We start from the raw sequence: 69,765 nt of genomic DNA on the forward strand, positions 1-69,765 counted from the left end.
TTATCCTGCTGTGAGAGGAACAGGTCGAGCAGGCGCCACAGGTATGGGCTATTACTATAAACACACACACCTGCACTCTCTCATATAGTGTACTGTAGGACACACCTGGTCCTAGCATAGATTAGTATTTCTTATGATGATTGATGGATAGACGATTCCCTTCCTTTTACTTCCCTTAAATGTATTAGTTGTAAGTCGCTTTGGATAAAGGTGTCTGCTAAATGTCAAAAATGTAAATGTAACACACACACACACACACACACTACTGTAGGACACGCACGCACTGACGCACGCGTGCACACACACACACACACACACACACACACACACTCCGACTACTGAAGGACACACACACACAGATACAGATTACTGTAGGACACACACACATGCACGCACGCACACACACACACACACACACACACACACACACACGCAAACACACACACACACACACACACACACACACACACACACACACACACACACACATTTAGACTAACAAACAAAAAAGAAAAGAAAAACAACACTGTCCAACTCCACCAAACCAGGTCAGAAACAAGGCTTCCAGAGTTGTTAAGGCTTTTGATGATTAACAAAATCCATCTAAAAAATAAAAAATAAAAATCATTGAAAAATAAAATTGCTTCTCATATCTTTATCGGGCTACACTACACGCCGGTGTACTTTAGGAGATAAGCTCCAACATGATATATAGATGTGAACTTTTGTAGCATATTTTGATCATCACATGTTAGGAAAATGTAATCAACATCTCTCTGGTATTTACTGTACAGAAGCAAACTATTAAAAGAAGAAATGTTGCTTTGTGATGTCAAAGGCAGCAGCACTAACAATGTACATTAACAATTGTATAAATATCAAATATTCTGATATCAAGTCCAACAAAAACATGTAGACATGAGTGTACTTATATATGCACTTACTCAGACAGAAGGAGGATTACACCGACGCTAATGCTAATGCTAGCTTGCGAACTCGTAGTCAATATTCACACTTTTTAAAAAGCTGGGACCGGCGTGTACATCGTGGACCTCGTGGACCATGCATCTGCTTGGACCCAACCGAATTGTCTTTTTTTTTTTTTATTGTATTATTAGATTTAGATACACAATACTAACACTACATTGAATCAACAAAACAAACCTCCACAATACCCACATACAAGAGACAAACAAACATAAATTACACATTATATATATACCCATACACATACATACATACGCGTACAAATATATACACTATATATGCATATTAATTCACTTACTGTAACGCAAAAGCAAATTCCTATATGTGTATGCATAATGGCAATAAACGTTATCTGAATCTGAATATATACATATATATATACACAAAATTCAAAAAATAAATAAAAAATAAAAATGGGGGTCAATATGCACCTTTCACAAGCTCATCAGTCAGCACAACACACTAATCTATACACAGACTCGCAACGTCACGTGGCAGGTGGTCAAATAAGGGTTTCCATATTCTAATAAAGAGCTGTTCGTTGCCCTTTACTCTAGCACTCAGTCTTTCCATCTGTAAGATTTTGAAGATCTCACGATACCATTGAGTGATTGTTGGGGGCTTTTCCATAATCCAGTTGAATAGAATACATCTCCTAGCCAGAACTAGCAATTTCTGGAGAAGCAGAACATTAGACTGATTCAATGGCATATTTTGTTCAGGGAGACTCAGTAGGAAGAGGCCTGGTTTCATTTCAATGCTGCATTTAAAGATGTTATTCTTTGGCGACCAGTGACCAGAATTTTGAAATGGTAGAACATCGCCAGAAGCAGTGGATATAAGTGCCATTTTTCTCCTTACACTTGGAGCAAAGTGGTGATCTGGACGGGTCAAATGTATTAAGGATATATGGAGTTCTATGTTGTCTATGCAACATTTTGTACTGAGTCTCCTTAAATGTATTACAGCAAAAAGTGCTACTGCAAGAAGTAATACATGTAGTCCAGTCTGCCCCTTCATACTTAGATTCCAAGTCCCTCTCCCAAGTAGCTATTACATGGTCTATATTATGTTTGTTACAAGTGTCTAAAAAGTTATAGAAATAAGAAATAAACCCTCTAGGTTGTGAGAACCGGGTAAGACATTCATCTAAAGAGCTCCTTACTGGCCCCCCTGGAGACAGTTTAATATTGGTATCTATGAAATGGCGTACTTGTAAATAAGCAGATAAATGTTTATTAGGTATAGCAAACTGAGACTGAACCTGGACTGAGACTGAATGTTTATTAGGTAAAGCAAACTGAGACTGAACCTGGGTAAATGACATGAGAACCTCGTCCGTGAATAAATCACCGAATTGTCTTTTAGTTCAGAAGCAATTCTCCCAGTAGCACATGCAGCCGCCTCCATTGTTTCACTTCCAAAGTGAGCCGCCAAAGTCACGTAACAGTAATGAGGTCTACAATTGGCTATGGGGAGTTGCCTCCCCCTCCTCCATCTGGACGATCAATTGGCTATGGCGGAGATCCCTCCCCCTCCATCCGGATATGATGTAATCTAGCATCTATATTTGCACTCCGGGGCGCATTCTTTGCGCCCCGGCCGGGAAATAGGAGACAGCCAATTGGAGCGCTGCTACAGCTCACGTGTAAGTCAAAAGTATTTGGCCTGCCATAGACTTGCATTCGACCGGCGCCCCGACTCCTCCCCTATGCATTTTAACAGTGAATTTTACACACACACAGATAAAATGTTTATTGTATTGGAGGATTTTTAATGAATGCTGATAGGCGCCGACAGAATATTAGCCGCATTTTGTGAATAAACAATGTTTATTTTAAAAAAACTTTTACAAATCGCAACTAGGAAGTGTAGGTGGGGGCGGCGCCCCAGCGCCCTCTATTGGCCAGCCGCCACTGAAACTAAGATACAGTTTTTCTCAATTGCTTTCATTTGTGCACATCATAGTAGCAGTTTCTCATTCCTTCAAACAAATTGCAAATGCTTTTGGACATGCATCAATTGCTGTCATACAATTCTCTGCTGTTTTATAACATTATCATTTGCTTATGTCATGTCAGTCAAAATGAACTATACTTTTGGATGCTTAATAGTCATTCCCTATAAAACCAATAGTCCTCATTTCATTGCTTGAGTCATTACATCCAAAAATGTTGAACAAGTTGTCAAAATCTGTCAAGCAAATTCTATACATTTCTTATTTATTTATTTTTTCCTGAAAAAACTATTTCTCTCAGCTTTCACTGATGAGGAGGAGTGTGTGAAGCATTGATTGTAACCAATGATAAGCCACTTCTCCACAGTCACTCAGAGCTGAGTCCCATGAACCCTCAATTGGCAAGCATATATGAACCGAGCAGGACATAGTGTGTACCATTTTGACAATACTGTGACACAGAAATAGAAGGTCAGCATCGTGGAAGAGGGGCGAGGATGCGGGAAGGAAGGGTAAGGGGACAAAACAGGGGAAGAGGAAGAAGAGGCCAAGTACATAGGCAGATTCTTGATGAAATTAGGGCAATTGTGGACCATGTTGTCAATCACGGCCTCACAATGGCTGAGGCTGGCCGAAGGGTGCAGCCAAATGTTGGGAGAACCACTGTAAATTCAATTATTCAAGCATTTTGTCAGGAGAACAGGTGTGTATATTGGACAGTAATTCAGCACTAAATCTGCACTGCACTACTGTCATTGTGTCATACATGAAGCTTACAGTGGGACAAGAACTTGTCACATTTTACATTTTACATTTAGACTTACAGCTTTACTGCAGCACAGATTTACTGTACTGTAGTGTAAAGTAGTGTTACAGTAAAGATTTGCCATATTTACAGTATGATACTGTACTGCAGCATTTTACAAGTGGGAAGCACTGTTATTGTACACTACAGTAATATGGGTTAAAGCAGTATATCTCATGTTAACTGTACATAACTGTCATTTTACTCTGCACCACATAGACAAGACAAGGCAAGACAACCTCGCAGAGGTGGAAAAGGGCCCCTTTTTACTCCACAACAAGAGGAAGCCATTTGTGCAATGGTGATTGCAAACAATGCCATAAGGTTGAGAGAGATACAAAGCGCTGTTATAGAGGATGACAATATCTTTGGGAATATTGAATCTGTTTCAATCGCTACAATTGACAGAGTGCTCAGGAGAAATGAAATGCGCATAAAACAATTGTACAATGTGCCATTTGAACGGAACAGCGACAGAGTGAAGGAGATCCGTCACCAGTATGTACAGGTAAAACATTTATGTGTTCTATGCATACTCTAATGTCCAGTACTGTAAACTGGTTACTTTGTGTAGTGCCATGCAGTACACTTACATTACAATTCATACTGTACAATATGTTGTCCAAAATGCATTATGTTACACAGGAAAAGTTTTACAGTAATAGTTTTTTTCTCTCTCTCTATTCTGGGATAAAGCGTGTACTGGAGCTGGAGACCAGGGAACCGCTGCACACATTCATATACGTTGATGAGGCGGGTTTCAATCTGGCAAAAGGTAGAAGGCGTGGAAGAAATCGCATTGGACAGAGAGCAACCATTGATGTCCCAGGCCAACGAGGAGGGAATATTACAATGTGTGCAGCCATCTCAGAAAACGGCGTCCTCACCCATATACCCTGTCTTGGTCCATACAACACACAACATCTGCTGACTTTTTTAGACACTCTTTACAGGGACATAATCCCTGAGAATGAGAGAGGTCTAAATGGAGACCATCTGAACAAGTATGTTGTTGTATGGGATAATGTGCGTTTTCACCACTCAGATCTGGTCAGACAGTGGTTTGCAGCACATGAAAGGATGCTGGTGGAATATCTCCCTCCCTACTCCCCATTCCTGAATCCAATAGAGGAGTTTTTCTCTGCCTGGAGGTGGAAGGTATATGACCGGCATCCACATACCCAAATGGCCTTGCTAGCGGCCATGGATGCAGCATGTGATGACATCACAGCACAGCCCTGCAGAGGGTGGATTCGCCACTCAAGGAGATACTTTCCCCGCTGCATTGTCAGGGATGATATTCGCTGTGATGTCGATGAAAATATGTGGCCAGACAGACAGGAACGTCTGGATGTCAATGAATGATTTACAGTACTGTGCATGTTGTATGTTCCAATTCAGTTCCAATATGCACCCAAAGGGTGTTTCTTATGTTTGTGGTAAATAAGTTTGTATTTTTCTTTTGCACAATGCTGTGAACAAATTAGAATTGCAAAGAGCATATGCAGTAAAAATGTGAAACATACGTATTCAGTGTCTTGTACTCATTTACCTCACTAAATACAGTAATGTGTAACCCATTTCAAATGGTTGTGCAAATAGTGTATAGTACCGTCTTGAGCATTTTCAGGTAGTGTCACCAAGATCTGACTTTTTTGCATTGGAAAACACTTACAGAGTGAACTGTCATAATGAAAACATGACAAAGCCATTTGACTATCTTGTTCATAAACAATGGTGTCAGGACTTTTCATTTTGATGACACTGACACTTTCATTGACATGAATACTTGCTTTTGAGGAATGAACTATCCATTTCGAGCAAGTGACACGCTTTTGCAGGTTAACACCTAGGTTTTGCAGTTTGTACTAATTGTTCTGAGAAATGCACTAACTGTGGTGCAAATGTTAATAGTGATGTGAGAAATGCACCAAAGCGACTGAGAAAAACTGTAATACGATGGTTCTCATAATTTTTCAAGTCTTTAATTACAAGTAATTCCAGAAAAAGTAAATGACATTTCAGGCTCGCTTCCGTATTACGAGAGCGAAAAGAACATTTCTGTAGATGTTTCGCAATGCATGCCGGAAGGGAGTCTCATGGCTCCGAATCAAACGAGGGTCAAGATTTTCTCCAAACGGAGCCATGGAAAACCCTAACCCTAACCCTAACCCTAAATGAGTAATGAATTGGGACGCCACTACGGCTACACGTAAACGCGCAAAACGGAGCGGAGGGGTGAAAACGGAGCCGGAGTGGTGAATTGGGATTCACCCGTAGTGTAATGGGGGAGTGGTTGTCTTGAGGGTGTGGTTGTCTTGAGGGAGTGATTAGGGTGGAGTTAACCAGCTATTGTTCCCACACATTACCTCTGTGGAAAACGTCTCTGAAGACTGAGGCTGGATATCTCAGTACGGTGGTTCAGGGGGTATCAACATTCAAATATCCATGACTTCTTCAACTTGTTTCAGATTTCAATGTATGACATGTCATTTTAAAGCTTACAATCTACCCTTTCATAATCTGTAAAAAACAGAAAAATGATTTTGCCCTAGTTGCGGACTTTTTAACCATGCCCTGTCACATATCAATTCCAAAAATGTGTCAAGTTTATCAAAATAACCTGTCCGTATATCTGATCTGACGTTTTTACGTCTGTTTGCTAGCTACGTTACCGTAGATACTACTTTGAAAGAAACGTCGGAACTTGTAAAATGTGTGTGTGTGTGTGTGTGTGTAAGACACGAATAAACGTTGATTTTCTGCATCTTCAGGGATTAAAGTTCTCCTTCGCTACGACGGATTTCGAATTTGTCAGATGCTGCTTATTGATCTTATGTTTCCCGAAGTCTTTGATTTCTTCAAATAAAGATTTTCTTACTAAAATATCTGTCTCAGAATTTTAGGATTTTTACTGTTTAGTTGTCTTGGGAACGTAGCTACCAACTAGCTACATGGAAAAATGTGGTTTTATTATATAAGACAATCTGTTATTCATGCTCACAATGAATCTACCAACAATAAGTTAGAAACAAACACTTTAATACAATTAAGAACAGTAAAAGAAAAATACAAAAATATGCAAAGATGATGGAATACCCCCCGAATAACACAAACTGGAACAGAACTGTAAACAACTTGGGGCCTATTCCATCAACGTTGCTAAAGGAAAATCCAGGAAATAAGGACTTTCCTTTAGCATAGTTGATGGAATACCCCCTCTAAACTATTTGTCTGGGATTTCGTCAATTAATAGCTTAAAAGGGGAGAGGAACTCTTTAGTATTTGTGTTATTCGTGGCGTGACGCTGTTGCTCAAGCTCCATGTCCCTTTCTATTATGGACCCAACGTTGGTATTCCTCCTCTTCTTCCTCAGGGTTTGAGGGCTGGCTGGGGCTGGGGCTGAGGCGGAGGGAGAGGCTGGCGCTGGGGCTGAGGCGGAGGGAGAGGCTGGGGCTGGGGCTGGGGCTGAGGGAGAGGCTGGGGCTGGGGCTGAGGTGGAGGGAGAGGCTGGGGCTGGGGCTGAGGCGGAGGGAGAGGCTGGGGCTGGGGCTGAGGCGGAGGGAGAGGCTGGGGCTGGGGCTGAGGCGGAGGGAGAGGCTGGGGCTGGGGCTGAGGCGAGGTTGGGGTTGGGCATTTCCTGAAAGAAAAAACAAAACAAATGAGAAGTAAATACATGCCAGAAATGGATGAATTACTGTTGTATTACTTGGTAAATGTGGTTGTATCTAATCTTCAAACCTTACCTTCGGACCAGTCTCTAAAGAACTGACCACCACAGGCGGGTCAATAGATGGTCTAGCACCCAGCACATCGTGCATGTTGGAGAAGAACTGCCAGTTGGCAGCTGTAACTTCTCCAGCCTCTGCCCCTGTTTTGGGAGTTTTCAACTCCTGCAATAAACACATAAACACACACACACACACACACACACACACACACACACACACACTGTTAATAATGACAAGAATGACAAATAATGCTTTTATGCCTTTCTTACAGTACACCTTCAGTAGTCGTGATGGAAAAAAGGTTAAACAGTACATCTAACCACATTGCTCTCTGGTAACCTTATATATTTTCTTGAGATTTCCCCATTTTTTGGATGCCTGCTGGGGGTTTATTATCTACGGAGCCCCTCTGGGGTCACCTAGGAGAAAAAGAAAAAAAAAGATTAAACTGTGCGCACAGTTTAGTAAACTGTGGCCTCAGATTCATAAACTGTGCGCACAGTTTAGTAAACTGTGGCCTGTAGTGACTACATTATGGGTTCATGTTCTCCTCTTACTGTTGGTTGTGTAGTGGGAGGGAACCAGTTCTGGCACTAGGGGCAGAGGGGAAGATTATTAACGTTGCACCTTCCTGTTTAGAGACAAGAGTTGGTGATCTATTTTCTGGTCCTGTACTGAGAGTACAAGTTGTTATTTTGATTAAACAGTTATCATTACGTTGCCTACGTCTTTCCTTTTTCCTCCGGCACTACACTGGTGACCCCGACGTGGATTTTTGTTAACGTAATTGTGTACAAAAACCAGCGAGCGAACATTACAATCCTGCAAAATGTCCGGGCGAGGAAGACGTTCAAACCAGCGGCAGCCATCACCATCCCCTGTCAGGGTAACGCGTGGTGCGCACACTCCCACTCTCAAGCTACCAGAGTTCTGGGACTCAACGCCTGCTGCATGGTTTGCTATTGTAGAGGCACATTTCAACAAAAGTGACATCGATGACGACGACGACCGGTACAACCATGCTGTGGCAATGTTGGGCAGCTCCACCGCAGCTCGAGTGGTAGGTTTTTTGTCTGCTCCCCCGACGACGAACAAATATGAGCGCCTCAAGGCCCTGCTTCTAGAGACATTTGAACTGTCCACTGCGGAGAGGGTGCGGCGCCTATTTGCCATGTCGGACTTGGGTGACGAGAGGCCTTCTGCGCGCATGGAGAGGATGCTAAACCTGCTCGGTACAGAAGACCCCATGATCCTCTTCACAGAGCTGTTCATGCGCACATTGCCAGCTCAAGTTAGGATGGCGCTGGCCAACACCGCCATCATGGAGCCCCGCGCCCTGGCCAGGGAGGCGGACCGGTTCGTCTTGGCCATGCCTCAACGGTCCCCCGACCTGCTCGCTCCCGCGGCCGCCCCGCCACCCGACCGTCGCAGGAGAGCGAAGGATGACGCCAGACCTTCTGGCCAGCAGGGTAACGCTGCGGGCCATTGTTTCTACCACGCCACTTTTGGCGCCAAGGCCAAACGGTGCCGCTCACCCTGCACCTTCGGACCGACGGGAAACGGCGGGGCCGGCACTCAGTAGTGGCCCTGAGCGCTGGCGTCACCAACAGGCTGCTCTTCATACAAGACACCGCCTCTGGTCGCAGTTTCCTTTGTGACACAGGTGCCCAGTGGAGCATCATTCCGGCAGAGAGATCGGATGTGGCGAAGGAGGAGCGTGGTCCGCAGTTGGCAGGCGCGGACGGCACACCTATCTGCTCTTATGGCACTAGGGCGGTGGACGTGTGCTTCGGAGGGCAATGCTTTTCGTGGGATTTTGTCATAGCGGCTGTCACATTTCCCCTCCTTGGTGCGGATTTTCTGTGCGCCCACAACCTGTTGGTGGACGTGGGGAACAGGCGCCTGGTCAACTCACAGACTTTCGCTTCCTTCGCCTGTACGCAGGGGGAGGCGGTCTACAGCGGGTGGTCCAATACGCTCGCCGAAAGTGACCAGTACCTTCGGCTGCTCGCCGAATTCCCCGACCTTACCAAGCCCACCTTCTCCGCGCCCACGGTGAAACACGGAGTGGAGCACCACATCGAGACCGAGGGGCCTCCCCTCCACGCCAGGGCCAGGCGCCTCAACCCGGAGAAGCTGGCCATCGCCAGGGCGGAGTTTGCGCATATGGAGCAGGTGGGCATCGTTCGGCGCTCGAGCAGCCCCTGGGCGTCTCCCCTGCACATCGTCCCTAAGTCAGACGGCGGGTGGCGCCCATGTGGGGACTACCGCCGCCTCAACGACGCGTCCAAGCCTGACCGCTACCCGGTCCCACATGTCCAGGACTTTTCAGCGAACCTGGCAGGCAAACGCTTCTTCTCCAAAGTGGACCTGGTACGGGGGTACCATCAGGTGCCGGTGCACCCCGAGGACGTCCCTAAGACGGCCGTAATCACGCCATTTGGACTCTTCGAGTTTCTGCGGATGCCGTTCGGCCTGAAGAACGCGGCGCAGACCTTCCAACGCCTCATGCACTCGGTGCTCCGGGACCTACCATTCCTCTTCGTCTACTTGGATGACATCCTCGTCGCAAGCACCACGGAGGAGGAGCACCTGTCCCACCTCCGGGCCCTTTTCACACGGCTCAGCCAACATGGGCTGATTGTCAATCCGGCGAAGTGTGAGTTCGGACGGAACACCATCGACTTTCTCGGGCACCGGGTCTCCGCAGAGGGGGTGACCCCCCTCCCTTCGAAGGTGGAAGCTGTCGCTGCTTTCCCGCGCCCCAGCACAATCAGCGAGCTCAAGGGGTTCATCGGGATGGTAACCTTCTACTATCGCTTCCTCCACCACATCGCTCACATCCTGCGGCCTCTGTACGATGCCCAGAAGGGCAAGACTCTGAAGCAGCCGGTGGACTGGACGGCGGAGCGTGTCAAAGCCTTTCAGGACACCAAGGCGGCCCTGGCCCGCGCTGCCATGTTGGCCCACCCCTCGCCCTCGGCACCCACTGCTCTCACCACGGACGCCTCTGACTTTGCTGTGGGAGCGGTGTACGAACAGTGGGTTGGGGACGCCTGGCAGCCTCTTGCATTCTTCAGCCGCCAGCTGTCTCCCAGAGAGCAAAGGTACAGCACATTCGACAGGGAGCTCCTCGGGCTGTGGCTTGCTGTCAGACACTTCCGTTTTTTACTGGAGGGCCGCGAGTTTACGGCCTACGTGGACCACAAGCCACTCACGCACGCCATGTCCAAGGTGGCGGAGCCGTGGTCCGACCGCCAACAGCGCCAGCTCGCCTACATATCCGAGTTCACCACAGACATCCAGCACGTTGCTGGGAAGTCCAACCAGGTCGCGGATTGTCTCTCCAGGGCGGTGGTTGGTGCGGTCCAACTGGGTTTGGACTACGCGCGCATGGCTGCAGACCAGGCCGCCGACCCCGCCGTCCAGGCTCTCAAGTTGTCGGACACAGGACTGCGCCTAGAAGAGGTGGTTTTCGGTGACGCAGGGGCCACGCTCCTGTGCGACGTCTCCATGGGTCAGCCACGACCGGTGGTCCCCGCCAACTGGAGGCGCCCCGCCTTCGAGGCGATACACGGCTTGTCTCACCCTGGTAGGAAACCGTCCTCACGGCTGGTGTCAGAGAAATTCGTCTGGCATGGGCTCAAGAGGGATGTGAGGGCCTGGGTAGACACGTGCATCGCCTGCCAGCGCGCCAAGGTGCATCGACACGTCAAGGCCCCCCTGGAGCAGTTCTCTGTGCCTGAGCGGAGGTTCGATCATGTAAACGTGGACCTGGTAGGGCCGCTGCCCCCCTCGCACGGATACACCTATCTCTTTACCATGGTGGACAGGACGACTCGCTGGCCGGAGGCAGTTCCGCTCTCCTCAACGACAGCCCCCGACCTGGCCCGGGCGTTCATCGCGGTGTGGGTCTCCCGCTACGGCACCCCTGCTGATCTCTCCTCTGACCGTGGCTCACAGTTTACTTCAGAGCTGTGGGCAGCGGTGGCGGAGAATCTGGGGGTCAAGCTCCACCGCACGACCGCCTATCACCCGCAGGCGAACGGGCTCTGTGAGCGTTTCCATCGATCCATGAAGGCCGCCCTTCGAGCCAGCCTCACGGACAGCGACTGGCTTGACAAGCTGCCGTGGGTCATGCTGGGGCTCAGGACAGCGCCTAAGGAGGACCTCCAGTCGTCGTCCGCTGAGCTGGTGTTTGGACAGCCGCTGCGGGTCCCCGGTGACTTCATTCCCAAGTCAACGGAGCCCTGGTCCGCCGCCGCTCAGCGCGCCTCCCTGCTGGACAGCGCCAGGACCTTCGTCCCGGTCCCGACTACGCAGCATGGTGTCCCTACTTCGAGGGTGCCCCCGGAGCTGCACTCAGCGAGGTTCGTTTTCATTCGTCATGATGGCCACAGGACTCCACTACGTCCTCCTTATGACGGGCCTTTCCGTGTCATCGAGGCCGGAGCCAAGAACTTCATGGTTGACATGGGGGGTAGGCCTGAGTGTGTGTCCGTTGATCGCCTCAAACCGGCCCACTTGGACCTTGAACTGCCCCTGGACTTGGCCCTGCCACCGCGCAGAGGCCGGCCTCCAGTCCTACCTCCCCTGCCGCGCCCTGGACATTCCCCCCTCCGACCCCGACAACCCCCCGCAGCTCGCGAGCCCCCGGTCGTCACTGCCCCCCGTCCTTCCCTGCAGGAGGACGTGGTGGGCGATGTCACACCTCCTCCCGCACCTCCTGACTTTACCTACGATCGTAGGGGCCGGGCCATACGCCCTCCTCGCCGTGAGGATTTCCAATATTGAGGTGAACACTGGGGGGGCTGGTGTAGTGACTACATTATGGGTTCATGTTCTCCTCTTACTGTTGGTTGTGTAGTGGGAGGGAACCAGTTCTGGCACTAGGGGCAGAGGGGAAGATTATTAACGTTGCACCTTCCTGTTTAGAGACAAGAGTTGGTGATCTATTTTCTGGTCCTGTACTGAGAGTACAAGTTGTTATTTTGATTAAACAGTTATCATTACGTTGCCTACGTCTTTCCTTTTTCCTCCGGCACTACAGGCCTCAGATTCATAAACTGTGCGCACAGTTTAGTAAACTGTGGCCTCAGATTCATAAACTGTGCGCACAGTTTAGTAAACTGTGGCCTCAGATTCATAAACTGTGCGCACAGTTTAGTAAACTCACTCCGCAAATCACTCCGCCCGCAAATCACTCCGCACCTGACGTAAACTGAGGGCTCCCTACTCCTGCCCGTCCGCGGCGCATGTTCGGCAGGTTCATACAGTCAGCATCCCACTTTCCCAAAATTCACGTTGTTGTAACTGGTAAGTAGACTAATGTTATAACCTACATAAATTACACGTATTTACATTCATCCAGGATTCTATTACTGTAACCGAATACCGAAATCTGAAGCAAGCCTACACTGACATTTCGGGGACATTTTCCTGTTCCTTTGAAGTCTGTTCAGTGCTGTAAAAATGTATTGACTAATACTAATCAGTCAATTAATTGACTAATGAGTGGCATCCATACCATTTTGTGTTGTCTTTAATAGGTGCAGACCTCCTGGTTGCCAAGGAAATCCACATCCGATTTGTTGAGCCTAAGAGTACCTTTACAAGAAGCCCCCAGTCCCACACATGTGGGTGTGTGTTAGAAGTCCCAAACAAGTTAACTATGGATCATACCTTGAATTGGCAGAAGAGTTCACCAGCGTCCTTGATGCAAACGTGTGGGTGATGGACATTATTTAGTGGTAAGTGTCAGGTGTGTGAGTTCAATGTACATGATTGGGTATGTACATCTACAACTGCATGTAGCTCATGTTATGCTTCTCTATTCTACTGTAGGTAATTCACCATCTCTCTGGAGGTCCCCAGGAAACGGTGTTGTTGTGGCAGAATGGCACCTTCATTCTCTCTCTTTCCGTAATTCTGCTTACCCTGAGTTTCTTTCCTGTTATGCTATTAACAGTATATCAGGGTCCTCAAACAGCATGCACATTCGTCAATTATTCAACAAAAAAGGGGACTTTATTTATTTTTTGTACATTCATTTGATTATTTCCACTGCCAGGGTTCAGTTTACCCTGGGTTAGTTTCATGTTTAACAGCATATCAGGGTTCTGATTAACAGTATATCAGGGTGCTCAAATAACATGCACAAGTCAATTATTCAACAAAAACGTGGCATTAATCTTTGTCATTTATTTGATTATTTCCAGTGCTAAGGTTCAGCTTACCCTGAGTTTCTTTCATGTTATGATATTAACAGTATATCAGAGTTCTCAAATAACATGCACATTAGTCAATTTATTAAACAAAAATGTTTTGACTTTAATTTTGTTTTGCCATTTATTTGATAATTTCCACTGCTAAGGTAAATGCATTATATTCTGTAGTTTTACTCAAGATACTGACATCCCAGGTTTGTCCATCACCCTTTCAAAATAATAAGAGTCTGAGTCTATGAAGAGGCTGCTTGGAGCTGGCCCATGTGAATGTATTCCAGAGCCTGGTGATGGTCCTCATATGAATCTCACTCACTCAACATTTACAAGTGCAGACAATTCTTCCCTCAAGGAAATGTAGAGGTCAATTGCCATGAATGCATCCACAGGAACATGGAGATTGTTTTGTGCCATTATGTGGGTGCACAGGGTGAAAACGTCCTCATCACAAGCTATGTCATGGCGGTGGATACAGTCGCCTTCACAGTTGGTACGATTTTCCTTGACACAGATAATCGCCTGTGCCATACAATTCAGGTATGGTATACATGATATCCGGGCGACCGTGGGGAACAAGCTCATTCCTTGATGGACGAATCAGATGGCTGTTCCAGGTCTCCTTAACTGAATCCAATTCATCCTGCGGACATGATCAGAGTAATACCAAATCAAATTACAAAATTGATTACTGGGAAAAGTTTAGGCCTTTTATTAAAGTATAATCATAGGCCTGTTGGTTAGAGTATTTTAGGCTATACATGTCTACACCATCCATTGTTGATGCCACTTACCTGAATCAAACCAAGGAAGCAGAATAAGATAAGGTTCTTGTCCAAGAAGTCACCATCAAACTGACCTTCATCTTTGAGTCTGTGAAGATGTTGGAGCCATAAAAAAATAAAAAAATAAAAAATAAAAAATAGGTATATAGCCATAAAAATATCTAGCCCAGTCTAAGTAGCCTACATGAAATAAACATCTGTGTAGCCTAATGCAATATATTGGTAAAAATGTCTACAGAATTTCAAAATCTCATCTATAAACGTTGCTGCTTGGGAGCTGGTAGCTAGCCAGACAATTGTCCAGACAAGTATTCAACAACCTAACACTCAATGTTCTAATTGGAACGTTTGAATATCCTGAGTGAATGCAAATAAGCCTGTACTTAGGTATAACCATAGCGGGAGGTGCGTTGGCAGGCTGTCGGCTAACATTATCCTAGGCTAGGCTATCAACACTGCTAAAATGTCAGTGTAGGCTTGCTTCAGATTTCGGTATTCAGTCACAGTAATAGAATCCTGGATGAATGTAAATACGTGTAATTTATGTAGGTTATAACATTAGTCTACTTACCAGTTACAATAACGTGAATTTTGGGAAAGTGGGACGCTGACTGTATGAACCTGCCGAACATGCGCCGCGGACGGGCAGGAGTAGGGAGCCCTCAGTTTACGTCAGGTGCGGAGTGATTTGCGGAGTGATTTGCGGGCGGAGTGATTTGCGGAGTGAGTTTACTAAACTGTGCGCACAGTTTATGAATCTGAGGCCACAGTTTACTAAACTGTGCGCACAGTTTATGAATCTGAGGCCACAGTTTACTAAACTGTGCGCACAGTTTACTCTTTTTTTTTTCTTCTTCTCCTAGGTGACCCCAGAGGGGCTGATGACAGGGAGATGACGTATGACTGATCTGGTGAATCAACCCCTATTTCATTAATTTTCTCTATATAACGACGTCGATCATTGATCGGCAACGACACTATATAATAGTTTGCCTAACTGGCCATCGGATTTGGGCTCCTAATATCTAAAAAGCACTACGGTTTTCTTATTTTATCGGATTAAAGTAGCAAAGACCAGAAATTCCCATTGACCGCCAGTCAAACTTCTCCGCTTCTATCACCCAAAAAGGGGCGTGGACATGACGGGAGGGGAAAGTACCCGGATGCTTTGCTCTGATGAATTGACCGCCAGTCAAACTTCTCCGCTTCTATCACCCAAAAAGGGGCGTGGACATGACGGGAGAGCAAAGTACCCGGATGCGTTGCTCTGATGAATGGGGTGACATTTCTTCAGATTACCTCTACAAATTAACAGCTAGAATGCCAAAGATCTGCAATGCTGTAATTGCTGCAAAGGGAGCATTATTTGACGAAAGCAAAGTTTGAAGGACAAAATAATTATTTCAAATAAAAATCATTATTTCTAACCTTGTCAATGTCTCGACTACCGTATTTTCCGGACTATAAATCGCTCCGGAGTATATAAGTCGCATCAGTCCAAAAATGCGTAATTAAGAGGAAAAAACCATATAAATTGCACTGGACTATAAATCGCATTCATTTATAAATGTATTTCCCAAAATCCAAGACCAAGAACAGACATTTAATCTGGAAAGGCACGTTTATTCAACTACACAATAGCACACAGAACAACAGGCTGAATAGAAGTCTGGTATGTTAACGTAACACATTAACAGTTATTCAGCAAAACTATAGCATAAAGAACATACCTGGGAGGCTGAATAGGCTAAATTAACATAACAAGCCAGCGAGTCCAACAAGCAAGTTACCAGTAAGCAAGTTCACCAAGCTACCGTTTGCTTAGCTTCAACAAGCTAATGTTTCATTTCTTCAGTGGTATAGGAGCAGCATATAGTTGTCACAAGCCCAGAGCGGTCCAGAGCGCCCTCTGTCGGCTGTAGACGGTAATGTTTACTCCTTGGTTCATGTCTATCAGTATGAAATTCTATATATTGATATATAAGTCGTATATCTGACTATAAGTCGCAGGACCAGCCAAACAAGTGTGACTTATAGTTCGGAAAATACGGTATATTTTCTATTCATTTTGCAACTCATTTGATAAATAAAAGTGTGAGTTTTCATGGAAAACACGAAATTGTCTGCGTGACCCCAAACTTTTGAACGGTAGTGTACAGTCACACATTAAAACTAATAAACATTATGCCATCATCCTTTAAAAACGTACACAGACATCGACCTCAACTTCACTCATCATCATATTCTTTAACCTGCCCAGAGAGTCTGAGGTATGGAGGGTGTATCATGTCATATTTAAATGCAATACACACATCGGAATGCAATACTTACATCGGAATGCAATACACGTGTAACACCAAATACAATGCAAAAATACGGCATGTTTGTGCCAAAATAAAATCAATGTGTATTACATTTGAGCGCAGCGTATTCCATTCGGTCATGAGTGTATTCCATTAGAGTGTCGGTGTACTCATTTGCATTGCTTTTCGATATCCCATGTAAATCCGATGTAATTTGCATTGTATTCCATTCCGATGTAGGTATTATGGCACCTACATCGGAATGGAATACAATGCAAATTAGTATCCGGCCATAGGTTCTGCCCTTTCCGGCCATAGGATTCGCGATGCCAACGATGACGACGAAACCCATCTTTAAATACCACATTCGCTCTTGGAAAATGTCACTACAGTTTCTGTAATAGCTTATTAATAAAGATTCTAAAAATTATGCAGACCATCGTATTATCTTAGTTTAATGTCATTTCAATGAATCATTTATTTACAACAAGCATAACGCAAAAATCGCTATTATGCACCGTCTTTATATCAACTCTATCACACCTACAGCAGTCCACGGGCCGCAATTTGAATAGGCCTGATCTAAAGTATAGATAGTCATGTGGAACAAAGGAGCACTTGAAGACAAAGGACTGCAACAGAGAATTATATTTAATTTTTTGTAAAAAAATTGTAAACATACATCATAATAACAATAAATGAATAAGAATAAATACATTTATACATTTTAATAAAAATAAAATAATGAAATACAACAGATCAGCAAACGAGATAAATAATCTACTGTTCATTGAGAGTTAATTGTATCAAGTGCTCTTTTATTGTTTTCTTGAAAGTGCATCTAGAATTAGTTTTACTAACATGCTTGGGTTAATGAATGAATGAATGGTCTTTATTGTCATTGATATAGTACCAAATAACGACATTTGGGAGGGGGGGCTCCCCTGGTGCTAGGAAAGAAAACTAAAAACAAGAAGGGAAAAGAGCTGGTTTACATAAATAAATAAATAAATAAATAATGTATTGTCTGTTATTGTATCAAACTTGTAGCATATATCTGATTCGATCAGTGTTGTATTTGTCTAATTCTAGGTGCCTATAGATGTTGAACCATGTAATGGACCCATGGTGGGCTGTTTATATTGTGGTCAACAATTCCTACACTAAATTATTAATGAGCATGTGGACAGTTGTTTGTAAGTTTGCCATTTTTGTTATTTCATATGCCAGTATTTATGAAACAATAGTATTGGTAATTTCAATGTAGTAACCAAATGTCTAAACATTTCTTCCTTTCTTCCGCAAGGGAAACCCCCATGCCCCCCTCCACCTCAGAGGGAACCTCCATGCGCCCCTCCACCTCAGGGAGAACCCCCATGCCCCCCTCCACCTCAGAGGGAACCCCCATGCCCCCCTCCTCCTCAGGGAGAACCCCCATGCCCCCCTCCTCCTCAGAGGGAACCCCCATGCCCCCCTCCTCCTCAGAGGGAACCCCCATGCCCCCCTCCTCCTCAGGGAGAACCCCCATGCCCCCCTCCTCCTCAGAGGGAACCCCCATGCCCCCCTCCTCCTCAGGGAGAAACCCCATGCCCCCCTCCTCCTCAGAGGGAACCCCCATGCCCCCCTCCTCCTCAGAGGGAACCCCCATGCCCCCCTCCTCCTCAGGGGGAACCCCCATGCCCCCCTCCTCCTCAGAGGGAACCCCCATGCCCCCCTCCTCCTCAGGGAGAACCCCCATGCCCCCTCCTCCTCAGGGAGAACCCCCATGCCCCCCTCCTCCTCAGGGAGAACCGCCATTCCCCCCTCCTCCTCAGAGGGAACCCCCATGCCCCCCTCCTCCTCAGAGGGAACCCCCATGCCCCCCTCCTCAGGGGGAACCTCCATGCGCCCCAACACCTCAGGGGAGGGAGCAATAAGCCACGAGCAACCTGCAATTGGTTTGTGCTATTTTTTTTACTGTTCTGAGTGCAAAAAAAAAAAGCAGCATCCACACACTCAAATCTGTGCAAAAATCATTATTTATTGCGAGCTGTGTGACACAGGCATGGGCGTCAGCAGCTTTTTGAATGTGGGGGGGACACTTATTTTTCGGGGGGTCTGGGGGTCCCCCCCCCGAATTTTTTAAAATAGTAGATTCAATTTCCTGCATTCTGGTGCGTTTTACACCCAAAATAATCTCCCTCTTTCTTTGTTTTTCCTTGGAGCTGGCATGGTCTGCAATTACTGACTACTATTATGTTTTGGTTTAACTCACAGAGGCCTGACACTGACACGTGGCACTTTTTAGGTACTTTATTAAATATGAAGATTCAAAAAGAATCAAAGAGTGAATTAGAAAAGAATGAGGTAACTTTGAGTCAACAAATTGAATAAAAAGTTATGAGGAAACATAAAATATGTACCTAGGCTACTCAGAGCCTATTACAATCAAACTTAGCCCTCTTCAGTGCATTGCAGAACATACAACTATAACAAAAATAAATAATCAAAGAGTGAATTAGAGCTGTCTCCACTGCCCCTGCCTGCTGCCCCTGCCTCTGACTCACTCTCATTCTCAACCACCTATATCAGGAGAAATGGGGATGCATTGAGCACTTGTTCATATTGTTTTTCTCTAATAGAACATTTGACATAGAAATACAATCATCAATACAAAAAATACAATCACAAGCATTTTAGAAATAGAAAAATAAATGGAACAGGTGTTTTCTTCTTATTTTTTAACCCTAGCTCAAGCAATCAGATGCAAAATTGATTCTTTGGGTGGGTGCAATGGCCAAATTAAATTGTGCAAATGCTCAGGGCAATGAACACGGGCAGGAGATGCAATAATGACAGGACAGGTAAGCACTGTGAGGTGTTTGTCGCCATTCTGTGCTTTTGATGACATTTCGCCTGTGTCTGTTCTGCATTTAAACATGTCTAACCGCACTAGTAATGCCTAACAAAACTGCTAGTGCCATATAGCTGATCTAGCTCGTATTTGGTTGCTAGTAGGCTATGCTAATTCTATTGCTAATACAGAGAATGTCTCATAAGGTGCTAACATTCTTATCAGAAAAGCTGGCTGTGTTTGACCTTGGGAGAACGCAATGTTGCTGTTTGGCCACTCACGGGAAAACTTGGATGACTTTGACTTACTTTTCTCTTCTTAGAATTTTTTTTCCTTATATCCATCTTGGTGGATGATCTAAATATCGTCTTGCCTCAGTCTGAATGTTTTGAATCTGCGTGCGTGTCTGATTCTGCTGCTGCCGTGTTAAAAACAGAAGTAAAACGCGGAGTGGACTTCTGGATATGGGCAATCCCCTACTCATAAAGTGGAACGGATTTGATTGTGAAGCAATGAAAATAACGCTGACCAGTCATGCAACATATTTTTGATGGCAAATGTGGGGGGGTCCAAACGACCTTGTTTCAAAGGTGGGGGGGACACGTCCCCCCCCAAATATATGGTGGTGACGCCCATGCTTCCCCATATAAATACATCGGTGCACGATTACAGAGATGTACAATCATGTTTATTTAAAAATAAATTGTGGTGTTTGACAGCGGATGATGGTAGACATATTTAATGTAAAGTTATCTATCTAAAGTTATCTATCCACAGGCTGATATGTGCATGATAGGCGCAAATCTCCCCTCCCCCCCCCCCCCCTTGGTGGTATATGACGCTATATGTATTGCGGCACTTATTATACCAAAACAACTCGCAATCTAATCCGAGCAGTTGTTATTATGTAATATTATCGATGGATGTGCCATTTTTGATGGAGGGCAGTGAGCGGGAGACTCATCAAGGACATGTTAATTAATGCAGTGTTCCTGTCACATCGGATTTCGTAACGCCATAAAAATATATCTGTGCTGTTATATATATATATATATAAATGACATGTTATAAGGTTGATCTGCGCATGATAGTGCTGCATTTTGACATATTTCATGTTTCCGCCCGTTGATGGTATATGACGCTATAGTCAGTCCCAATGGTCCAAAAGTCAAGCGCTTCGTAACACAGACGGGGTGAATTTTATGAATGAAAGTGAAAGTTCTGTCACAAAACGCCGTTACGTATCCTCACACATTTTTAAGTGGGTATATGGAAATCCTTGGCCTTTCCTAGTGGGTATACGGCATAGTCCTGCGTATCACCTAGACTACACCACTGGAGCACAGGTTTCATACAGGTTAGAGCTTATTCTGTCATGGTCTGATAATGAAGCATTGTTCTTTTTTATTTGATGACTTGTTTGATCGATTGATAGCGTTCAAGTTCATTCAAGTTGTGAATGAATCGCAAGCGTCAATGCTTTTCTACGATACTACGTGTAATGTCACTTGGACATAGAATAATAAGACACTTGAGTCTGGGTTCAACAAAGGTATAACCAGTTTACTTCGGTTCTCTCGACACCTGTCAGTCACCTACTGGTATATCACAAACTCTCTCTAAGGCGCATGCGCTGTCCTGACTATGAATTAACCCATTCATTACACTACGGATGACGTCGTGAAGGGTTGTCCCATTTCCCCCGGGGAACCACTATGGCTATGGCTCCAAAACGAGTGACTCCAAAACTAGTGACTCCAAAACTAGTGACTCCAAAACGAGCCGAAGTGGTAAAAAAGAGAATCGGGATTGGGCCTACCTGTTATTATCTACCTGTCATCTGTCAGTGGGGTTGTCAGCTAACCCTCAGGAAACTAAATTGCAGGGCTGACACGTTTAAATAGCTAAACAATAATCATAATAATAATAATAATAATTCAAGATTCATGATTTTTTATTGCAAAAAGTTTATTACATCCCATTACAAGTACAAGAGAGTAAAATTCATGGCAATGGAAAACATTTGGCAAGATACAATTGAGCAATACAATAATAGAATGGTCAAAAATTATAATGTTGTCCATGTGCACATGCATTTATTATTTGGGGGCCCCCGGATGCCCCGTGTGCCTGGTCTGTTCCGCCGCCGGGGCACCTGCTTGGCCGTCCTTGTGCGGGGCCTTTTATGGTCTGTGCTTGCTTGGCTGGGCCGGGCGGGCTGGGTGTGTGTGCTCCCCGGGGGGAGGGGGGGGGAGGGGGGGGGGTCCACCGCTGGGTGCTGGTAGGCAAACTGGTTAGTAGTCGCTCTATGTGTAGAGGGCTGCAAGGGAATTTTCCTGGCTACATAGTGTACAGGTGTTTTACTTTTGCCTGCTTGCGGCTCTGTCAGTATGTGAAGCGCATTGAGTTGCATCAATACAAATAATACGCTATACAAATAAAATGTGATTTGATTTGATTTGATTATAGTCCATAAAGCATCTAGTGGGACTTCGGCGTAGTTCCTTCCCATCCCATCTGGGCATCAAAGCTGTAATAAAAAAAGAAGACAGTACATTTAAAATGATTGCCCACTGTTACCAACACCACTTTTACGAAATAGCCTACTACTATCTTCATAAAATAGAATTGCTTGTACAATGACAATGACAAATACCTGAAGTGCTGGTGACTCTCATCAAGGTGTCATCTGGTGTCATCTGGTGTGGACATTGAAAGAGTTCATGAAATTAAGTTTCTTGGTGTGATAATTGATGATAGAATAAGCTGGTCATCTCATATAAAAAATGTCCGAAATAAACTGTCAAGAAGCATTTCAGTACTGAGTAAGGCAAGACACGTTCTGGACCATAAATCACTCCACACTCTCTACTGCTCACTGCTTTTACCATATTTAAATTATTGTGCGGAGGTTTGGGGCAACACTTATAAATGTAGACTACAATCACTATTAGTATTGCGAAAAAGAGCCATAAGGTTAATTCATAATTCCGGTTATAGAGATCACACTAATTCATTATTCTTAAAATCAAAAACATTAAAATTCACGGATCTGGTCCACCTTCTAACAGCACAAATAATGTATAAAGCAAATAACAACCTACTCCCTAGGAATATTCAAAAATTGTTTTTTGATAGAGATGGGAGTTATAATTTGAGGGGGGAGTTAAATTTAAAACATATTTATGTACGTACAACGCTAAAACGTTTTTGTATTTCTATATGTGGAGTGAAGCTGTGGAACGGATTGAGTGTGGAGCTAAAGCGGTGTCCAAGCATGACCCAGTTCAAAAAGCGGTATAAAAAAATGGTTTTCACCAGGTACGAGGAGGAAGAAGGGCTTTGATAGTTGTTGTTTTCACAGATTATTTGTTTATTTACATGATCTGTTTTCTATTGTTGGTCAATATGTAAATATGTAAATAAATGTGATTTAATTTAAAATATATATATTATATTTATATTGAAGTCAACTACTGTTTATTAATTATTAATCTCTGTTTATTGGAGAAGGGGTAGGATTAAATAAGCTTATGCTTCTTCCTACTCCTTTTCGGACATGTGAAGTAAATAGTGTTTTTTGTTTTGTTTTTTGTTTTGTTTAGTTTTTTTCTTGTTTTTGTTTTGTTTTGTTTTTTTCTTGTTTTTGTTTTGTCTTTTGTTGTTATAACTATTTCTCTCTGCACATGTTCGAAATAAATGCTTTCATTCATTCATTCATTCATCTCTCAGAACCTCTCACCTCCTCATTCTGTAACACAAATTTCAGGTCAGAGGTGTGGACTCTTCTCTAGTGTAGGTTTTCCATAGACTGTATACTTGTACTGAAGTAGGCTAGTGAAATCATTTCAATTCACAGTATTATTCTACAGCAAATCTACATATCTCAGAGGACCTCACCTGGTCAGCCAACACCACAGCGGTGGTAAAGAAGGCCCAGCAGCGACTCCATTTCCTGAGAGTTCTCAAAAGAAACAGGGTGGAGGAGAAGCTGCTGGTAACCTTCTACCACTCCATCATTGAGAGTGTGCTGACATTCTCCATCACAGCATGGTACGCTGGCTGCAAAGTAGTGGACAAAAAGAGACTGCAGAGAGTGGTGAAGTCAGCGGAAAAAATAATCGGCTGTCCCCTGCCCTCCCTGGATGACGTGGCACGCTCTCGGTGCCTCTCCAGAGCAGGAATTATTCTTAAAGACCACCTCCACCCTGGTCACCACCTGTTCAGCCTGATGCGCTCTGGAGTGAGGTACAGGAGTATAAAGGCTAGAACAAACAGGCTGTCCAACAGTTTCTACGCATGGACCATCAGAACACTGAACAATAGACATAAGACATGTTCATAAATGTTTATCTTCAGGGGGAAAAGTGCAATAGAAATGTGCAATAACTCTATTCTAAGTGCCTATTTATACATTTATATATTTTTATAGTATTATAGTATTACATCAGTATCTCTTAGCTTGTTTTATAGCATTTTCGCTTTTTAATTGTCTAGTGTGTAATATCTGTGATATGTTATATGTGTATATGTGAATATGTTTTCTGTTTTTTGCACCTTCAGTAGAACCACTACAATTTCATTGTATAGGCAACTGTACAACGACAATAAAGTCTATTCTATTCTATTCTATATCAATGAATTAATCATTCTTTTTGATTCCACATAACATTACCGTTCTTTACAAAAGCATTTACTTTTTCTATAATCTATTACATCTCTAACAAAGCTAGCTAGCTAGCTAACAAGCTGACACTTGTTTGGCTAGCTAGCTAACAAGCTAACACTTGTTTGGCTAGCTGGTACACACAAACACACTAAAATGGTGCATGAAACATACTGTACAGTATGTTGCATGTTTAGTAGGTCTGCAACAAATGTATTTATTCATTATGTTTTATCTTTGACAACCTATTTCTTCCTCCCACTGTTAGGGATTTGTATTAAAATAACTAGAAGTGATAAATCAAGTACTGTGTGTTCATTTAAATAATATGTGACTGAGGTCAGTTGAGGTCTCACAAAGCCAAATAAAAGAGAGGTTCTGCGTTTGAGCGACATGGGGGGAAGGGGCTCCTGACTGGGAGAAAGTGTTGTGGTTCAAACCGCCTGTAGATTGCTTATTTTTACCTATGTGCTAACAACCATTTTGTACCTGCTGTTATGATATTCTATTTTCCTATACTGATTTTATACTATCATAACTAATGATTAATGATAAGTCTATTCTTCTATACTGTATTTTAACTAGTTAATCGAATCCCAAGTCATGGGACTCTGTGGGCCTGGCAACAGTGATGTTTACACAAGCGATCCTGATAAGGGCCTACTGACCTGGCCAGGAGGGAATGTGTTTGAAGATCAATTAACTGGCCAATTAGTGCTTTATAACGTACGTAGAATACACCCAAAATAACTATCAAAATATCTGTGCATCCTAAAAACATAACTGTGTGCATATGCTTACTGGTTTTTTAAAAAATACAACAGAATGTGTGTGTGTGTGTGTGTGTGTGTGTGTGTGTGTCTAACGTGGCACAAGACTAGGCTGCTCAGGATACCGTTGCCAACAGAGTGTCCGAACACTCTCACCATGACAAACGACCGGGGGGTCAGAAGAAGAAGATAACACACAGCACACTCGCACGGACACCGAAATAAGTCGAAAGCCACATACCGATATAAAACAGACGCTTACCATAAAACCTACCAGAGGGACAGCCCATCCCTAAATGTTAAGGAAAATGTATAAAGACTATGCACCAAGAGGAAACGGGGCTCTTGTCTGGTGAAGCTTCTGCAGTTAACCTATTGACGACAAGCTGATACCTTGCCTGCGGAGGTGAAGCTAGATAAGACCCCTTTCCATGGAATGAAATGCTATTGCTTGCTGATGCTATTGCTTGCTGATGCTATTGTTTGCTGATGTGCTCAAATAAATATTCTCTTAAAGAACAGTTCAGTAGTGGTGCCCAATATATGAGTGGATCATTTTATCTTAGAAGTTATATCAAGGACGTCTCGTTGAGATTAAACGAACTCGCTTGTAAGTAAAGACTCAATTAACTAAATTCTGGAGAAGTTGATCGCCTTACACCACCATCTCATTAGTTTTGGAGAGGGGTGGTATAATTGTGGTGAGCAGTTTCAGTGGTTTGATATGATGCTAACAACGGGGCTATCTACCTTACTCACAAAACAACAAATAACTGTTTGGCTATCCTAAGTAAACAACACAAAATCCTAGTAAACAACACATGTAACTCACTCAAACTTACCCAAGAACACAGCAGAAGGTCTGTCTGTAGACGACTGCTCCGTGAACTGATGTGGAGATCAATGTCTGACATTCCGTTGTCATCTGTTCAGATTCGGAGTTCGGAGTTGCCGTTCGGAGTTCCCATTATGTATAGTCCAATTACTGCAATATGAAGGAGTTCATTAATTGCCCACTGTCGATATTTCTGCCTGCTTATGAAATTCTGTTGATAGCATTAGCACGAGCTTCAGCATCCATTTTGTCAACAAACAACTCCACACACATGGCTCCTTACATACAGCTGGGGTGGGCGTGGCTACACACACTGCCACACTAATACGAATAATACCCCCCACCCGACTTTGCTAACTAAATGTAGGTATTTAGTGAATGTAAAACTGTTGGATATGATATCAAGTGGGTTCTTCATCGCTTCGTTTGTCGTCCTATGCCAAAAACCGGAAGAAAAAAAAATTCACAACAAGACTTGTTTGACTCGATTGCGAGGTTTCACAATTGCCGAGATGGGAACCTTTTAATGAAACCCTGTCACATATGGTTACTTTCTCGGCTGAAAACATATTAAAACTTCATAAAATGACATTAGACATTACACACTTGTAGAGCCAAAATTACATCTTTTATCTGGAGGTTTAAAATGGAGGATTTAAAATCCCCGCTCCACGACCGGCCGGTGCGAAATGCATTCTGGGAGGCAGTATGCATGCTGCAGTGTAAACAGTCGGCTGGTATTGGCATACTTATTATGAATTTACTATGCAGTATGCAGTATATACTCATTGAGTCAGTGTTGCCAACTTGGCGACTTAACTAGTCAAAAGCGCCCAGCGACAAATCTAGCTACTTTTTCTGGTCATTTGGGGAGTATCTAACATATCCCATCACAACAATGATTTTTCACACTAAAAAAATCCCACATATGAATATAGGGGATTTTGGCAAATATTTTTGGGCCGCTACCAGGGCTGGACTGGCCATCTGCCGCGGTAGTTTTTGATTATTTTTTTTAAACTTTTTTTACCAGCCGGCCCGGCCGAAAGCTACCATCGAACGGCCCATAAATCGGAAGCTACCATTGAACGGCCCATAAATCTGGGACAGCGGCCCATTGGTCAATTTTCTATACAGACACTGGGCTGGCCCAATCAACAGAGAGAAGGGGGGGGGGGGTCAGGGGTCACGCACGCACGCAGCACCAGACCTCCGTCTCAGTTTCGCGGTAGTTTTGGGCCGAGCCGGCCAGCAAAATAAATTTAGTTAGCCTGGATAGTTACTAGATAGATACTGAGAGAGATGGAGCGCAAAAGCACACTAAAACGGAAGGGAGGCTGGGAAAAACTTAGGGAGAAAAACAAGAAGAAACTCGAGGCAGATCCTGCCAAATGTGTAAACATTAGGGACATGTTTGCTGCACCCTCAAGTTTACCACAGCAGCAACAGCAACAGGTTGAAGAGGAGGCTAGCAGGGAGGAGCGGGAGCAGGGTACAGATACAGAGGATAGAGAGGATACAGAAGAAGCGGGGCCGAGTCAGCCTGTAACCGTTGACCCGGTAAGGAAAATATAGGTAGCTGTGTAGGGGTGTAACGGATCGCCCCCCACGGTTCGGCACGCATGTGTACCGCGGATCAATTGCAAAATGTAACCAAGTAATAATATGACTTAATATTAGTTAATATCCCTTGTAAATCACAATGTAGAGTTGCCATGAAAAGATAGACGCGACAGTAGCGTGCTTTGTTTTACTCTAAAGCGCAATGATAGGTTGATAATGGAGAAAAAAAATCTAGAACAACAAGGCTGCGTTCGTAAATTCGCTCTGGAATCTGATCACTGAGTACACTGGTCTACTTGCACTGGAACCATTGCTTATTGTATGTAGTCGTCTTTGTAGTGGTTTGGGGGAATACTACAGTTTGTCATATGACTGTACAGCACAGTATATAAGACGAGTATATAAGGCAAGTATTTTTGTGCTGGTGGGTGTGGTCCGACCGATTGGGGTGGGCCTGTCTGGGCCAAAAATGCCAGGGCCTAATTTTTGTCCCAGTCCAGCCCTGGCCGCTACCCACACGTTTAGCTGTGTTGCTCATTCCACGAATGCATGATCCATACAAGTTGTACCTCGTTGTAAAGGTGACTAATCAGGCTTTCCAACGATATAAAATACAATACCAATTGGTATTATTAAAGGGGAGGAATAATCAACAAAAAAGCGTTTCCGAACTTTTTTTGAGGGGTTTAGTTAGCCTATTTTTTATTCATTTAGCCTTTCAGAATTGCATATTATGCAAACTAGTGGATTACGTAATCTAGCTACTTCTAGCTGCTTTTGGGAGAGCCAACAGCTACTTCCATTACAGAGGAGTTGGCAACGCTGCATCTAGTATGCGGTATATTCTCATTGAGTATGCCAGTATGCTAGTATGCCAGTATGCAGTATGCCATTTCGAACACAGCCTCTGAGTTTATTCCGTACCTCATCATATGCGCGTTGCATCTTGTGCACCCCCGCGGAGAGGTCCGGGTGGAGACGAACCTGCTCGTTGTTGTAGGCTAGAGGACCTTTCTTTCTGTATTATCTAAATGCAATTCCCGAAATCTAGGTGTAATTGCAGTATACATACTAGATTGTCCTAAAAAGACACTTAGATTTTGATTTAGTAATGTAAGGCGATCAACTTCTCCAGAATTCAGTTAATTGAGTCGTCACTTACAAGCGAGTTCGTTTAATCTCGAGACGTCCTTGATATAACTTCTTAACCCTTGTGTGGTGTTCACTTTTTGGACCCTTTCGTACTCTTCGGGTCAAGTTGACCCGGGACATCATTGGGGTTTTGAAAGCACTTTTCCTGACACGGTGCTCCTAGTCCCAATGGTGACCCGTACAAGGGAGTATGCTCAGGGTGCAAGATAGCCCCAAAATAGCCCATAATATTAAAGAGCGCCTCCTGTGGGCACAAACAGGTACTGTACCCATTAATGCACAATAGGTACTGTGTTCACATTCAAAAGTGTATATTTTGTTCTGGTGGACCTAGGGGGCTGCCCTTTGGAGGGGCTGGAGCAGAGGGTGCCTAATTATAACCCTCAAAGTGTCAGACCCCTGGGAATAGGTGGGGCCGAACGGCAGCATGATGAGTGGAGGCGTTTTTACGCACATGATGCTCCTAACTTCCACTAAACAAAATCCACTATAATAAAGACTTGGTTGTCATAAATCATACTTATCTAGGAAAAATTTAAATGAAACAATGTTTTTATTGATGTTTATTATTTTGAACTTATATTCTCAATTGATTTTCAAAGCATTATAATCAAAGCTGTAAAAAATACAGGTGATGAACAAGAATAATGCTACAAATGCTGAAACACAAAACATGTGGAAGGTACACTGTTTTAGTCACTGAAATAACACTGGTTACAATTGTGTGTGCATGGGCATGTCTGTCTACACAACACATGAAGTACAGCATTTGACAGTATGTGTACCACAAATGTACTTTTTGCAGTTGCTGCATGTGGTCCCTGTCTTTGTGTCCTTTGAGGGTCCACACACCTCGCAGCGCTTCCTCTTTTTGCCATCGGCTGCAGTCTAGAATAATGAAAAGACTTAGTTCAGGATTTTTTTTTCCACCACGTCTCCTAATACTCTAAATCACTCACACACACACACACACGCACACACGCACACACGCACACACAGACACACACACACACACACACACACACACACACATATTTACATTTACATTGAAAATGTTGGCATTTAGCAGACGCCTTATTTCAAAGCGACTTACATTTACCAAAGCGATCAATACATTTGACTAAGCAAGTGAATCAACACAGACACACACACACACAAACAACCGCAACAGGACACTTACCTCAGGCACTGGAGATTGTGGTTGTGTGGGTTGTGCAGGTGGAGCATCTGTAATCCTCCTCACTATGGCTAGAGAAGTTGGGGTCCTGGGCATATGTTGTCTCCTTTGGATATGCGGTGTCACCAGTGCCATACCTAGCTCCTCAAGGAAAAGACGTCGTCTTTGGAGCTTCCTTTGGTTCCAGTCTGGGTTGACTGCCATCCAGATTGAAAATGCATTGTAGGCTGAAACATCCAGGATGTTGAAGAAGATCACGAGAGGCCACCGTAGAGTTCTTCTTTGGCAGCTGTAGCAGGCCAGCAGCTTGTCCAGGTTGTCTACTCCACCTTTGGTGGCGTTGTAGTCAAGTATGACCTCTGGCTTACGGTCCTCCCGGCCACTGATTCTTCCATCCCTATGTAGAGTGCTCATGAGCATCACATTCTTGCCCTTTTTTGGTATGTAAGACACCAGGGTAGTGTTGGCTGTAAACACAAAGTTGGAGGAATGGACTGGCCTGTTCTTCACATTTAGAAACTGGGGTGGGAGCTCCGTCTTGTTTTTTCGGACTGTTCCAACCATTGTCACCTTTCGTTTGAGAAGTTCCTGTCCCAGGCTGTAGGATGTAAAGAAATTATCACAGGTGATGTTATGGCCACTGAGGCCCTGTGACATATCCAACACCACTCGTGTCCCCTTGTTTCTCTCAGGGGCTCCTCCCTCTGGCTTCCCTGTATAAATTTGCATGTTCCATGCATACGATGAAACGGCATCACAGGCAACCCAGATTTTTATTCCGTACCTTGCTGGTTTGGAGGGCATATACTGCCTGAAGGGGCAACGACCTCTAAACCCCACAAGCCGTTCATCCACAGTTAGATTGGGCCCAGGGTTGTAAAGAAGTGGAAGCCGGTCCACACACTTGTCCCACACCGTGCGGATTGCAGCCAACTTGTCCCTACGCCGTCTAACAGGTCTTGATTCCCGGTCATCAAACTCTTCAGAGACATTGTGGCTCTAAAAATTGCTCTCCCTGTCTCCACATCCCACAGACTTTCAGTCGACTCCCCTCTTGACCTATAGACACCTGCTAGGATGAGGATCCCAAAATAGGCCTGTAAGTGTGTGTTGTCCATTTCTTTCCACTCCTCCCCGAAAACACGTCTCCCCTCAAGGTTGGTCATATCAAGAATTATTTTCTGAATTGAATCAGTAATCAGCAGCTCAAAGGATGACTTGATATCGTCAACGTGAGTCACTGCCAATCGTGTGGGCCCTGGTACCATCCTTATAATGTTAGCAGCTGAGCGGGGGGGCTCTCTCATTGGGGATGAAGACCATTCAATTTGGCCATTCTTGGACAAATATGTGTGGGCTCCTGCAGTGGCTGGCTGTGGGACTCCTGCAGTGGCTGGCTGTGGGGCTCCTGCAGTGGCTGGCTGTGGGGCTCCTGCAGTGGCTGGCTGTGGGGCTCCTGCAGTGGCTGGCTGCGGGGCTCTTCCAGTGGCTGGCTGCGGGGCTCTTCCAGTGGCTGGCTGCGGGGCTCTTCCAGTGGCTGGCTGTGGGGCTCCTGCAGTGGCTGGCTGTGGGGCTCCTGCAGTGGCTGGCTGTGGGGCCCTTCCAGTGGCTGGCTGTGGGGCTCTTCCAGTGGCTGGCTGTGGGGATCCTTCTGCTGCATGCTCAGAGTGAAACTCATCTCCAAATTCACTTTCAGAATCAGAATACTCTGAATTAATTTCTACATTATCCTCATCTGAAACATCCTCCCCCCCTTCAACTTCACTATGTTGCTCACTCTCTTCAAATAGTATCTCCACGGCCCTCTGAACACTGAATCTTTTCTTCATGTTGCTGGTGGAGGATTGTAGTTGAAATGACCTATACACTGGGATGGAGAGCTATTTCTCTCTTTTATCCCTCCCATGATGTGCAGGTGCAGTACAATGTTATTATACATTTTTTTACAACATTGCAATTCAAAGGGTAAAAAGTGCGAGAGCAGACAGCTTCTCGGCGCGGGAAAGCCAGAGCAGACGGCTTCTTGTGCAGGTGTGAGGAGTCCAGTACAATATTATTCTTTATTATTATTATACAATGTTGCATTTCAAAGGGTAAAGAGTGCGAGAGCAGACGGCTTCTCGGCACGGGAAAGACAGAGCAGAGGTGTGTGAGTGAGTGAGTGAGTGTCAGTGTGAGTGTGTGTATGTTTCTGTGTCTCTGTGTATCCGGGTCAAAATGACCCGAACACCTTATGAAGGACATAAATGTGTTGGGGTATTGTAGGATGTGTAAAAAAATAAAATGATTTTTGTTTTTTGTTTTTCATATAAAATGAGCCAAGGCCATGGAGTTTCAGATTGATAAAATGTATTCTTGTACCATTTCTCTTTAAGTAAAAATTGAAAACGGGTCAAGTTGACCCGAACACCACACAAGGGTTAAGATAAAATGATCCAATCAAATATTAGGCACCACTACTGAACTGTTCTTTAAGATAACATTTATTCAAGCACATCAGCAAGCAATAATAGTTCATTTCCATGGAAAAGGGGTCCCATCTAGTTTCACCTCCGCAGGCCAGTATCAGCTAGCTGTCAATAGGTTAACTGCAGAAGCTTCACCAGACAAGAACCCAGTTTCGCCTTGATACATAGTCTTTATAGATTTTGATTTAACATTTGGGGCTGGGCTGTCCCTGCTCCCCCTATCTGGTAGTTTTTTAATTGTCAGCATTAAATCTGTTGCAGCTGTGTGACCATTTGATTAGTAAGCAAGTGTTTTAATTAGTTATGTGGCCTTCAACTCCTTTTGGTGTGTGTGCGAGTGTACTGTGTGTTATCTTCTTCTTCTGGCCCCCGGCCGTTAGTCATGGTGATCCACCTGTGTGAGCAGCCTAGTCTTGCGCAACGTTAGACACACACACATTCTGTTATGTTTTTAAGAAATCAGTAAGCATATGCACACAGTTATATTTTTAGGATGAACAGACATTTTTATACAGTTAATTCTATGTGCGTTCTAAAGCACTAATTGGCCAGTTATTTGATCTTCAAACCCATTCCCTCATGACTAGGTCAGTGTATCCTTTATCAGAATAGCTTGTGAGTCCCATGACTTGGGATTCGATTAACAAGTTAAAATACAGTATAGAAGAATAGACTTATCATTAATCATTAGTTATGAAAGTATAACATCTGTACAGGAAAATAGAATATCATAACAGCAGGTGTAAAATGGTTCTTCTTCGGCGTATGGGTATTTGTTTTCCGAAATCTAGGTGTAATTTCAGTATACAGAGTAGATTGTCCTACAAAGACACTTAGATTTTGATTTAGTAATCAAAAAATCAATAAGACCCCTATACTTTCTTTTGTTTCTTTTTTGTTTCTTTTTATTATTACTACTCTATCTTTTCCGTTTGTAAAGCGTCCTGGAGACGGTTCTCCTCCTCGTAGAGGCGCCCCGCTGTGCAGGAGGGTCTGAGGCGGGGGGTCTGGGCTGAATGACGCTGTCCTGAACAGACGCCCGCATTTCCTCCTCTGAGCCAGTCTGCCTCAGGGCCTTCTTCTCTGAGGTGGTGGAGGATTCTCCATCATAGGAGGACGGACTGCTTGACTGCTCAGTCAGGAAGTAAAGTGGGTTCCTGAAGATGGTGTGGATTCTCACCCTCTTTGGGGCGACCCCGGGGTCGTGTTCCACACAACTGGCTGGTGAGGAGGAAGGTTCTGATGCCTCTCCGTCTGTCGGGGGCACAGGGAGGTCCTGTGAGACCGACGTGCCGGGCTCCTGCAGGGGTACGAGATTGTGGTCCAGTATGTTGTTGAACACCGTCTCCATGAGGCCTGCCACGATGTCGTCCATCTTCTGGGACGGCATCCAGGTCCCTGGATGTCTGTCGTCTCGCTCCTCTGACAGATGGCTGACAGACGGCACTGGAGTTCCCTCTCCAAGTCCGATGTCACCCTGGTTCACATCGTCCTTCACCCTCTCCAGAACACTGGTCACCACATCCAAGGCTGTTTGACTGGCCTTTGAAGAGGCAACGAGGTCCTGGTCCAGTGTGTTGTCGAACACCGTGTCCATGAAGACTGCCACGATGTCGTCCATCTTATGGGACGGCATCCAGGTCCCTGGATGTGCGTCGTCTAGCTCCGGCTGGAGCCTGGCCCCCTCTGATTGGCTGACAGACGGCACTGGAGTCCCCTCTCCAAGTCCGATGTCACCCTGGGTCACATGGTCCTTCACCCCCTCCAGGATACTGGTCACCACGTCCAAGGCTGTTTGACTGGCCTTCGCAGAGGCAACTCTAACAGCTGGAGGGCGGACCTGGTACATCCAGACGGTGACTTGCTCCTTCACCTCCTCCAGAACACTTGTGATGAACGCGATCACAATCCTGTTGAGGTTTCCAGCGTTCAGCTCCTCTGATTGTTTGTCATCTCGACTCCCCCCAAGGAGCCTGACCACCAGCTCCTCGCTGGGTCGGAACGGGTTCACAACCCGAGAAACGCACCTCAACATGTCGGAGGCGATTCTGGCACTGCCAGCCCGCTGTGCCGCTGGTTTCAGCCCTCGCGCTGACGCCTCCGGTTTCAGCTCAGCCTTGACCGCCTTGGCGAGCTGCTTCCTGACACCCGTCGTGCCCAGGTGGTCCAGGACAGAGCACCTGACAACTGCCCTCAGCTGTCTAAGCTTGTTGACGACTCTTGAGTTCCTGATCTTGTCCAATACCGGTCCTCCAGAACTCTGCTCTGTCTCCCTTCCAGTCGACTGTACAGTAAGCAGAAGTAAAATTATTATTTTCTTTAAAAAGAGACTAGAAATTATGCAATCAACGCTATCTGAAAGAACATAATAGCAATTTACACACTTTCAAAAAATATCAACAATCTTATTTCATCTGTACCTGCTCTGTCATGTTGGCCTTCTCTCCCCTCAGCCTGGCGTAGCTAGGCAACGGCGGCAGGCGCTCCAGGGTCCACCTCCTCTCGATCTGCTCGTCCAGAGGTGTCACATGACCTACGAACACAGAACACATCACATGACCTCACAACCTGTTATTATAATGACATCACAACCTGTTATTATACGGTACCTACGACCGAATCACAGCCGTGCTGATATTCAGTATAACACACTCCCTCGTGTGTGATATTGCTTAATTAATGCATTTAAACATTGAGACAAGAAGCTGTCTTCTGTACCCGCTCTCCCAATATCTCAAACTGTGACCCCCCTCCCCAAGAAAAAGTTTCAGGCACAGGATTTTTTCCCACTTTAAGCCCTGTGTGTCTGTGAAATCGACTTACCTGCCGGTGAGGGCCACTTACCTGCCTCTGGCTGAGGAGCTGGAGGAGCGGTCTGATGAACAGGGGCTTCAATTCAAACACAAATCAAAGATTATAGGTCATTGATGTGATTTGGTTTTACATGTTGATTTCACGTTGTATTTTAAACTTTCAAGCCCAAATCCCATGACTTCATGTGAAATTTCAAGTTGTGGCGTTTTACATATTTTGTCCAGGAGCCTGTTCCCACGGCGACAGGCCTCTGTCCTTCTCTTATACTCCTTTATGCTCTTTTGCAACTCCTGCACTTTCCTCTGCTGACAGGGTCCATATTGGTACTGATTCTTTTTCTGTGAGGAGGAACATTATTTGGATATGTCCAAGGTAAAAACAAGGTTATTGATTTGGATTGTCAATTCAATCACCCTTCTTGGGACAGGTACAAAGATGCTAAGGCTTTGTTGTCAATTTCTAGGGTAAAACGTTGACATTTGTACAGCTTCCATGGCTTAAAACAGACGTGTTGGTTACATCATTCCATACATCTCTGAATTATTGAAACTGGACAGTGCTGTTTGTGTTTGGGAGCTTTGTAAAGTATAAAAGTGTAAAACATTTGACCTTGCTATCCCGCTGGTCTCTGGCCTCCTTCTGGTACTTGGCCTTGTTGAACTCCTGCTTTACCTCCTTTTCTATCAGTTGGAGCCGAGTTCGCGCCTTACGTTGCATTGGATCAGAACAGGAGTTTAAATACCACACGAGACCACACGGTCACAAACACATTGCAGAAGAGGAACTGTCATTTTCATGTCCTTATCAACTAATTATTTTTGTCACTGACACTCTAATTAACAACTCTCTGACAGTGTTCATTCTCCTTGACTCCCTACCAGCTGGGTAACGTCCTCTCTCTGTGGGACACCTGATGCAGTCTGCAGGCCATCTCTCTGTCCCTTTCTGTCCCTAGCACTGAATTCAACAAATCATTTACTGAACATTTCGAAATACTTTCTTATGTGGCTAAACAGATTCTATCCATGTTTTCATCATCCAACCCAGCTGGAATGTGACGTCACAGATGTACAATCTGCCCACCTGGAGTCACTGGCTGACTGGAGCTGCTTCAGGCTCTTCTCTCCCTTCTCCAACAGGAAGTCAGTCATGTCGGCCAGAGTGAAGTTCTCAGCAGCCTGGCCTTCCTCTTGCAGCTTCACCAGATCCTTCATGTGTCCCCGCTGGAATATGATAAAGAACACACTACTATACTGCATTTGCATATTTTAAAACGATATGTACGAATATGTTCTAATTACTTCATGTGTGATCTTTAAAAAATGTTTCTTTTAGAACATTACCATCTGTGTTTTGTCCGTTTTAACGGTGTCCAGGTACTCGTTGAAGGTGTTGTACTCCTTCACTGAGCAGACAACCTTGGGAAGAGACTTTGGGAAGAGAGTGTGTGAGAAGTGAATATGGTCTGATTAAAGTGTATCCTGTCACCTCAATCACTTCTGACATCATTAAGTTCAGTTTCACCTCACAACGGTAAGGCGTAATAAACGTCACACTTACATTGTCATCTTGCGTGATGAAGTTCTGCTTCTTCAGCTTGTCATGCCTGTCCTTCTGGTGGTGATACTCTTTGAGGTTTGGGTCATGCAAGCTGTGGTAATCAGACCTCATAATGTGACACTTGGGGTCATTGAGGCTGAAGACAGTTGTTGGCTGAAACAACTGGAGGAATAACATCAATACTTTACTTATACGGCCCTTGGTACTGGGTTAGGGTTAGAAGGTAAGAGTCAGTCCTAGATGGGCCTTGGTACTGGGTTAGGGTTAGAAGGTAAGAGTCAGTCCTAGATGGACCTTGGTACTGGGTTAGGGTTAGTAAGTAAGAGTCAGTCCTAGATGGAGGTTAAGCTGGTAGAACATGATGGTGTTTGGGTATTTGAGTTTTGCTCTGAAGCTAATCTGAATCTGATAAAGCAGGACTGTCATTTCCTTTTTCACAGCTAGTCTAACAAAGAAAATTACATCACTACCAAGTGATCAAACACTACAATGAGTAGTAGAGGGCTAGCATTAGCGTTGGGGTAAGCTATAAAACAAGATGTTGGTTACTAAAACATGCCCTATGACAGAATAGGTGGAATCTCCTAGACACCTTGCTTAGACCTTTATCCAGTCCTTTCAGATCTATACAACTCTGGGGAGTAGGGGCCTATGTTTCTGGACACGGCCTAGCTTATGCCTATCCAGTCCTGTCAGATCTGCTCCTGCCTTGGGAGTTATGGGTAGGTCTGTGCAGGGCCTCCATGTCTACTCTAACAGTCTGAAAGTGTTGTGATGTGAGATGAGGCGTGGTCCCTACCTGTTCACCCAGGCTGCTCCTGGTCAGCGTCAGGCCAACCCCAGGTAACACTGGGAGTTTTGTCCTGGCAGCCAATCGGCTCGGAGCATTCGCCAGAGTCTTCCTCAGGATCTGAGGGAGCTTCCCCATTGGTGGATGAGGATGCGTGGCTGGTGTAGGGGGCTTCCCCATTGGCTTAGAAGCCAAGCAGGCATTCTGAAAAAGAAATAAGCAGCTCAGCTATAGGCATACTGTAAATCAAATCAAACTTTATTTATATAGCGCCTTTCACAAAAAATAAATAAATAAGCAATACAAGGTGCTTGTAACAGTATAATGAAAATACAACAATACAATTAAAATACAGCTATATGTTTCATACAACATAATCTGTGAACGTTGTTTTGGCTCAATAAAAAACATTTGAAACAAAATACAGCTATACAGTTTTTAAAAAACGGGGAAACACTGCATTTAGTGCACATGTGGCCATTTTGGTCAATTAGATTTGAATTAAAAACCATTTTACCACAATTGTCAACAGTCTAATGATTGAATTAAGAGGCAAAATGCAAGTTTGATAGTAAAAGTATTCTACCTGTTTTCCGTTACATGCTTCATCCATACCGAAACATCGTAGAAATGAGCTTCACGTCTGGCGACGCGTTTATATAGCACCTGACCTAAACCATTACTATTATGACATCATCGCAATTGTCATTTTCCTGACGCGCCAGGACACAGCCAACTCAACCAACGGTTGCTAAGTAACAGCCCCTTAGCCCGGCTGCTAACTCAGCAATGCTGACATGATTGACTGTCAACACACCGCTGTGTAGTAAAATGGTCTTACCTCATCATAACCCAAATGTACGGTTGTTTTTACTTTATTGTTTAACAAACAATGTATAGTTTAAAAATATGTTTTATACCTTGAGAGTGGTCGTATTTACTCGGACCCATCCCTCTGCTGCTTAGAAGGTTGCTGCTGTGGAGACCAAGATATCACTTGTTTTTGAGCTGAATAACGGAATACGGGCTGTTTACACATCAACCACTAGGGGGCAATATAACTCCATCTGTTTTGTAAATCCAGCAATTGAGCAACTGTAATAATAATAATAATGTAGTGCCGGAGGAAAAAGGAAAGACGTAGGCAACGTAATGATAACTGTTTAATCAAAACAACAACTTGTACTCTCAGTACAGGACCAGAAAATGGTTACCAAAACTCGTGTATCTAAACAGGAAGGTGCAACGTTAATAATCCTCCCCTCTGCCCCTAGTGCCAGAACTGGTTCCCTCCCACTACACAACCAACAGTAAGAGGAGAACATGAACCCATAATGTAGTCACTACACCAGCCCCCCCAGTGTTCACCTCAATATTGGAAATCCTCACGGCGAGGAGGGCGTATGGCCCGGCCCCTACGATCGTAGGTAAAGTCAGGAGGTGCGGGAGGAGGTGTGACATCGCCCATCACGTCCTCCTGCAGGGAAGGACGGGGGGCAGCGACGACCGGGGGCTCGCGAGCTGCGGGGGGTTGTCGGGGTCGGAGGGGGGAATGGCCAGGGCGCGGCAGGGGAGGTAGGACTGGAGGCCGGCCTCTGCGCGGTGGCAGGGCCAAGTCCAGGGGCAGTTCAAGGTCCAAGTGGGCCGGTTTGAGGCGATCAACGGACACACACTCAGGCCTACCCCCCATGTCAACCATGAAGTTCTTGGCTCCGGCCTCGATGACACGGAAAGGCCCGTCATAAGGAGGACGTAGTGGAGTCCTGTGGCCATCATGACGAATGAAAACGAACCTCGCTGAGTGCAGCTCCGGGGGCACCCTCGAAGTAGGGACACCATGCTGCGTAGTCGGGACCGGGACGAAGGTCCTGGCGCTGTCCAGCAGGGAGGCGCGCTGAGCGGCGGCGGACCAGGGCTCCGTTGACTTGGGAATGAAGTCACCGGGGACCCGCAGCGGCTGTCCAAACACCAGCTCAGCGGACGACGACTGGAGGTCCTCCTTAGGCGCTGTCCTGAGCCCCAGCATGACCCACGGCAGCTTGTCAAGCCAGTCGCTGTCCGTGAGGCTGGCTCGAAGGGCGGCCTTCATGGATCGATGGAAACGCTCACAGAGCCCGTTCGCCTGCGGGTGATAGGCGGTTGTGCGGTGGAGCTTGACCCCCAGATTCTCCGCCACCGCTGCCCACAGCTCTGAAGTAAACTGTGAGCCACGGTCAGAGGAGAGATCAGCAGGGGTGCCGTAGCGGGAGACCCACACCGCGATGAACGCCCGGGCCAGGTCGGGGGCTGTCGTTGAGGAGAGCGGAACTGCCTCCGGCCAGCGAGTCGTCCTGTCCACCATGGTAAAGAGATAGGTGTATCCGTGCGAGGGGGGCAGCGGCCCTACCAGGTCCACGTTTACATGATCGAACCTCCGCTCAGGCACAGAGAACTGCTCCAGGGGGGCCTTGACGTGTCGATGCACCTTGGCGCGCTGGCAGGCGATGCACGTGTCAACCCAGGCCCTCACATCCCTCTTGAGCCCATGCCAGACGAATTTCTCTGACACCAGCCGTGAGGACGGTTTCCTACCAGGGTGAGACAAGCCGTGTATCGCCTCGAAGGCGGGGCGCCTCCAGTTGGCGGGGACCACCGGTCGTGGCTGACCCATGGAGACGTCGCACAGGAGCGTGGCCCCTGCGTCACCGAAAACCACCTCTTCTAGGCGCAGTCCTGTGTCCGACAACTTGAGAGCCTGGACGGCGGGGTCGGCGGCCTGGTCTGCAGCCATGCGCGCGTAGTCCAAACCCAGTTGGACCGCACCAACCACCGCCCTGGAGAGACAATCCGCGACCTGGTTGGACTTCCCAGCAACGTGCTGGATGTCTGTGGTGAACTCGGATATGTAGGCGAGCTGGCGCTGTTGGCGGTCGGACCACGGCTCCGCCACCTTGGACATGGCGTGCGTGAGTGGCTTGTGGTCCACGTAGGCCGTAAACTCGCGGCCCTCCAGTAAAAAACGGAAGTGTCTGACAGCAAGCCACAGCCCGAGGAGCTCCCTGTCGAATGTGCTGTACCTTTGCTCTCTGGGAGACAGCTGGCGGCTGAAGAATGCAAGAGGCTGCCAGGCGTCCCCAACCCACTGTTCGTACACCGCTCCCACAGCAAAGTCAGAGGCGTCCGTGGTGAGAGCAGTGGGTGCCGAGGGCGAGGGGTGGGCCAACATGGCAGCGCGGGCCAGGGCCGCCTTGGTGTCCTGAAAGGCTTTGACACGCTCCGCCGTCCAGTCCACCGGCTGCTTCAGAGTCTTGCCCTTCTGGGCATCGTACAGAGGCCGCAGGATGTGAGCGATGTGGTGGAGGAAGCGATAGTAGAAGGTTACCATCCCGATGAACCCCTTGAGCTCGCTGATTGTGCTGGGGCGCGGGAAAGCAGCGACAGCTTCTACCTTCGAGGGGAGGGGGGTCACCCCCTCTGCGGAGACCCGGTGCCCGAGAAAGTCGATGGCGTTCCGTCCGAACTCACACTTCGCCGGATTGACAATCAGCCCATGTTGGCTGAGCCGTGTGAAAAGGGCCCGGAGGTGGGACAGGTGCTCCTCCTCCGTGGTGCTTGCGACGAGGATGTCATCCAAGTAGACGAAGAGGAATGGTAGGTCCCGGAGCACCGAGTGCATGAGGCGTTGGAAGGTCTGCGCCGCGTTCTTCAGGCCGAACGGCATCCGCAGAAACTCGAAGAGCCCAAATGGCGTGATTACGGCCGTCTTAGGGACGTCCTCGGGGTGCACCGGCACCTGATGGTACCCCCGTACCAGGTCCACTTTGGAGAAGAAGCGTTTGCCTGCCAGGTTCGCTGAAAAGTCCTGGACATGTGGGACCGGGTAGCGGTCAGGCTTGGACGCGTCGTTGAGGCGGCGGTAGTCCCCACATGGGCGCCACCCGCCGTCTGACTTAGGGACGATGTGCAGGGGAGACGCCCAGGGGCTGCTCGAGCGCCGAACGATGCCCACCTGCTCCATATGCGCAAACTCCGCCCTGGCGATGGCCAGCTTCTCCGGGTTGAGGCGCCTGGCCCTGGCGTGGAGGGGAGGCCCCTCGGTCTCGATGTGGTGCTCCACTCCGTGTTTCACCGTGGGCGCGGAGAAGGTGGGCTTGGTAAGGTCGGGGAATTCGGCGAGCAGCCGAAGGTACCGGTCACTTTCGGCGAGCGTATTGGACCACCCGCTGTAGACCGCCTCCCCCTGCGTACAGGCGAATGAAGCGAAAGTCTGTGAGTTGACCAGGCGCCTGTTCCCCACGTCCACCAACAGGTTGTGGGCGCACAGAAAATCCGCACCAAGGAGGGGAAATGTGACAGCCGCTATGACAAAATCCCATGAAAAACATTGCCCTCCGAAGCACACGTCCACCGCCCTAGTGCCGTAAGAGCAGATAGGTGTGCCGTCCGCGCCTGCCAACTGCGGACCACGCTCCTCCTTCGCCATATCCGATCTCTCTGCCGGAATGATGCTCCACTGGGCACCTGTGTCACAAAGGAAACTGCGACCAGAGGCGGTGTCTTGTATGAAGAGCAGCCTGTTGGTGACGCCAGCGCTCAGGGCCACTACTGAGCGCCGGCCCCGCCGTTTCCCGTCGGTCCGAAGGTGCAGGGTGAGCGGCACCGTTTGGCCTTGGCGCCAAAAGTGGCGTGGTAGAAACAATGGCCCGCAGCGTTACCCTGCTGGCCAGAAGGTCTGGCGTCATCCTTCGCTCTCCTGCGACGGTCGGGTGGCGGGGCGGCCGCGGGAGCGAGCAGGTCGGGGGACCGTTGAGGCATGGCCAAGACGAACCGGTCCGCCTCCCTGGCCAGGGCGCGGGGCTCCATGATGGCGGTGTTGGCCAGCGCCATCCTAACTTGAGCTGGCAATGTGCGCATGAACAGCTCTGTGAAGAGGATCATGGGGTCTTCTGTACCGAGCAGGTTTAGCATCCTCTCCATGCTCGCAGAAGGCCTCTCGTCACCCAAGTCCGACATGGCAAATAGGCGACGCACCCTCTCCGCAGTGGACAGTTCAAATGTCTCTAGAAGCAGGGCCTTGAGGCGCTCATATTTGTTCGTCGTCGGGGGAGCAGACAAAAAACCTACCACTCGAGCTGCGGTGGAGCTGCCCAACATTGCCACAGCATGGTTGTACCGGTCGTCGTCGTCATCGATGTCACTTTTATTGAAATGTGCCTCTACAATAGCAAACCATGCAGCAGGCGTTGAGTCCCAGAAATCTGGTAGCTTGAGAGTGGGAGTGTGCGCACCACGCGTTACCCTGACAGGGGATGGTGATGGCTGCCGCTGGTTTGAACGTCTTCCTCGCCCGGACATTTTGCAGGATTGTAATGTTCGTCGCTGGTTTTTGTACACAATTACGTTAACAAAAATCCACGTCGGGTCACCAGTGTAGTGCCGGAGGAAAAAGGAAAGACGTAGGCAACGTAATGATAACTGTTTAATCAAAACAACAACTTGTACTCTCAGTACAGGACCAGAAAATGGTTACCAAAACTCGTGTATCTAAACAGGAAGGTGCAACGTTAATAATCCTCCCCTCTGCCCCTAGTGCCAGAACTGGTTCCCTCCCACTACACAACCAACAGTAAGAGGAGAACATGAACCCATAATGTAGTCACTACAATAACAACCTTGATTTGCATAGCACTTTTCAGCCCCCACCCCCCAGACACGCCCCAGGTAAAGCCCCTCAGTGTGCTTCCTGAGGTGGTATTAATACATTAAATAAGAAATGTAAAGAAATGATACTGTTTATTTATTTACCAGGGACAGTGCACATTCATCAACAAATCAGTTTCCACATCAATGTAAATGTGCCAGAGTTAGCTCATGAGCTAATTTTCATCTGTAGTCCCTGAGCAGGCTATTACAAAATGAATGGTGTAGTCACGTGTCATTAACAACATCAACAAAACGACACAACAGGCAATACACTACATGACAATACAAGACAAAGCGAGACAATACACAGATAGATGACAACTCGTATTACAGTGCTAAGATAAGGGAATGGAAGGCAGTAATACCAGCTCTATGACGTGCATGACAAGATAATCCAGATCTTTATTCAATTACACAAAGTATTACAAAACATATTTTAAAATTCCTGCTATTTAACCTGTTAAACTTAATCTGTGTGGAATTTAAAAGATGCAAACAAAGAAAAGGAGCACTAAGTTAGCTTAGCAAACTGCTCTGTGGGTAGCGAGTTCACCCTCGCTGGCTGTCCCACAATGCAACTCCTAACCTGTAGGGGCCTAAACCCTCTAACACCCTAAAGATATCACTTGTTTTTGAGCTGAATAAACGTAATTAGGGCTGTTCACACATCAACCACTAGGGCGAGAGAACTCCATTTGTTTTGTATATCCTGCAATTTAGCAACTGTAATAATAATAATAATAATAATAATAATAATAATAATAATAATAACCTTTGTATATAGCACTTTTCCTGCAAACGTAACATATCCACACAGCATAAAAATAATAATAGAATAATAGTAATCAGGAGGGAACCGGATGTGAGCTGGTGATTGGAGAGTTGCTGGCATCATATCTAAGGTGCCTACCACTGCCGTTGTGCCCTTGAGCAAGGCACTTAATTCCTAACTTCTCCAGAGGCTGAAGATGGCTGACCCAGAGCCCAGTCGTCCCTGGGGGTGTGCACGTGTGTCTAGGGGGTGTGCACGTGTGTCTAGGGGGGTGTGCACTTGTGTCTAGGGGGTGTGCACGTGTGTTGTCCCTGGGGGTGTGCACGTGTGGTGTCCCTGGGGGTGTGCACGTGTGTTGTCCCTGGGGGTGTGCACGTGTGTCTAGGGGGGTGTGCACGTGTGTCTAGGGGGGTGTGCACGTGTGTTGTCTCTGGGGGTGTGCACGTGTCTAGGGGGTGTGCACGTGTGTTGTCCCTGGGGGTGTGCACGTGTGTCTAGGGGGGGGTGCACGTGTGTTGTCTCTGGGGGTGTGCACGTGTGTCTAGAGGGGTGTGCACGTGTGTCTAGGGGGTGTGCACGTGTGTTGTCCCTGGGGGTGTGCACGTGTGTTGTCTCTGGGGGTGTGCACGTGTGTTGTTACTGGGGGTGTGCACGTGTGTCTAGGGGTGTGTGCACGTGTGTTGTCCCTTGGGGTGTGCATATATGTCTAGGTGGGTGTGCACCAGGGGCGGATTTAGGATCGTAGGAGATCCGGGGCTTAGCCCAGAGGGAGAATATAATGTGCGCGCGGAGCGCGCCGGAAAATGTTGCCTTCAACCTTCAACTTACCACCACCTTAAAGCGGACAAAAGGCACTGGAGAACACATATACATTCACACCCTTTAATGAAGCAAACTAATTGTGGTGGTTCTGGGCACAGAGGGAGGTCAGCACACGTAGCTCCCCCTGTCAGTCACCATCATTTATATTTGTATAGAATTACATCATTGATGGGCTGAGGCTAGTTATGTTACAGTATGTATATCAGGGCAGACTCTGTGCTCACCACTTATATTGTATTTAGAGTCTTGTCCTGTGTTATATGACGATATATTACATGTATTGTTGGCCTGTGTATAGTACTGTGAAATCAAATCCCCCCTGGGACATTAAACAGACTTAGTCAGATATGGCCGAGGCACACGGGAAGCGGCATATTGGGCGGCCGCTTCCGAGGGCGGTATAGGAGTATTTCTGGACAAGGATCCGTCGCGCAACACCGCCCCCTGGGTGCCGGAATAACGGTGCTGGGCTCGAGGAGCCAGTCAGCTAGTCTGCCTGGCGGCCTCTTCTGGGACTGCCGGCCACCGGGGTCGTGCGGCGGATCCTATGCAATAGGCAGGGGATAATTGGATGCTAGGTTGGGTTCAATTGGCTACCAAATTGGGTGAAAAAGGGATAAAATCTGAAAAAACAAATTTAAATAAAAACAGACTTAGTTAGTTAGCGTTACATCATTCTTTTTCACTTGTTACTCAGTCAACCAGAGTGCAGATATCAAAGACTATCAGCCTGTTATTCACTTTATTTGTATAAGTATTATCCTTTGTTTGATTTCTTACCATGTACCGTAACAGTACCTTGCTATGTTTCATTTTCATTAACATAACGTTATGTTATGATAGCCAGCTAGCATTAGCAAACCGGAAAAGTAGTGTCAGTGAGTCAGTCACCTTTCTAATAAGATTCACAAACCTGAAACATCATCTATGTCATCACTGCTGGTGATGTCATTGTTGTCAGCTGCTGATACGGCTGCTGCAACAGTTCTTGGCGCTTGTTTTGTTGAAAACAACTTTGGGATATCCATCCTTACACTTTTGCAAGTCAGGCACTGATTGAGATCACTTCTTCTTCAGGGCAGGGTAGGCTACGCAGTATGCAGGCTAATGTCGCGCAGCTGCTGCCTCTCTGTTGGACTCCGGTACTGCTGTTGGACTCCGGTACTGCACGTTACTCACGAGAGTTTTTTTTTTATTATTTTTTTTTTTAAGTAAAACATTCGGGGCTTTTCAGAAAACATCCGGGGCTTGAGCCCCAGTAGCCACCCCCTAGCGCCGCCCCTGGTGTGCACGTGTGTCTAGGTGGGTGTGCACGTGTGTCTAGGGGGGTGTGCACGTGTGTTGTCCCATTGTCTCAGGGGGTTATGTGCAGAAATTCCAGATTCCAACAGTGATTGGCAGCAACACTAGTAACTACTGTAGGTTTAACAGCCGTACCTTTTTTAGCTACTATAAGAGCCGCCTCGAGTCTTCACAATGGAAAGCTGCTATTTACACACAACGACCACTAGTTGGCCGCCTTGTAAATTAGCCCACTGAAAATCTGCAAAATAGCTTATCCTGAAAATGTAAGGATACTGGGGTGGTAGAACGCACATATCTAGGAAAAGTCATGAAAGGACAGTCCTGAAATTTGATTGAGTGCAAAGATATAACATGTTGTTCATTTTAATGTTTTTGTTGGAAGTGGCTTTGGATAAAGGTGTCTGCTAAATGCCAAAAAACGTAAATGTGATTGGTCATTAAACCATGGACTGGTTTTGTTTTTCTCTAACATCAACTGAAGAAAGGAGTCCCACCCTGTTTAGATAAATCTGTTTAGATAAAAGTTTTTTATATTTTCAGCATGATAACAACTCACACAAACCACAGCTCCCGCACACCGCCCCAACAAAGGACCGGTAAGGACCCGTGAACCAATAAACATAAAGAAGACTTACAATAATGTAAATTCAAATAAATACTCTGGCCAATCATGGGGCTCAGACTATAGCCGACTCCTTATTGGTCGTCACGTCGCTGCTAGGCAACAGGTTCGTCAGTTGTTGGCTCTTCAGTCCGTTGTCTTTGTTCCTAAAACAACAACAAAAACAACAAGAGTGTTTAAATGTTTACCTCAGAACGACTGTTAACATGAACTGTGCTTCGGTGCATGAGGACAAGTCAGTGACACATCCCTGTAGGACAGGCTTTTGGATAATCCCCAAGGTCCTGTCTTTCGTTGTGTCCTGTTGACGTTGTTGTACGCCTGTTGTCTGTCACTTGTTTTTATTTTCACTTGTTTGCCTGTTTTAACCTGCTGTGGCTTTCGCTCTTGTATTATGTTTTATTGTGTTTCTTCCTTGTTATGTAAAGCACTTTGTGACCCTTGGTCTGGGAAAGGTGCTGTATGAATACATTTTACTTACTTACTTACTTGTATCAGAATGTCCTGGAAAAAGGTAGCAGAGCTTCTGTACCCCCCCCCCCCTCCCCCCCCCTTCTCAACCAGCACTACCCCTCCCCCCTCACCCCCCTTCCCCCTCCCCCACTACCCCCCTCCCCCTCACCTCTCTGGGAACTCAATGTCGTCGATGGTCTCAGGCAGTGGGACGCCTCTGGTCTCCGGTAGCAACAACACCAAACCTCCTGCCAGGAACGCCAGACACCCTGCAGGGACGACACACTCGTTACCATTAACAGTCCCTGTGGTTGAGCGGCATCAGCGTGTTATAACACTGTTATTACACATTAATAACCCACCAAAGATGATGAGAGGCAGCTCCAGACAGATGACAGCTGTTATAACACTGTTATTACACGTTAATAACCCACCAAAGATGATGAGAGGGAGCTCCAGCCAGATGACAGCCAGCCGGTAGAGCATGAAGGGAGCTACGATGCCTCCCACGTCACACAGAGTAGAACACACAGACACACCCATGTTCCTGAGGAGACAGAGGGTCAGAGGTCAGAGGTCAGAGTAGAACACACAGACACACCCAGGTTCCTGAGGAGAGAGAGGGTCAGGGTCAGAGTAGAACACACAGACACACCCAGGCTCCTGAGGAGAGAGAGGGTCAGAGGTCAGGGGTCAGGGTTAAGGTTAGAGTCAGGGTCAGAGTAGAACACACCGACACGCCCAGGTTGCTGAGGAGAGAGAGGGTCAGGGTCAGTGGTAAGGTTAGGGTTAGAGTAAGGGTTAGGGTCAGGGGTAAGGTTAGGGTTAGAGTTAGGGTCAGGGTTCCTTACCTGACAAACGTGGGGTACAGCTCTGTGTTGACGAAGACCACCATCTCAAAGGTCATGGTGATGCCCAGACGCCCTATGCAGGCCACTATGGTCCGGAACCAGAACATGTCTAGAACAAGACAGAGAAACTCCTTTAACCTCTGACCTCTAACCATAATCCCAACCCCTACAATCCAGATCACCATAGACTACCATTAAAATGACATGTGGGGTTCCCCAAGGATCAATCCTTGGCCCCCTTCTATTCAATCTCTACATGCTTCCATTGGGACACATCACAAAAAAGAACAAAATTGCCTACCACAACTATGCGGATGACACTCAAATCTACATAGCCCTCTCACCGAACGACTATAGTCCCATCGACAATCTCTATAATTGCATTGAACAAATAAATGCCTGGATGAGACAAAACTTCCTCCAACTAAACAAGGACAAAACAGAGATAATTGTATTCGGTGCACCTGACATAAGATCGAAAGTCAGTGCAAAACATGATGATGAAACATCTCTCTCTTCAAACTAAAAAACAGGTCAGAATCTTGGTGTAATTCTAGACTCCAATCTAAACCTCAACAGCCACATAAACTCGATAACTAAATCAGCCTACTATCACCTGAAAAACACAACAAGAATGAGAGGTTTCATGTCCAAACAAGAACTTGAAAAGCTCATCCATGTATTTGCTTCGAGTAGACTTGATTATCGTAATGGTCTACTAACAGGCCTATCTAAAGGGGCTGTACTTTAATTTGCAGCTCATCCAAAATGCCACTGCTAGGGTGCTAACAAAAATGAAGACGTTTGAACACATTCACCAATCCTGAGATCCCTGCACTAGCTACTAGTCTCTCAGAGAATTTAATTAAAAGTGCTCCTAATTGTATACAAATCGCAAAATGGTCTAGAACCAAAATACATACCATCCCATCTCCTAACACCCTTTATACAACAGTTAGTTCCGACCAAGTAATTTGATTGGACAAGAGGCATTCCATGAGTTACGATATATAGTATAACAGCACTGGGACTTTTAACTAGATGTATCACTCCGCCGCACAGGTGTTCTAAATGACCGTTAATTAGACTACATTGTACAGCGGACCTGCGCCATCGTACCGCTGTTCTAACCTCCGGACATTTGTCAGTGTGAGTTCAAGAGGCGCGTCTGATTCAATTGCTTGTGCTAGAATAGACTGTGTACTACTCGATACCTCACCGTATTCATTGTTAGAGAGTTGACTCATGTTGATATTTGACTATAATGTGCACACTAGAAAACGATGGAGCAGCGTGCTGTCTGATGTCAACTGGTCTGACTCTGAATCACATTCACACATGCCACCAAAGCGACTGTCAACCGAGTCATATTTCACTGGTTGCACAATACATGGAAATGTACAAATAAATGTACACGATACAGCTAGCCACGATACAAAGTAGCTAGTTTGTGTTCAGGTTACTAGGCAACAGTCCAGTTGAACAGTCCCGTTGGGGAACTATTTTTTCTTGACGGAGCCAAAATAAATGATTAAATAAACAAACAAATAATAATCTGTTGTCACATATTACTGTTAATTAATACATTGCGCTGTAGAACTGTTGTATAAAAGCAATATCACACTCGAGGTCGTGTGTTATACTGAATATCAGCACGGCTGTGATTGTCTTCGGTACTCGGCCTGGCGGCCTCGTACCTATGACCGAATCACAGCCGTGCTGATATTCAGTATAACACACTCCCTCTCGTGTGATATTGCTTAAATATTCCACCATGGCCCCTAAGGTCAGCTGAGACTAATCAGCTAATCGTTCCAAGAGTGAAAACAAAACACTGTGCAGCAGCTTTCAGTCACTCTGCTGCATGCTCCTGGAACAAACTCCCTGAAGAAATCAAACAGGCCCAAACCCTACAAATATTTAAATCTAAGCAAAAAAAAACTTCATGTTTTGCAACAGTTATGACATTGACTGCCAAAGACGCCAATTGGCGTCTTATAGAATAGTAACGTTGACTGCCAAAGACGCCAATTGGCGTCTTATAGATTATTTTATTTTTTTCGCGGGGATCGCGTTATTGACATGTTCTACACCTAGCGAGTGAATTTCAGACTTGGGTGTAATGTATTTCGGTCCCAGATGGGGGCAGTAGTTCGATAAAAGCCTGGAGAAGGAAGTGGCTTGCTGTGGGTTGTAGTAATGGCGAAACGGATCAGGGTATGTGCCAAACGCGGCGCGGAGCATTGCGGAGCATCGCGGAGCAGCGCGGCCATCGCGCGACTCTTCAAACAGTTCAGAGTCGGATGATACAGAAAAAGTGCAGAAAAAAAAAAAAAAAAAAAGTTCTGCAAGAAAAGCTCGTTTTCTCTGTTTATTGGTCAAAATCAGGTGTTTTTGCTGAAACCACCCTATGTTCTACGGCCGATTTCTAAACACTCAAAGAGGCTAGAAACAAACTTTCTTTTTCTGATGAAAGAAGAGAGTCTAAAGTGTTGGTAGATATGTTCAATGTTTATGTAGTCCGAAAAGTCAATATTTGGTGGGTCTTCAAAGTTCAGCGAAAATGCCCCAAAAGTCTGGCAGTGTGGAGCTCTCCGCTCTGAACATGGCTGGCAGTCAAAGAGTTAAACACGAACAATTCCATCCAGGTATTTTTATTCATTTATATTATCTTATTCATTATCTTATTAAATGTTTATCTGTATATCTATTCTTATCATTTTAATTTAAATTTTTTAAATCTGCTTACTTCTCCTCCACTTCACTTGCCTTGCCTTATCTGGAACGGGTCTCAGAAGTAATCATAAGGCGACTCCTAACTACTAATGCTACTAACATTATGTATATTTTATTTTATATTTACTGAATGTAATGTTATTACTGTTGATGTTTATATTGTGTCTATTATCCATGTCATGTTCTAGTGTTGAGACGGATGTTGGTGAGGGATGTTGTAGAGCTCAGGCATTCCGTTGCCTTGTGCCTTGTGTATCAGTGTAATGACAAATAAACAAGACTGGACTTGAGTCAATAAATAAAGGTCCAAATGAACTCTGGGGGATCCTAGACTCATTATTAGGACCAGGGGCGTATTTCATCAACGTCGCTAAAAGGAAAATCCAGGCTTATTCTGATAAGTCTCGTGAGATTTAAAAAATAATAAATCTGGATTTATTCTTTAGCGACGTTGATGGAATACCACCCAGGTCTCAGATGTTATCTGAATGAGATTAAGGCTGTGTTCGCTGTAAATTCGCTCTGGAAATCTGATCAGCACTTGTGGAATGCCTCTTGTCCGATCAAATGACTTGGTCCCTTTATGACGTTGAACCCAGTGTGCGCTCCAGCGCTGTCAGAGCGTATTTACGAACACAGCCACTTATAGCGCCTTTATCCAAAGCGCTTTCCAACGGCCTCTCATTCACCCATTCACACACACATTCACACACCAATGGCGGCCAAGCTACCATGCAAGGCGCCGACCGGGCCCGCTCACTGGGAGCAATTTGGGGTTCATTGTCTTGCCCAAGGACACTGCGACATGTGGCCAGCCGGGGCTCGAACCGCTGCTCTGCCAACCTTGCGATCAATAGACGCCGGCTCTACCTCCTGCGCCACAGCCGCCCCATAACTGAACTCACGCTCTGGGATCATGGCGGTGATGAAGCAGGCGGCCCCGGCCACCATGTTGGCGGTGGCGAAGGGCAGGCGGCGGCCGATGCGCTCGATGGTGAAGAGGATGAGGAAGGCGGCGGGGAACTCCACCAGGCCGGAGATCAGGAAGTCGATGTACACGTCTCCTCCCAGAATGCCCAGACGCATAATCAGCCCCTGGTAGACCACGGCACTGGTGAACCTGGGGGAGGGGGGTTAGAGGGGTTAGGGACACGGAGGACGTTTCATACAGTACTCAGGGTTCCCGCGCTGGTTTTAAAAAGCCTTAAAGTCTAAAATCCAGCAATTGAATTTATAAGGCCTAAAAAGGTCAAAATGTTCAGTTATTCGGGCTAAAAATTAGGTGCTAGGTCTTAAAAATGAGATCCTGCAAGGAAATCAGTCCGACCAAAATCTATTTACGCAGAAATGAATCAAGCTGGAACCAAATAAATGCCAATTCGCTTCCTTTTTTGTCTGTATGGCAGTGAAATCCCTAATTTCATCACCTCGAGGATGACAAAAAGCTATCACATGGTGTCACGAATAGGTCTAAAATTATATTCAAAGAGGTCTAAAAAGGTCTTAAATGTGACTTGTTGAAACTTGTAGGAACCCTGTGTACTGTGTGTGTGTGTGTGTGTGTGTGTGTGTGTGTGTGTGTGTGTGTGTGTGTGTGTGTGTGTGTGTGTGTGCGCGTGTGTGTGCGTGTGTGTGGGAGTCTGAAGTAGAACACTAGGGGAGGCTGGTGGAGGTAGAATTCCATTCCATGCAGGGGGAGGAGGGGAGAGGAGAGAGAGGAGAGGGGAGGAGGGAGAGGAGAGGAGAGAGGAGAGGAGAGATGGGGACGGGAGAGGAGAGGAGGGAGAAGACAGGAAAGGAGAGGAGAGGAGGACTTAATGATCTTGGCCTCGGGGAGAGGAGGGAGAGGAGAGGATAGATGGGGAGGGGAGAGGAGAGGAGAGGAGAGGAGAGGAGAGGAGAGGAGAGGAGAGGAGAGGAGGGAGAAGAGAGGAAAGGAGAGGAGGAAGTAATGATCCTGTGTTTAACGTGGTCAGTAGATGCTGAGTGGGTCTCACCAGTTGAAGCTCAGGATGAAGGTGTGTTTCCTCATGTTGGGGGTCCTGATCAGGTCCATGAACGTGGCTGTCGACGTCTCAGCATTGTCATCTCTCAGAGTCTGGAAGACACAATAAACATTCAATCAATACATAACTTAACATATAAAATATATATTATGTAATATATAATTTAATATATGAAATATATATTATTTGTATAATAATATGTAACATAATAACTAATTTGGATAGTTCTGTAACTGCTTTTACTACTGTAACTGCTGGGAATGAGTGTAAAGAGACTATGAAACTGGTGCCTCAGACTCTCTGGGCAGGTTAAAGAATATGATGATGAGTGAAGTTGAGGTCGATGTCTGTGTACGTTTTTAAAGGATGTTGGCATAATGTTTATTAGTTTTAATGTGTGAATACCGTTCAAAAGTTTGGGGTCACCCAGACAATTTCGTGTTTTCCATGAAAACTCACACTTTTATTTATCAAATGAGTTGCAAAATGAATAGAAAATATACCGTATTTTCCGAACTATAAGTCACACTTTTTTTCATAGTTTGGCTGGTCCTGCGACTTATAGTCAGATATACGACTTATATATCAATATATAGAATTTCATACTGACAGACATGAACCAAGGAGTAAACATTACCGTCTACAGCCGACAGAGGGCGCGCTCTGGGCTTGTGACAACTATATGCTGCTCCTATACCACTGAAGAAATGAAACATTAGCTTGTTGAAGCTAAGCAAACGGTAGCTTGGTGAACTTGCTTACTGGTAACTTGCTTGTTGGACTCGCTGGCTTGTTATGTTAATTTAGCCTATTCAGCCTCCCAGGTATGTTCTTTATGCTATTGTTTTGCTGAATAACTGTTAATGTGTTACGTTAACATACCGGACTTCTATTCAGCCTGTTGTTCTGTGTGCTATTGTGTAGTTGAATAAACTTGCCTTTCCAGATTAAATGTCTGTTCTTGATCTTGGATTTTGGGAAATAAATTTATAAATAAATGCGATTTATAGTCCAGTGCGATTTATATGTTTTTTTCCTCTTAATGACGCATTTTTGGACTGATGCGACTTATATACTCCGGAGCGATTTATAGTCCGGAAAATACGGTAGTCAAGACATTGACAAGGTTAGAAATAATGATTTTTATTTGAAATAATAATTTTGTCCTTCAAACTTTGCTTTCGTCAAATAATGCTCCCTTTGCAGCAATTACAGCATTGCAGACCTTTGGCATTCTAGCTGTTAATTTGTAGAGGTAATCTGAAGACATGTCACCCCATTCATCAGAGCAACGCATCCGGGTACTTTGCTCTCCCGTCATGTCCACGCCCCTTTTTGGGTGATAGAAGCGAGAAGTTTGACTGGCGGTCAATTCATCAGAGCAACGCATCCGGGTACTTTCCCCTCCCGTCATGTCCACGCCCCTTTTTGGGTGATAGAAGCGGAGAAGTTTGACTGGCGGTCAATGGGAATTTCTGGTCTTTGCTACTTTAATCCGATAAAATACGAAAACCGTAGTGCTTTTTAGATATTAGGAGCCCAAATCCGATGGCCAGTTAGGCAAACTATTATATAGTGTCGTTGCCGATCAATGATCGACGTCGTTATATAGAGAAAATTTATGAAATAGGGGTTGATTCACCAGATCAGTCATACGTCATCTCCCTGTCATCAGGGATTTGTAGTTCTTCAGTTGATTTGCCGTGGTCCTAACGTCTTCACCTCCAGTCCCCCCAACAGCGTTTGCTTTCGTTTCTTCTTTGAACATTTATCTCCCATGATTACAATAGAAATATCATGCACAGTAGCACTAGTCGATAGCCGTTATGGGTGAAGGGTTACGGCCAAGCTCCACCTGCTGCGTCGCGTCAACTCGCCATCGACGTTGCGTCAACTTCCCGTTGTCCAAGCTCCACCTGCTGCGTCGCGTCAACGTCAACGTTCTACTCTAGCTCCACTGGTATTTTTTGTATACGGGAGTAATTTCACCCTTGACTGCAATTATGTCCACAACAATAACAACATCATACAGAACATTTTCCAATCAGGGTAATATTTTATCTACATTCCCAAATAGATAGTTGCTAGTTCAGTAGATGTTCAACTAACTGTCAACAACATTTCAACTAACTAACCACTAATCCTAAACCTTGCCCTAACCTTAAATCTAACCCTATCCTTAACCATAAATCTAGTTACATATCAACAGAGTTGCAGTTGATAGTTTGAGCAGCTGTGGATCATCTATAAGGGAATAAAGTGTGACCCCAGTCAAGTAGGAAATGTCATACTGTCATATGCTCCACCGAGCGCGAGGAGAGCTCAGAGCGGGAGGTTATTAACAAAGACGTTCATAGCGGGAATTTCTGGATCAGGAGAGCACCTACATTCTCTTACATCTCTTTCATCAATTATGGGTATGTATAGCTTAATTTATCCACATCTGCTAGCGGTTACAGTAACAAGGATGAGCCGTTCGTCGTCCATTCCTACAAGAACAAGAGTTCACCACAGGTGCGGTGATTGACGCCCCACGTGGGCACGGCGCCCAGTGTAGTTCTTCAGTTGATTTGCCGTGTAAATCCCCAGATGAGAGTGTTACATTAGTTTTCTTAAGATAGGACAATAAATAAATCCGTTCAATGGGCATTTGCCAAAGTAGCCTACTGTTAATTATAACGACACTATATAATTGTTTGCCTGACTGGCCTTCGGATTTGGGCAGTCTGGGGATTTACACGGCAAATCAACTGAAGAACTACAAATCCCAGATGACAGGGAGATGACGTATGACTGATCTGATAAATCAACCCCTATTTCATTAATTTTCTCTATATAACGACGTCGATCATTGATCGGCAACGACACTATATAATAGTTTGCCTAACTGGCCATCGGATTTGGGCTCCTAATATCTAAAAAGCACTACGGTTTTCTTATTTTATCAGATTAAAGTAGCGAAGACCAGAAATTCCCATTGACCGCCAGTCAAACTTCTCCGCTTCTATCACCCAAAAAGGGGCGTGGACATTCTGATGACAGGGAGATGACGCGCAATTGCTCTGATGAATGCTTCCTGAAGCACCTCCCACAAGTTGGATTGGCTTGATGGGCACTTCTTGCGTACCATACGGTCAAGCTGCTCCCACCACAGCTCAATGGGGTTGAGATCTGGTGACTCCGCTGGCCACTCCATTACAGACAGAATACTAGCTGCCTGCTTCTTCCCTAAATAGTTCTTGCATAATTTGGAGGTGTGCTTTGGGTCATTGTCTTGTTGTAGGAGGAAATTGGCTCCAATCAAGCGCTGTCCACAGGGTATGGCATGGCGTTGCAAAATTGAGTGATAGCCTTCCTTATTCAAAATCCCTTTTACCTTGTACAAATCTCCCACATTACCAGCACCAAAGCAGCCCCAGACCATTACATTACATGGCTTGACAGATCTTTTCCTTTTATTGGCCAGTCTCAGATATGGCTTTTTCTTTACCACTCTGCCTAGAAGGCCAGCATCCCGGAGTCGCCTCTTCACTGTAGACGTTGACACTGGCGTTTTGCGGGTACCATTAATGAAGCTGCCAGTTCAGGACCTGTGAGGCGTCTATTTCTCAAACTAGAGACTCTAATGTACTTGTCTTCTTGCTCAGTTGTACACCGGGGCCTCCCACTTCTCTTTCTACTCTGGTTAGAGCCTGTTTGTGCTGTTCTCTGAAGGGAGTAGTGCACACCGTTGTAGGAAATGTTCAGTTTCTTGGCAATTTCTCACATGGAATAGCCTTAATTTCTAAGAACAAGAATAGACTGTTGAGTTTCATATGAAAGTTCTCTTTTTCTGGCCATTTTGAGAGTATAATTGAACCCCCAAATGTGATGCTCCAGATACTCAACTAGCTCAAAGGAAGGCCATTTGTACAACTTCTCTAACCAGCAAAACCATGTTCAGCTGTGCTAACGTTATTGCACAAGGGTTTTCAAGGTTTTTCTAATCATCCATTAGTTTTTTAACGCGATTAGCAAACACAATGTACCATTAGAACACTGGAGTGACAGTTGCTGGAAATGGGCCTCTATACACCTACTGTATGTAGATATTCCATTAAAAACCAGATGTTTGCAGCTAGAATAGTCATTTTCCACATTAACAATGTATAGAGTGTATTTCTGATTAATTTAATGTTATCTTCATTGAAAAAAACTGAAAAAAGTGCTTTTCTTTCAAAAAATAAGGAAATTTCTAAGTGACCCCAAACTTTTGAACGGTAGTGTATATTTTTGTATTGATTTTATATTGATGTGCGTTGTCCTGCTTTGTAACCAGGGCACCATTGGAAATGAGACTTTGGTCTCAATGGATCCCCCCGGTGAAATAAAGGTTAATGAACATATATAAATAAACAATAAAATAAAATGTAAAATACATCATGGTGAGGGTCAAGGTTAGGGTCAGTTTCAGGGTTAAGGCTAGGGTTAGGGTCAGGGTCAGCGTTAGGGTCAAGGGTTATCTCCTACCTCAATGTTTTTGGAGAGCGTTCTCTGGTTCTCCTTGGCCATGGCCTCGGTGATCTCCACAGCCCTTTTGGAGTTGCCCTGGGAGAGCAGCCATCTTGGAGACTCGGGGATGAACCTGAGAGGAATAAATCAAGTGTACTGTAAACATGTTATCATCCCACCAATGACGTAGCTCCCCCTCTAGAACCGTGTTTCTGCAAAAGCAGGAGGTAACATCTTTCTTTCTTTCAGGGTTCCCGTGCTGGTCTTAAAAAGCCTTAAAGTCTAAAATCCAGCAATCCAATTTACAAGGCCTAAAAAGGTCTCAAATTCCAGTTATTCGATCTAAGAATTAGGTGCTAGGTCTTAAAAATGAGATCCTGCAAGGAAATCAGTCCGACCACATCTATTTACATGGAAATTAATTAAGCTGGAACCAAAAAAATGCCAATTCGCTTCCTTTTTTGTCTGTATGGCAGTGAAAACCCTAATTTCATCACCTCGAGGATGACAAAAAGCTATCATATGGTGTCGCGACAGGTCTAAAATTATATTCAAATAGGTCTTAAAAAGGTCTTAAATGTGACTTGTTGAAACTTGTAGGAACCCTGTTCTTTGAATTCAGAGTTGCAATTCCATGTCTCACCAGTAGTAGGACAGGAAGAGGATATATGGGATGGTGATGACCACCTGCAGCCAGCGCCAGTCAGTGATGTAGTAGGCGAGGAGAGGCAGGATGAGGATCCCCACGCTGAAGAACATCTGGTACAGGACACCTACCGTCCTCCTGTACTCCGTACCTACGATCTCTGTGACTGAGGAGAGGAGAAGAGGAGAGGAGAGGAGAGGAGAGGAGAGGAGAGGAGAGGAGAGGAGAGGAGAGGAGAGGAGAGAGGAGGAGAGGAGGAGAGGAGAGGAGGTGAGGGGGGGAATTAAAATAGAAATTACCATATATATATTTATATATAAACATAATTAATACCTAGATAATAAAATAATACATAAATAATACCTAGATAATAAAAGAAAAACATAAATAATACCTAGTAGACAAACATATATATTTTTTTTAAATAAACTAAAACTAATTAGGGTTAGGGGTTAGGTTCAGGGGTTAGGGTCAGGGTGATGGGGTTAGGGACCGGGTTAAGGGTCAGGGGTCAGGGTTCCTTACTCAGGACGTATCCCGCTACCCAGCCGCCCTTCACCCCGAAGCCGTACAGCGTCCTGAACACCAGCAGGGAGATGTAGTTGGGCGCCACGGCAACCAGGATCCCAGCGATGCCGTTGAACACGTTAGACACCAGGAAGCTCATCTTCCTGCCGTACCTGAGGGTCAGGGGTCAGAGGTCAGGGGTTAGGACACCAGGAAACTCATCTTCCTGCCGTACCGTAATGGGACGAGGAACGGTAACAAACAATCCTAATTCCGCTCCATGCATTACAATGAGCTCCGTCCTCCGATTTCTACCTCCCCCAGCCTCCCCTGGTGTTCTACCTCCCCCAGCCTCCCCCGGCCTCCCCTGGTGTTCTGTTGTCAAAGTGACGGCAAGGCTGTAGAGGCGTTCTACCTGTGTCTATGTGTCTGTGTGTGTTGTCATGGTGACCCGTCCTACCTGTCAGCCAGGTAACCAATGGCGATGCTGCCCACCAGGAAGCCCACGTTGAGCGTGGCCTGGAACATGTCCACCCACCAGCTGTCTGCACACACCAGGTCAAACTACACACACACACACACACACACACACAGGGTCAAACGGGAACCAGCAGACACACATCACACACACAGCAGAACCAGTAGACACATCATCATCATCACACACACACACACACTCTCTCTCTCTCTCTCTCTCTCCTTCTCTCACATCACCATTCACCCTCTCTCTCTCTCTCTCTCACATCATTATTCATCCTCTCTCTCTCCTTCTTTTTCTCTATGTCCATCCCTCCATCTCTCTCTCTCTTTCTCTCTTGCTGTCTTTTCTCCAGCTGTAAGAGTGGCTGTATTAGTAGTAGATAGCTTAGGGTTAGGGGTTAGGGTCAGGGTCAGGGTTAGGGCTAGGGTCAGGGTTAGAGTTAGGGTTAGGGTCAGGGTTAGAGTTAGGGGTCGGGGTTAGAGTTAGGGGTTAGGGTCAGGGTTAGAGTTAGGGTCAGGGTTAGAGTTAGGGGTTGGGGTCAAGGTCAGAGTCAAGGTTAGGGTCGGGGTTAGGGTTAGGGGTTGGGGTTAAGGTCAGGGTTAGGGGGTAGGGTCAGGGTACCATCCCACTCCTCACCTCCGTGACGAAGGACCGCCTCCCCTCGTAGTCGTACTCCCAGCCGTCACGGCACGCCGTAGTGGGGGGGGGAGGAGCCATCGCCTTCGCCTCGCCGACAACGCCATCTCCGCCGTTAACACCGCCCCAGCCGGCGAGGTCGCAGGTGAGCTCTCCCGTGGCGTTCCAGTCCCGGTCGTAGCGCTCGCAGGTGCTGTGGACCATCACGCCGGCGGCCGAGCCGTTGACCAACGGCGCCGTCAGGCCACGCGCGTCCAGCCCGCTCCAGCCGCAGGCCTCCCTGACCTGGCTGACCTTGGGGTCGCGGCACCAGTGGTCCGGGGTGAAGCCCTGGAACACGATGCCCACGTAGACCCCCGCCCAGGGCATGGACACCATGCAGAACAGCAGGAAGATGCGCTTCTGGCAGCGGCCGAACGGCCCCACCTCCTCCAGGATGTCGTCGAACGTGGTCATGGTGGTCCACGGTACGTTAACGCACGCGAACGCGAAAGCGGGAGGTGTCTGAGGTGTTAGTGTGTTTGTTTGTGTGCGTGTGGCTGTAGGACAAGGCGGCTTGGCGTCTAAGGTGTGTGTGGATGTAGGACAAGGCGGCTTGGCGTCTAAGGTGTGTGTGGGCGCTCTGAGACGTGTCTGTGGTTTTTAAGCTGAGCGGAGAAGATCAAAAGTCCAAGAGAGAAGCGGACTTACGCAGACCGCCGACGTCACAGAGGAGGACAGCCTCCCCCCTCCCTCCCTCCCACACACACACACACACACATACACTCCGGTTGTTAATCACTAACCATGGTAATCACTAAGGGTGGAATCTTAACTTAGCTACTGTAGAAAGACATACGCGTCTGGCAGCAGCCAGAAAGACGATATAGCCACTATTTATACACCTGTACATACCCTACTGTACATATGGTACGGTATACCTCTAAGCTATCGTACTTGCCATACTGTACGTATTATTATCACTGTCATGTTTTTATATGATGTTTCATATCACTATTTGCACTTCAAGTTAGATGCTTAACTGCATTTGCATTGTCTGGTACTTGTACTCTGCAAAGACAATAAAGTCGAATCTAATCTAATCTTGATGAAAGAAAGAAGTCATCTATAGGTAAAAAGGTTAGGTTAACGTAGTAACAAAGTATCCAAAAGCCTAGAAAAATAAGTTCCCTTCTTGATACAGTTGCTGACATTTATTTTAATATTTTATGGTATTTAATTGATAAAAGCTAAATGACCTCATTGGTGTTTTGATGACATTCTGCACGCTCCTATATGCAGGGTTCCCGCGCTGGTCTTAAAACATGTGTTCATAACATGTGTGTACATAGCGCCTAGCGCGGACGGTAGCCTAGCATTGGCGCGGCTATATGACGTCATCAGTGGTCAACAAAGCACTGATCCACAGGCTATTCACATCATAGCAGGAGATTTCAATCATGTCGACCTGAAGGCAGTACTACCCAAGTTCTATCAGCATGTGAAATGTGCAACAAGAGGAGAAAAAACACTGGACAAGGTATACACCAACATCAAACGTGCTTACAAGGCTAGTCCGCTAGCTCATCTAGGCATGTCTGACCATGTGTCAATCCTCCTGATCCCTGCATACACTACCATGGGGAAAAGTGCTCCCATCACCACTAAGACTGTCAGAACCTGGCCAGAAGGGTCCGCTCCACTGCAGATCAGCCTAAATGACACCCTATGGCAGGAATATGAGCATGAGGACCTGGAACAGTACACGTCGTCGGTTCTGAACCACATAGTGAACTGCACCAACTCAGTCACCGTGGACAAACGGGTCCGGGTCTACCCCAACACGAAGCCATGGATGACTGGGAAGGTCCAAAAACTGATCAACGAGAGGGACAACGCCTTCTTCGCAGGGAAGAGCACACCGCTGTACAGCTCCACCAGGGCCAACCTAAAGCGCGGAATCAAAGCGGCCAAGGCAGACCACAGAGAGAAGATTGAGGAATGCCTCCTGAGCAACGACTCCAGGTGGATGTGGCAGGGGGTTCAGCAGATGACAAACTTCAGAGCCAACAGGCTCACAGCCGCAGAGGACGACCCCCTGCTGGCGGGAAAGCTGAACACCTTCTACGCCCGGTTCGACGAGGGGCGAACGGAGGTAACCGCAACACAAACACCACTCTCTCCGGCTCTCAGCAGCCTCACCCTCACAGAGCATGAAGTGAGACGCGTACTGAAGGCGGTGGGCCCCAGGAAAGCCTCGGGCCGGATGGCGTCCTGGGACGGGTGCTGAGAGACTGCGCCGACCAGCTGGCCGGGGTTTTCACCAACATCTTTAACCAGTCCCTGTCCCAGGCCACCGTCCCACCCCTGCCTGAAAACCTATCATCCCAGTCCCGAAGAAAAGCACGGTGAGCTGCCTAAATAACTACCGCCGGGTGGCACTCACACCAATCATCATGAAGTGCTTCGAGAAACTAGTCCGGGCCCACATACTCACACGCCTCCCGCCCAACCTGGATCCATACCAGTTCGCCTACAGAGCCCACAGGTCCACAGAGGACGCCATCGCGACGCAAGCCCGGATTATCCATATATTGCATCGGGTGAATGCCCTGGGGCACCAGCCAATGGGGGGGCACCAAATTATTCGGACAATGAATAGACCTTTAAAATATTTTGGGCACATTTTTAAAATATAGGCTATATTTACTGGAAGACATCCACACAGGTACAAAACTAATGGTTATATTTAGGCTATCATATAAATAATAAGATAAATAATTGCGAGTGCCCCACCCCCAGTCACAGACAAGTGCCCCCCCCCAATCACAGACAGGTGCGCGATGACGCCAAACTATCAACTAAGAAATCAAAATGGACAGGCGACAACTGAGTGGCTCTGCCAAGCAAAAAATTAAGCAATCCTGTCTTGTTCAGCGCATTGATGCATACAGGGCCCTGAATGGACTATTTGGCGTTTTGTTTGATTCCGACATGGACCGCGATTCTGTGCGTAAACGCGCTACTGCGCTCTCCTCCACATATCCAGATGACCTGGACAAAAACTTTGGAGATGAACTTATTCAGTTCAAGGATTTTGTGCGGGAGGAGACAACCCGTTCACCAGAGGAGATGCTTCAAATCCTGAGAATACATGGACCACAGACGACGTTCCAATGTCTGTTTGTCGCACTGAGGCTCTTCCTTACCCTGCCAGTTACCAACTGCGAGGGCGAGAGATCCTTCTCCCAACTCAAACGAGTGAAGAATGAACTCAGAACCACTATGGGACAGAAGCGTCTGTCTGCACTTTCCCTGCTGGCAATTGAATCCGAGTTGGTCAAAGAGATGGAGGATTTAGTCAACGACTTTGCCTGCGGAAAATCAAGAAAAAAGAAGTTCTGCTAAAGGTAAGGCTTACTTATGATTATTTGGGGCTAATATGACGCTGTGGCTGATTTGGGCCTGTGTGATGCACAGGGCTATAGCCTACGTCTGATACAGCATCACGAAGGTGAGCAGAGCGGCAAAGAGAGAGGCGCTGTTTATTTCCATTTTTGGACTTGGTTGGTATTGAGCTTGTTTTATTGTAGTATACAGTATGTGCATTTTCCCCCTTTGTTATGGTTTTGCATGTAGTCTCAGGCCATTTATGATGGAAATAATTAGCCTATATTTAGAAAGTCGTGTTGCATTGGGATGTGAGTTGCATTCAGATTTGAGCATCAGTGTCAAGGCTATACTACGGCATTAGGCCCAACTGGGATGAGCCTGTACTGTAGTAATATGCTCTTGTAAATCTATGGTTTTTGTAACCATAGTAAATATCAAATTTTCACTTGCAAAGTAAAAAAATAAAATAAAATAAAAGTGTGTGTGTTGGGGGGGGGCACACATCAAGTCTGGTCACCCTAGGGCACCCTAGGGGGTTAATCCGGGCCTGACTCTCCACGCCACTCTATCCCACCTGGAGAGGGGAAACAGCTACGCGAGACTGCTCTTCGTGGACTTCAGCTCCGCCTTCAACACCATCCTTCCAGACAGGCTAGTGACCAAACTACTAGACCTGGGTCTATCACACTCTATATGTGCGTGGATCAAGGACTTCCTGACCGACCGCCCCCAGAGGGTGCGGGTGGGCCCCCACACCTCCACAGCCCTCAGACTCAGCACTGGGTCCCCCCAGGGCTGCGTGCTAAGCCCCATCCTCTACAACCTCTACACCTACGACTTCACCCCCGTCCACCCTAGCAACTCCATCGTAAAGTTTGCAGACGACACCACCACAGAACAGCACAGAAGATCACCGGCGCCCCCCTCCCCTCTCTGGAAGAGCTGTACAACACACGCTGTCTCAGGAAGGCCTCCAAGATCTCCAGGGACCCGACCCACCCTGAGTACGTACACTTTACCAGGCTGCCCTCGAAAAGGCGGTTCAGGACCCTGGCCGCTAAGACAAACAGACTGAAGAACAGCTTCTACCACAGGGCCGTCCAGGCCCTGAACACAGCAAAGACCTAAGTTCTGGGCCCTGGACAGTCTGGACGGATTGATGGCAGCTGCTGGACTGAAAAAATCAGGTGTAGTGCTGAGGCACAAACATGTACATTTCAAGCCTGCAAACTGTGACACTTTAAAATAACGTGAAACAATACTATTGTGCAATATGACAACCCTAGTCGTCTATCTGTACAGTATAGTACAGTGGATTGTGTACATAGCCTTTATTTATGTAAACCAGCTCCCTCCCTTCTTGTGATTTTTTTTTAAAAGTGTTTTTTTTTTCCCTTTCCTAACACCAGGGGAGCCACCCCTCCTAAATGTCGTTGTTTGGTACCTGTACTGTAGCAATGACAATAAAGTCCATTCATTCATTCATTCAAAAAGCCTTAAAATCTAAAATCCAGCACTCCGATTTATAAGGCCTAAAAAGGTCTTACATTTCAGTTATTCGATCTAAAGATGAGGTGCTAGGTCTTAAAAATGAGATCCTGCAAGGAAATCAGTCCGGCCACATCTATTTACGTCGAAATGAATCAAGCTGGAACCAAAAAAAAGCCAATTTGCTTCCTTTTTTGTCTGTATGGCAGTGAAATCCCTAATTTCATTACCTTGAGGATGACAAAAAGCTATGGTGTCGCGAATAGGTCAAGAATTCTATTCAAAGAGGTCTAAAAAGGTCTTAAATTCGACTTGTTGAAACTTGTAGGAACCCTGTATATGTCAGCAGTGTGTGTGGCCTTGGGAGAACTCATCTAATCATCTAATCATTGACCTCCTACAAGACGTAGAACGTAGATGCGTGCGTACTCTGCTGTTACTACGTTACTCCCATGTCAATAAGAAACCACACAGGTTTGTACTCATTACAGGGTGCCAATGAGACGTCTCGGGAATAAACTGTTGTTTTGTGAGACCCTGTTCAATACCTAGACATGATCAATACATAGACATGATCAATATCTAGACATGATCAATAGATCGACATGATCATCACCTAGACATGATCAATAGATAGACATGATCAATACATAGACATGATCAATACCTAGACATGAGGCCCTGTTCAATATCTACAGGCGTGAGGCTTTGTTCAATACCTAGAGTAGGGCTGCATTCCATTCCAAGAGCTTGTCTCCTCCCACCTCCCCTAGCCCCTCCCCCTAGGGCCGCAGTCACACAGAGCTGAGCAAATCACAAACCAATCACATCTGACTGATCTCAACTCTCTGCAGCAGAACCTTCACTGTGCCTTAACTTTGACAACGCTTTTAAGAAAACGGTGATGCTTCAACCACAGTTTTGGTAAACTGTCTGAAAATGCTTCCGCATATCATGGAACGCTAGACGTATTCGAAGTATTCAAAACTTCCACTGGATTATGTATTTTTGCTTCTATTAGAAGAATAGAACACTAGAAGAGCCGTGAGGGGTCAAGGTGACCCCTGTGAGTAAAACAAATCTAGCTTTGCACTCGATCAAATTTCAGGATGCTCCTTTCATGACTTTTCCTAGATATGTGCTTTCTACCACCCAGTATCCTTACATTTTCTAAATCACTTCAGGATAAGATAGTATACAGCTGTTTTGCAGTTTTTCTGTGTAGGAGGCAGGCTAAAAAAAGAAGCGCCCTCTAGTAATCTGTGTGTAAATAGCAGATTTACATTCTAAAAAGGGGGTCTATTTGACCCCCAAGGCGACTCTACTAGTAGGTAAAATAGGCACGGCTGTTGTAGTGTTAAGGTAAAGATGGCCGACTTTGCCCATAAAAATAGTGTCATCTTCTATATTTTGCTAACACCGATCCCTGTCAGGTCTATGATGGGGCGTGAACAAGGGGAGGGGAGAGAAGGGGACAACTACCTGGAATTAGATTAGATTAAACCTTTTGGTCATTGTACAACAACATTTATTTTTTGCTCTAGGCACAGGGTCAGCCATAGTCATAGTCAATTAGGGGTTAAGTGCCTTGCTCAAGGGCACAACGGCAGTGGTATACCTTAGCTATGATGCCAGCAACCCTCCAGTCTCCAGCTCACATACAGCTCCCTCCTGAGGCAGGAATCGAACCAGCGGCCTTTTGGTAACCTCTAGGCTACCGCCTGTCTGACCCTTGACCTCTCCAGAGAAACAGCATCCTGCCTGTCTGACCCTTGATCTCTCCAGAGAAACAGCATCCTGTGTTTCAGTGAACGACGACACGGCAGGAAAACAAACACAGCTGATCGTTTTTATTATTCAAATAATGCAACATCATCTTCACATCCACATTTTAAATATGAAACAAAAACAAGACAAAGAAAAAAAAAAAAGCCTTAAAACAAAACGTGAAAAACAACCTCCCAGAATCTTCCTCTCCCAAAGTACCGCCTCTGGACCCTCGCTCATCACATGACTCTAATCAACGTGTGAGGGGAGGAGAGGGATGAGAGGGAGGAGAGGAGAGAGGAGTGAGGAGTGGAGAGGAGAGGGAAGAGAGGGAGGAGAGGAGAGGAGAGGAAAGAGAGGGAGGGGAGGAGAGGGAAAAGAGGAGAGGGAGGAGAGGGAAAAGAGGAGCGGGAAGAGAGGGAGTAGAGGAGAAGAGGGGAGAGGGAGGAGGAACCAAGCAGACATGTTCTGGTGCGTACAGCAGAGACAGACATTAGTCAACGAGCACAGAGTTTCAACCACGTGATCGCGGGGGCGGCCCTGAGGAGAAATCGCCACAGGCTCCTCCCCCCTGTTACCAAGCGCCACACGAACACGTGTCTGTCGCCCTGACGACCAGGACGACCGGTCTTCAACGTGCGTTCAAGCCTACCTGGAATATTCTAGCCTGTAAATGTTATAAACGCCTTTAGAAAGTTCTTCCACCACGCTATCAAATCAAATCACAGAGATCTCAGAGATTTGCAAACGTAGGATAAGATAGAAACAGATGTATACACTGCAGTGGGATAGATATCTTTTAGATATCTAGATATCTAGATAGATATCTTTTTTTTGATCATGGCACACAACTCAAACTCAACCAGTTACGTTTGAGGGGAGACAACTGGCCGAAGCTTTGGCTGATCTGGTGAGAGAGGAAGAGGGAGGAAGAGCCCTTTGGCCAAAAACATTCCTCCTGTTTTACAAACCGTAGTAAATATCCTGAACGGTGAACCGTCCTGGGAAGAAGGTTAGCTGCTAGCTATTAGCCATTAGCCCCAACACTGTCAGCACTGGCCTCAGCCAGGGGAGGCTAGCAGAGGTAGAAAAACCGGAGGCCGGGCTTGATGTTACGCATGGACTGGACTGAGGACCGGTATCAAATACTATTTCTCATATAACAACGAGCCCGTCCTCCGATTTCTACCTCCGACAGCCTCACCGTGGCCTCAACACTGATGTGAAAACACCGGCGGTAGAAAGAGGGGTAAATGGGTAAATGGGTAAACATTTGGGGGGGTGGGCGGGACAGCACAGAGGTGCATTCCAAAACATTCCTTTAAATTTCCCCCTTTATTAAATACCCATTGACATTCAAGAGCCACACCGCTGCCCCCTAGTGGACTGGTGTGGTAGTGGAGGAACCAGCGGACCGAGTCCCTGGCCTGCGCTCGTGTGCGGTTGTGTTTGAAGCCAACTGACGACTGGCCAACTGCCAACTGACGAGTCGTGTTTCAATGAGTCAACACACTCTCCCAGGATTGGTTTCGTACACACACACACACCTCCCATAGCACTATGTACAACCTTCCATCACATCCTTTATGAGCGTAACACACAAACACCTCGCACACACATGCACTTGGCAAAAAAAGGGGCGGAGTTTCAGCTCTGCAGAAAAAACAATCCCTTTTTTTCCACAAACAAACGTAAGTCATGATTTTGCACAGGTGACTAGAAGCAGGACAGTTGGTGATTAGCGTTCAGCTGTGCTGGGATGTAATATGGTGCACTAACGCTAATGCTAATACGAAAACCACATGATGGTTGGATATAGCGTTGATTTAATAAATATGGCTTAAGGAAACTCGAAAAACTAATACAACCTAAAGTATTCATTATGTACCAGTGGGAGTCGTTTGATATGAACGACTCGGATTTAGGAGTCGTTTGATATGAACGACTCAAGATTCAAGTCCAAGTTTTTTCCCAATAACTTATTATATTCAACCCTCCAATCACAGCGAGGCCTTCTTCTCCGGTGCCTGCACACTTCAGTAGAGAACAAAATCAGTCCAGCAAAATTAAATAATAATAATAATAAAAAAGCTGACCAAAAAAAAAAGTGATTTTCTCTGGGAAAAGATGCAGGTGACAACAAAAAAGTCCATATCAGAGGAGGCTGCGGGAGGTAGACATCGGAGGACGGACTCTCTGTCATGCCTGGGATGGAATCAAAACGTGTTTGGTACCGTTCAGTTCCAACCAATCCTCCGAGTCCATTCATTACAATGAGCCCGTCCTCCGATTTCTACCTCCACCAGCCTCCCCAGTATCATAATTATATATATATATAACATTATCCTCTATGTACACTAATCAAAAAAATCTAAAGCAAATCAGTACAAAATAAAGAATTCATTGATGAAAACGCTGTTTGTCATCAGGAAGGCATCAAACTCTTTCAGCGAGAGACAAAAACAAAACCTGCTCTTCAGAAACTGTCAACAGCCAATCAGAGACGCCTGTCAACAGCCTATCAGAGACGCTGTATCCTTTAGAACTGTCAACAGCCAATCAGAGACGCTGTATCGTTTAGAACTGTCAACAGCCAATCAGAGAAGCCTGTCAACAGCCAATCAGAGACGCTGTATCCTTTAGAACTGTCAAAAGCCAATCAGAGACGCTGTATCCTTTAGAACTGTCAAGAGCCAATCAGAGATGCCTGTCAACAGCCAATCAGAGACGCTGTATCCTTTAGAACTGTCAACAGCGAATCAGAGACGCTGTATCCTTTAGAACTGTCAACAGCCAATCAGAGACACTGTATCCTTCCCTTTAGAAAACAACAAAAAGCCACAGAAGGATTCTGCTTTCAAACGTTGTTGTTGTTGTTGTTGTTGCCGTGGCGACATTCAGAGAGAGAGAGAGAGAAAGAGAGAGACAGAGCAAGTAAGTAGCAATAGTTCTAATTGGACGGGAGGGGCAGCTGTCAATCACACTCTCAGCAGGTCCTCGTCGCTGTCGTCCTGCGGCGGCTCTTCTCGTTTCCTATTGGCTCTGTCGTCGCGGCGGGGGGGGGGGCGGGACTTCCCGGCTCTGCCCCGGTGGCTCCTCCCCCTCCTCCTCCTGTCCCCGTCGTCAAGGAGACCCACCAGGTCCTCATCGCTCTCCTCGCGGAGCAGGGCTGAGCGGTGGGTGGGGCTGGGGGCGGGGCGGAGGAGGGCGTGGCGCCCCCCTGCCGATTGGACGACGCGCACCCCGGGGACGCTCAGGACCTCCTCCTCGCTGTCCTCCTGCTCGTCCAGAGAGAAGGAGCTGAGGCCGTGGGCGGGGACGGGCTTGGTGGTCACATGACCGTTCTCGACCCCCTCCCTCCCCAGGGCTCCGCCCACCTGCTCCTCCATCAGCCACTCCATCTCCTCCTCCCCCCCCTCGTCATCCATGGTCACCTGGGACACACACACACATATGTATATACATACACACACACACACACACACACACGGAACGACGAACGTATCAGAGAGTTGATGTATAAATACTGCAGCGTATCCTTGTTTTATACCTGTTGGGTGGTTCATGTGAGTGACAGGTGAGTGTGTGTGTGTGTGTACCTTGGAGTATTTATAAGACACAGCATTTCCTCTCCTGCAGCAGGACGTCACCTTCTGTAACACCAGCTCCCTGTAGGGCAAGGGAAGGAGGGAGGGATGAAAGGAGGGATGG

The 69,765-nt window shown here is 46.2% G+C and overlaps 2 protein-coding genes across 2 annotated transcripts in view; both read right to left on the reverse strand.

Moving 5' to 3' along the window:
• Nucleotides 1-46,675: 46,675 nt before the first annotated feature.
• LOC308152482 (solute carrier family 22 member 2-like) lies at nt 46,676-59,883 on the reverse strand (the record flags this gene model as incomplete). The annotated part of the gene is made up of 11 exons (XM_080525473.1): nt 46,676-46,766; nt 47,243-47,342; nt 47,508-47,620; nt 47,925-48,033; nt 51,566-51,780; nt 52,658-52,758; nt 57,176-57,290; nt 57,801-57,969; nt 58,329-58,483; nt 58,771-58,874; nt 59,428-59,883. The coding sequence occupies 11 exons, from the start codon at nt 59,881-59,883 to the stop codon at nt 46,676-46,678; spliced, it is 1,728 nt and encodes a 575-aa protein (XP_080381599.1).
• Nucleotides 59,884-66,253: 6,370 nt separating this feature from the next.
• igf2r (insulin-like growth factor 2 receptor) overlaps nt 66,254-69,765 on the reverse strand; it is a 66,443-nt gene continuing 62,931 nt past the window's right edge. The window contains exons 47-48 of the mRNA XM_080527433.1: nt 69,654-69,723; nt 66,254-69,488 (exon numbers count right to left, since the gene is read on the reverse strand). Coding sequence (XP_080383559.1) covers nt 69,033-69,488; nt 69,654-69,723 — 526 coding nt within the window. The 3' untranslated portion in view covers nt 66,254-69,032. The remainder of the gene's footprint in view (nt 69,489-69,653; nt 69,724-69,765) is intronic.

Source organism: Nansenia antarctica, assembly GCF_963989245.1.
Source record: "Nansenia antarctica genome assembly, chromosome: 3".
Lineage (NCBI taxonomy): Eukaryota > Metazoa > Chordata > Actinopteri > Argentiniformes > Microstomatidae > Nansenia > Nansenia antarctica.